Here is a 70,951-nt window from a genome sequence, read left to right as displayed (position 1 = left end):
CCGATGTGTGTGAGTTCCTGATGTGTGAGTGTTCCTGATGTGTGAGTGTCACCAATGTGTGTGAGTTCCCGATGTGTGAGTCTTTCCGAAGTGAGAGAGTTCCTGATGTGTGTGAGTTCCTGATGTGTGAGTGTTCCCGATGTGTGAGAGTTCCTAATGTGTGAGTGTTCCCGATGTTTGAGAGTTCCCGATTGGTGACAGTTCCTGATTTGTGTGATTTCCCGATATGTGTGAGTTCCCGATGTGTGAGTGTTCCCGATGTGTGAGTGTTCGTGATGTGTGAGTGTTCGTGATGTGTGATTTTTCCTGATGTGTGAGAGTTCCCGAATTGTGGGAGTTCCTGATTTGTGAGTGTTCCCGATGTGTGTGAGTTCCCGATGTGTGAGAGTTCCTGATGTGTGAGAGTTCCCAATATGTGAGAATTCCTGATATGTGTGAGTGTTCCCGATGTGTGAGTGTTCCCGATGTGTGAGAGTTCCTGATGTGTGAGTGTTCCCGTTGTGTGTGAGTTCCCGATGTGTGTGAGTTCCCGATATGTGAGAGTTCCCAATATGTGAGAGTTCCTGATGTGTGACTGTTCCCGATGTGTGAGTGTTCCTGATGTGTGAGATTTCCTGATGTGTGAGAGTTCCTGATGTGTGAGAGTTCCCGATGTGTGAGAGTTCCTGATGTGTGAGGGTTCTTGATGGGTGAGAGTTCCCGATTTGTGAGAGTTCCTGATGTGTGAGACTTCCTGATGTGTGAGAGTTCCTGATGTGTGAGAGTTCCTGATGTGTGAGAGTTCCTGATGTGTGAGTGTTCCCGATGTGTGAGTGTTCCCGATGTGACAGAGTTCCTTATGAGTGAGAGTTCCTGATGTGTGAGAGTTCCCAATGTGTGAGAGTTCCCGATCTGTGAGAGTTCCCGATGTGTGAGTGTTCCCAATTTGTGAGAGTTCCTGATGTGTGAGAGTTCCTGTTGTGTCAGTGTTCCCGTTGTGTGAGAGTTCCCGATGTGTGAGTTTTCCCAATGTGTGAGTGTTCCCAATGTGTGAGAGTTCCTGATGTGAGAGAGTTCCTGATGTGTGAGAGTTCCTGATGTGTGAGTGTTTCCAATGTGTGAGTGTTCCCGATGTGTGAGAGTTCCTGATGTGTGAGTGTTCCCGATGTGAGAGAGTTCCTGATGTGTGAGAGTTCCTGATGTGTGAGAGTTCCTGATGTGTGAGAGTTCCCGATGTGTGAGAGTTCCCGATGTGTGAGTGTTCCCGGTGTGTGAGTGGTCCCGATGTGTGAGAGTTCCTTATGTGTGAGAGTTCCTGATGTGTGAGTATTCCCGTTGTGTGAGTGTTCCCGATGTGTGAGAGTTCCTGTTGTGAGAGAGTTCCTGATGTGTGAGTTTTCCCGATGTGTGAGAGTTCCCTATGTGTGAATGTTCCCGATGCGTAAGAGTTCCCGATGTGTGAGTGTTCCCGATGTGTGAGAGTTCCCTATATGTGAGAGTTCCCGATATGTGAGAGATCCCGATATGTGAGAGTTCCCGATGTGTGAGAGTTCATGATGTGTGAGAGTTCCCGATATGTGAGAGTTCCTAATGTGTGAGAGTTCCTGATGTGTGAGAGTTCCTGATGTGTGAGAGTTCCTGATGTGTGAGAGTTCTTGATGTGTGAGAGTTCTTGATGTGTGAGAGTTCACGATGTGTGAGAGTTCCTGATGTGTGAGTGTTCCTGATGTGAGAGAGTTCCTGATGTGTGAGAGTTCCTGATGTGTGTGTTCCCGATGTGTGAGAGTTTCTGATGTGTGAGTGTTCCCAAAGTGTGAGTGTTCCCGATGTGTGAGAATTCCCGATGTGTGAGTTTTCCCGATGTGTGTGTGTTCCCGATGTGTGAGAGTTCCCGATGTGCGAGTGTTCCCAATGTGTGAGTGTTCCCGATTTGTGAGAGTTCCTGAACTGAGAGAGTTTCTGATGTGTGAGAGTTCCTGATGTGTGAGTGTTTCCAATGTGTGAGTGTTCAGGTTGTGTGAGAGTTCCTGATGTGTGAGTGTTCCCGATGTGTTAGAGTTCCTGATGTGTGACTGTTCCTGATGTGTGTGTTCCCGATGTGTTAGAGTTCCTGATGTGTGAGTGTTTCTGATGTGTCTGACTTCCCGATGTGTGCGCTCCTGATATGCAGGAGTTCTTGATGTGTGTGAGTTCTTGAGGTGTGAGAGTTCTTGATGTGCGTGAGTTCTTGATGTGTGAGAGTTCCCGATGTGTGAGAGTTCCTGATTTGTGAGAGTTGCTGATGTTTGAGAGTTCTTGATGTGTGAGAATTCTTGATGTGTGAAAGTTCATGATGTGTGAGAGTTCCTGATGTGTGAGAGTTCCTGATGTGTGCGCTCCTGATATGCAGGAGTTCTTGATGTGTGTGAGTTCTTGAGGTGTGAGATTTCTTGATGTGCGAGAGTTCTTGATGTGTGAGAATTCTTGATGTGTGAAAGTTCATGATGTGTGAGAGTTCCTGATGTGTGAGAGTTACTGATGTGTGAGAGTTCCCGATGAGTGAGTGTTCCCGATGTGTTAGAGTTCCTGATGTGTGACTGTTCCTGATGTGTGTGTTCCCGATGTGTTAGAGTTCCTGATGTGTGAGTGTTTCTGATGTGTCTGACTTCCCGATGTGTGCGCTCCTGATATGCAGGAGTTCTTGATGTGTGTGAGTTCTTGAGGTGTGAGAGTTCTTGATGTGCGTGAGTTCTTGATGTGTGAGAGTTCCCGATGTGTGAGAGTTCCTGATTTGTGAGAGTTGCTGATGTTTGAGAGTTCTTGATGTGTGAGAATTCTTGATGTGTGAAAGTTCCTGATGTGTGAGAGTTCCTGATGTGTGAGAGTTCCTGATGTGTGCGCTCCTGATATGCAGGAGTTCTTGATGTGTGTGAGTTCTTGAGGTGTGAGATTTCCTGATGTGCGAGAGTTCTTGATGTGTGAGAATTCTTGATGTGTGAAAGTTCATGATGTGTGAGAGTTCCTGATGTGTGAGAGTTCCTGATGTGTGCAAGCTCCCGATGTGTGAGAGTTCCCGATGTGTGCGAGTTCTTGATGTGTGAGAGTTCTTGATGTATGAGAGTTCCCGATGTGTGAGAGTTCCTGATGTGTGAGAGTTCTTGATGTGTGAGAGTTCCTGATGTGTGAGAGTTCCCGATGTGTGAGAGTTCCCGATGTGTGGGAGTTCCCGATGTGTGAGTGTTCCCAATTTGTGAGAGTTCCTGATGTGTGAGATTTCCTGATGTGTGAGTGTTCCCATTGTGTGAGAGTTCCCGATGTGTGAGTGTTCCCGATGTGTGAGTGTTCCCGATGTGTGAGACTTCCTGATGTGAGAGAGTTCCTGATGTGTGAGAGTTCCCGATGAGTGAGAGTTCCTGATGTGTGTGTGTTCCCAATGTGTGACAGTTCCCAAAATATTTGAGGTCCAGATGTGTGAGTTCCTGAGGTGTGAAATTTCGTGATGTGCATAAGTTCCTGATGTGTGAGTGTTCTTGATTTGTGAGTGTTCCTGATGTGTGAGAGTTCCTGATGTGTGAGTATTCCCGTTGTGTGAGAGTTCCCGATGTGTGAGAGTTCCCTATGTGTGAGTGTTCCCGATGCGTAAGAGTTCCCGATGTGTGAGTGTTCCCGATGTGTGAGAGTTCCCGATATGCGAGAGTTCCCGATATGTGAGTGCTCCCGACGTGTGAGAGTTCCTGATATGTGTGAGTTCCCGATGTGTGAGAGTTCCTGTTGTGAGATAGTTCCTGATGTGTGAGTGTTCCCGATGTGTGAGAGTTCCCTATGTGTGAATGTTCCCGATGCGTAAGAGTTCCCGATGTGTGAGTGTTCCCGATGTGTGAGAGTTCCCGATATGTGAGAGTTCCCGATATGTGAGAGATCCCGATATGTGAGAGTTCCCGATGTGTGAGAGTTCATGATGTGTGAGAGTTCCCGATATGTGAGAGTTCCTAATGTGTGAGAGTTCCTGATGTGTGAGAGTTCCTGATGTGTGAGAGTTCTTGATGTGTGAGAGTTCACGATGTGTGAGAGTTCCTGATGTGTGAGAGTTCCTGATGTGTGAGAGTTCCTGATGTGTGAGGGTTCCTGATGTTTGCGAGTTCCTGACGTGTGAGAGTTCTTGTTGTGTGCGATTTCTTGATGTGTGAGAATTCATGATGTGAGAGAGTTCCTGATGAGTGAGAGTTCCTGATGTGTCAGAGTTCCTGATGTGTGAGAGTTCCTGATGTGTGTGTTCCCGATGTGTGAGAGTTTCTGATGTGTGAGTGTTCCCAAAGTGTGAGTGTTCCCGATGTGTGAGAATTCCCGATGTGTGAGTTTTCCCGATGTGTGTGTGTTCCCGATGTGTGAGAGTTCCTGATGTGAGAGAGTTCCTGATGTGTGAGAGTTCTTGATGTGTGAGAGTTCCTGATGTGTGAGAGTTCCCGATGTGTGAGAGTTCCCGATGTGTGAGAGTTCCCGATGTGTGAGTGTTCCCAATTTGTGAGAGTTCCTGATGTGTGAGATTTCCTGATGTGTGAGTGTTCCCATTGTGTGAGAGTCCCCGATGTGTGAGTGTTCCCGATGTGTGAGTGTTCCCGATGTGTGAGTGTTCCCGATGTGTGAGACTTCCTGATGTGAGAGAGTTCCTGATGTGTGAGAGTTCCCGATGAGTGAGAGTTCCTGATGTGTGTGTGTTCCCAATGTGTGACAGTTCCCGATGTATTTGAGGTCCAGATGTGTGAGTTCCTGAGGTGTGAAATTTCGTGATGTGCATAAGTTCCTGATGTGTGAGTGTTCTTGATTTGTGAGTGTTCCTGATGTGTGAGAGTTCCTGATGTGTGAGTATTCCCGTTGTGTGAGAGTTCCCGATGTGTGAGAGTTCCCTATGTGTGAGTGTTCCCGATGTGTGAGAGTTCCTGATGTGTGAGAGTTCCTGATGTGTGAGTATTCCCGTTGTGTGAGAGTTCCCGATGTGTGAGAGTTCCCTATGTGTGAGTGTTCCCGATGCGTAAGAGTTCCCGATGTGTGAGTGTTCCCGATGTGTGAGAGTTCCCGATATGCGAGAGTTCCCGATATGTGAGTGCTCCCGATGTGTGAGAGTTCCCGATATGTGTGAGTTCCCGATGTGTGAGTGATCCTAATATGTGAGAGTTCCGGATGCTTTAGATTTCCCGATGTGTGAGTGTTCCAATTGTGTTTGTTCCCGATGTGTGAGTGTTCCCGATGTGAGTGGCCCGATGTGTGGGAGTTCCCGATGTGTGAGTGTTCCCGATGTGTGAGAGTTCCCGATTTGTGACAGTTCCCCATTTGTGTGATTTCCCGATGTCTGTGACTTCCTGATGTGTGAGTGTTCCAGATGTGTGAGTGTTCCCGATGTTTGAGAGTTCCCGATGAGTGACAGTTCCTGATTTGAGTGATTTCCCGATATGTGTGAGTTCCCGATGTGTGAGTGTTCCCGATGTGTGAGTGTTCGTGATGTGTGAGTGTTCATGATGTGTGATTTTTCCCGATGTGTGAGTGTTCCCGATGTGTGTGAGTTCCCGATGTGTGCGAGTTCCCGATATGTGAGAGTTCCCAATATGTGAGAGTTCCTGATGTGTGAGAGTTCCCGATGTGCGAGTGTTCCCAATGTGTGAGAGTTCCTGATGAGTGAGAGTTCCTGATGTGTCAGAGTTCCTGATGTGTGAGAGTTCCTGATGTGTGTGTTCCCGATGTGTGAGAGTTTCTGATGTGTGAGTGTTCCCAAAGTGTGAGTGTTCCCGATGTGTGAGAGTTCCCGATGTGTGAGTTTTCCCGATGTGTGTGTGTTCCCGATGTGTGAGAGTTCCTGATGTGAGAGAGTTCCTGATGTTTGAGAGTTCCCGATGTGCGAGTGTTCCCAATGTGTGAGTGTTCCCGATTTGTGAGAGTTCCTGAACTGAGAGAGTTTCTGATGTGTGAGAGTTCCTGATGTGTGAGTGTTTCCAATGTGTGAGTGTTCCCGATGTGTGAGAGTTCCTGATGCGTGAGTGTTCCCGATGTGTTAGAGTTCCTGATGTGTGACTGTTCCTGATGTGTGTGTTCCCGATGTGTTAGAGTTCCTGATGTGTGAGTGTTTCTGATGTGTCTGAGTTCCCGATGTGTGCGCTCCTGATATGCAGGAGTTCTTGATGTGTGTGAGTTCTTGAGGTGTGAGAGTTCTTGATGTGCGTGAGTCCTTGATGTGTGAGAGTTCCCGATGTGTGAGAGTTCCTGATTTGTGAGAGTTGCTGATGTTTGAGAGTTCTTGATGTGTGAGAATTCTTGATGTGTGAAAGTTCATGATGTGTGAGAGTTCCTGATGTGTGAGAGTTCCTGATGTGTGCGCTCCTGATATGCAGGAGTTCTTGATGTGTGTGAGTTCTTGAGGTGTGAGATTTCTTGACGTGTGAGAGTTCTTGATGTGTGAGAATTCTTGATGTGTGAAAGTTCATGATGTGTGAGAGTTCCTGATGTGTGAGAGTTCCTGATGTGTGCAAGCTCCCGATGTGTGAGAGTTCCCGATGTGTGCGAGTTCTTGATGTGTGAGAGTTCCTGATGTATGAGAGTTCCCGATGTGTGAGAGTTCCTGATGTGTGAGAGTTCTTGATGTGTGAGAGTTCCTGATGTGTGAGAGTTCCCGATGTGTGAGAGTTCCTGATGTGTGAGAGTTGCTGATGTTTGAGAGTTCTTGATGTGTGAGAATTCTTGATGTGTGAAAGTTCATGATGTGTGAGAGTTCCTGATGTGTGAGAGTTCCTGATGTGTGCAAGCTCCCGATGTGTGAGAGTTCCCGATGTGTACGAGTTCTTGATGTGTGAGAGTTCCTGATGTATGAGAGTTCCCGATGTGTGAGAGTTCCTGATGTGTGAGAGTTCTTGATGTGTGAGAGTTCCTGATGTGTGAGAGTTCCCGATGTGTGAGAGTTCCCGATGTGTGGGAGTTCCCGATGTGTGAGTGTTCCCAATTTGTGAGAGTTCCTGATGTGTGAGATTTCCTGATGTGTGAGTGTTCCCATTGTGTGAGAGTTCCCGATGTGTGAGTGTTCCCAATGTGTGAGTGTTCCCAATATGTTAGTGTTCCTGATGTGTGAGAGTTCCTGATGTGAGAGTGTTCCTGATGTGTGAGAGTTCTTGATGTGTGAGAGTTCCTGATGTGTGAGAGTTCCCGATGTGGGAGATGTTCCTGATGTGTGAGAGTTGCTGATGTTTGAGAGTTCTTGATGTGTGAGAATTCTTGATGTGTGAAAGTTCATGATGTGTGAGAGTTCCTGATGTGTGAGAGTTCCTGATGTGTGCAAGCTCCCGATGTGTGAGAGTTCCCGATGTGTGCGAGTTCTTGATGTGTGAGAGTTCCTGATGTATGAGAGTTCCCGATGTGTGAGATTTCCTGATGTGTGAGAGTTCTTGATGTGTGAGAGTTCCTGATGTGTGAGAGTTCCCGATGTGTGAGAGTTCCTGATGTGTGAGAGTTGCTGATGTTTGAGAGTTCTTGATGTGTGAGAATTCTTGATGTGTGAAAGTTCATGATGTGTGAGAGTTCCTGATGTGTGAGAGTTCCTGATGTGTGCAAGCTCCCGATGTGTGAGAGTTCCCGATGTGTGCGAGTTCTTGATGTGTGAGAGTTCCTGATGTATGAGAGTTCCCGATGTGTGAGAGTTCCTGATGTGTGAGAGTTCTTGATGTGTGAGAGTTCCTGATGTGTGAGAGTTCCCGATGTGTGAGAGTTCCCGATGTGTGGGAGTTCCCGATGTGTGAGTGTTCCCAATTTGTGAGAGTTCCTGATGTGTGAGATTTCCTGATGTGTGAGTGTTCCCATTGTGTGAGAGTTCCCGATGTGTGAGTGTTCCCGATGTGTGAGTGTTCCCGATGTGTGAGACTTCCTGATGTGAGAGAGTTCCTGATGTGTGAGAGTTCCTGATGTGTGAGAGTTCTTGATGTGTGAGAGTTCCTGATGTGTGAGAGTTCCCGATGTGTGAGAGTTCCTGATGTGTGAGAGTTGCTGATGTTTGAGAGTTCTTGATGTGTGAGAATTCTTGATGTGTGAAAGTTCATGATGTGTGAGAGTTCCTGATGTGTGCAAGCTCCCGATGTGTGAGAGTTCCCGATGTGTGCGAGTTCTTGATGTGTGAGAGTTCCTGATGTATGAGAGTTCCCGATGTGTGAGAGTTCCTGATGTGTGAGAGTTCTTGATGTGTGAGAGTTCCTGATGTGTGAGAGTTCCCGATGTGTGGGAGTTCCCGATGTGTGAGTGTTCCCAATTTGTGAGAGTTCCTGATGTGTGAGATTTCCTGATGTGTGAGTGTTCCCATTGTGTGAGAGTTCCCGATGTGTGAGTGTTCCCGATGTGTGAGTGTTCCCGATGTGTGAGACTTCCTGATGTGAGAGAGTTCCTGATGTGTGAGAGTTCCCTATGAGTGAGAGTTCCTGATGTGTGTGTGTTCCCAATGTGTGACAGTTCCCAAAATATTTGAGGTCCAGATGTGTGAGTTCCTGAGGTGTGAAATTTCGTGATGTGCATAAGTTCCTGATGTGTGAGTGTTCTTGATTTGTGAGTGTTCCTGATGTGTGAGAGTTCCTGATGTGTGAGTATTCCCGTTGTGTGAGAGTTCCCGATGTGTGAGAGTTCCCTATGTGTGAGTGTTCCCGATGCGTAAGAGTTCCCGATGTGTGAGTGTTCCCGATGTGTGAGAGTTCCCGATATGCGAGAGTTCCCGATATGTGAGTGCTCCCGACGTGTGAGAGTTCCTGATATGTGTGAGTTCCCGATGTGTGAGAGTTCCTGTTGTGAGATAGTTCCTGATGTGTGAGTGTTCCCGATGTGTGAGAGTTCCCTATGTGTGAATGTTCCCGATGCGTAAGAGTTCCCGATGTGTGAGTGTTCCCGATGTGTGAGAGTTCCCGATATGTGAGAGTTCCCGATATGTGAGAGATCCCGATATGTGAGAGTTCCCGATGTGTGAGAGTTCATGATGTGTGAGAGTTCCCGATATGTGAGAGTTCCTAATGTGTGAGAGTTCCTGATGTGTGAGAGTTCCTGATGTGTGAGAGTTCTTGATGTGTGAGAGTTCACGATGTGTGAGAGTTCCTGATGTGTGAGAGTTCCTGATGTGTGAGGGTTCCTGATGTTTGCGAGTTCCTGACGTGTGAGAGTTCTTGTTGTGTGCGATTTCTTGATGTGTGAGAATTCATGATGTGAGAGAGTTCCTGATGAGTGAGAGTTCCTGATGTGTCAGAGTTCCTGATGTGTGAGAGTTCCTGATGTGTGTGTTCCCGATGTGTGAGAGTTTCTGATGTGTGAGTGTTCCCAAAGTGTGAGTGTTCCCGATGTGTGAGAATTCCCGATGTGTGAGTTTTCCCGATGTGTGTGTGTTCCCGATGTGTGAGAGTTCCTGATGTGAGAGAGTTCCTGATGTGTGAGAGTTCTTGTTGTGTGAGAGTTCCTGATGTGTGAGAGTTCCCGATGTGTGAGAGTTCCCGATGTGTGAGAGTTCCCGATGTGTGAGTGTTCCCAATTTGTGAGAGTTCCTGATGTGTGAGATTTCCTGATGTGTGAGTGTTCCCATTGTGTGAGAGTCCCCGATGTGTGAGTGTTCCCGATGTGTGAGTGTTCCCGATGTGTGAGACTTCCTGATGTGAGAGAGTTCCTGATGTGTGAGAGTTCCCGATGAGTGAGAGTTCCTGATGTGTGTGTGTTCCCAATGTGTGACAGTTCCCGATGTATTTGAGGTCCAGATGTGTGAGTTCCTGAGGTGTGAAATTTCGTGATGTGCATAAGTTCCTGATGTGTGAGTGTTCTTGATTTGTGAGTGTTCCTGATGTGTGAGAGTTCCTGATGTGTGAGTATTCCCGTTGTGTGAGAGTTCCCGATGTGTGAGAGTTCCCTATGTGTGAGTGTTCCCGATGCGTAAGAGTTCCCGATGTGTGAGTGTTCCCGATGTGTGAGAGTTCCCGATATGCGAGAGTTCCCGATATGTGAGTGCTCCCGATGTGTGAGAGTTCCCGATATGTGTGAGTTCCCGATGTGTGAGTGATCCTAATATGTGAGAGTTCCGGATGCTTTAGATTTCGCGATGTGTGAGTGTTCCATTTGTGTTTGTTCCCGATGTGTGAGTGTTCCCGATGTGAGTGGCCCGATGTGTGGGAGTTCCCGATGTGTGAGTGTTCCCGAAGTGTGAGAGTTCCCGATTTGTGACAGTTCCCCATTTGTGTGATTTCCCGATGTCTGTGACTTCCTGATGTGTGAGTGTTCCAGATGTGTGAGTGTTCCCGATGTTTGAGAGTTCCCGATGAGTGACAGTTCCTGATTTGAGTGATTTCCCGATATGTGTGAGTTCCCGATGTGTGAGTGTTCCCGATGTGTGAGTGTTCGTGATGTGTGAGTGTTCATGATGTGTGATTTTTCCCGATGTGTGAGTGTTCCCGATGTGTGTGAGTTCCCGATGTGTGCGAGTTCCCGATATGTGAAAGTTCCCAATATGTGAGAGTTCCTGATGTGTGAGAGTTCCCGATGTGCGAGTGTTCCCAATGTGTGAGAGTTCCTGATGAGTGAGAGTTCCTGATGTGTCAGAGTTCCTGATGTGTGAGAGTTCCTGATGTGTGTGTTCCCGATGTGTGAGAGTTTCTGATGTGTGAGTGTTCCCAAAGTGTGAGTGTTCCCGATGTGTGAGAATTCCCGATGTGTGAGTTTTCCCGATGTGTGTGTGTTCCCGATGTGTGAGAGTTCCTGATGTGAGAGAGTTCCTGATGTTTGAGAGTTCCCGATGTGCGAGTGTTCCCAATGTGTGAGTGTTCCCGATTTGTGAGAGTTCCTGAACTGAGAGAGTTTCTGATGTGTGAGATTTCCTGATGTGTGAGTGTTTCCAATGTGTGAGTGTTCCCGATGTGTGAGAGTTCCTGATGCGTGAGTGTTCCCGCTGTGTTAGAGTTTGATGTGTGACTGTTCCTGATGTGTGTGTTCCCGATGTGTTAGAGTTCCTGATGTGTGAGTGTTTCTGATGTGTCTGAGTTCCCGATGTGTGCGCTCCTGATATGCAGGAGTTCTTGATGTGTGTGAGTTCTTGAGGTGTGAGAGTTCTTGATGTGCGTGAGTCCTTGATGTGTGAGAGTTCCCGATGTGTGAGAGTTCCTGATTTGTGAGAGTTGCTGATGTTTGAGAGTTCTTGATGTGTGAGAATTCTTGATGTGTGAAAGTTCATGATGTGTGAGAGTTCCTGATGTGTGAGAGTTCCTGATGTGTGCGCTCCTGATATGCAGGAGTTCTTGATGTGTGTGAGTTCTTGAGGTGTGAGATTTCTTGACGTGTGAGAGTTCTTGATGTGTGAGAATTCTTGATGTGTGAAAGTTCATGATGTGTGAGAGTTCCTGATGTGTGAGAGTTCCTGATGTGTGCAAGCTCCCGATGTGTGAGAGTTCCCGATGTGTGCGAGTTCTTGATGTGTGAGAGTTCCTGATGTATGAGAGTTCCCGATGTGTGAGAGTTCCTGATGTGTGAGAGTTCTTGATGTGTGAGAGTTCCTGATGTGTGAGAGTTCCCGATGTGTGAGAGTTCCTGATGTGTGAGAGTTGCTGATGTTTGAGAGTTCTTGATGTATGAGAATTCTTGATGTGTGAAAGTTCATGATGTGTGAGAGTTCCTGATGTGTGAGAGTTCCTGATGTGTGCAAGCTCCCGATGTGTGAGAGTTCCCGATGTGTGCGAGTTCTTGATGTGTGAGAGTTCCTGATGTATGAGAGTTCCCGATGTGTGAGAGTTCCTGATGTGTGAGAGTTCTTGATGTGTGAGAGTTCCTGATGTGTGAGAGTTCCCGATGTGTGAGAGTTCCCGATGTGTGGGAGTTCCCGATGTGTGAGTGTTCCCAATTTGTGAGAGTTCCTGATGTGTGAGATTTCCTGATGTGTGAGTGTTCCCATTGTGTGAGAGTTCCCGATGTGTGAGTGTTCCCGATGTGTGAGTGTTCCCGATGTGTGAGACTTCCTGATGTGAGAGAGTTCCTGATATGTGAGAGTTCCTGATGTGTGAGACTTCTTGATGTGTGAGAGTTCCTGATGTGTGAGAGTTCCCGATGTGTGAGAGTTCCTGATGTGTGAGAGTTGCTGATGTTTGAGAGTTCTTGATGTGTGAGAATTCTTGATGTGTGAAAGTTCATGATGTGTGAGAGTTCCTGATGTGTGAGAGTTCCTGATGTGTGCAAGCTCCCGATGTGTGAGAGTTCCCGATGTGTGCGAGTTCTTGATGTGTGAGAGTTCCTGATGTATGAGAGTTCCCGATGTGTGAGAGTTCCTGATGTGTGAGAGTTCTTGATGTGTGAGAGTTCCTGATGTGTGAGAGTTCCCGATGTGTGAGAGTTCCCGATGTGTGAGAGTTCCCGATGTGTGAGTGTTCCCAATTTGTGAGAGTTCCTGATGTGTGAGATTTCCTGATGTGTGAGTGTTCCCATTGTGTGAGAGTTCCCGATGTGTGAGTGTTCCCGATGTGTGAGTGTTCCCGATGTGTGAGACTTCCTGATGTGAGAGAGTTCCTGATGTGTGAGAGTTCCCTATGAGTGAGAGTTCCTGATGTGTGTGTGTTCCCAATGTGTGACAGTTCCCAAAATATTTGAGGTCCAGATGTGTGAGTTCCTGAGGTGTGAAATTTCGTGATGTGCATAAGTTCCTGATGTGTGAGTGTTCTTGATTTGTGAGTGTTCCTGATGTGTGAGAGTTCCTGATGTGTGAGTATTCCCGTTGTGTGAGAGTTCCCGATGTGTGAGAGTTCCCTATGTGTGAGTGTTCCCGATGCGTAAGAGTTCCCGATGTGTGAGTGTTCCCGATGTGTGAGAGTTCCCGATATGCGAGAGTTCCCGATATGTGAGTGCTCCCGACGTGTGAGAGTTCCTGATATGTGTGAGTTCCCGATGTGTGAGAGTTCCTGTTGTGAGATAGTTCCTGATGTGTGAGTGTTCCCGATGTGTGAGAGTTCCCTATGTGTGAATGTTCCCGATGCGTAAGAGTTCCCGATGTGTGAGTGTTCCCGATGTGTGAGAGTTCCCGATATGTGAGAGTTCCCGATATGTGAGAGATCCCGATATGTGAGAGTTCCCGATGTGTGAGAGTTCATGATGTGTGAGAGTTCCCGATATGTGAGAGTTCCTAATGTGTGAGAGTTCCTGATGTGTGAGAGTTCCTGATGTGTGAGAGTTCTTGATGTGTGAGAGTTCACGATGTGTGAGAGTTCCTGATGTGTGCGAGTTCCTGATGTGTGAGGGTTCCTGATGTTTGCGAGTTCCTGACGTGTGAGAGTTCTTGTTGTGTGCGATTTCTTGATGTGTGAGAATTCATGATGTGAGAGAGTTCCTGATGAGTGAGAGTTCCTGATGTGTCAGAGTTCCTGATGTGTGAGAGTTCCTGATGTGTGTGTTCCCGATGTGTGAGAGTTTCTGATGTGTGAGTGTTCCCAAAGTGTGAGTGTTCCCGATGTGTGAGAATTCCCGATGTGTGAGTTTTCCCGATGTGTGTGTGTTCCCGATGTGTGAGAGTTCCTGATGTGAGAGAGTTCCTGATGTGTGAGAGTTCCCGATGTGCGAGTGTTCCCAATGTGTGAGTGTTCCCGATTTGTGAGAGTTCCTGAACTGAGAGAGTTTCTGATGTGTGCGAGTTCCTGATGTGTGAATGTTTCCAATGTGTGAGTGTTCCCGATGTGTGATAGTTCCTGATGTGTGAGTGTTCCCGATGTGTGAGAGTTCCTGATGTGTGACTGTTCCTGATGTGTGTGTTGCCGATGTGTGAGAGTTCCTGAACTGAGAGAGTTCCTGATGTGTGAGAGTTCCTGATGTGTGAGTGTTTCCAATGTATGAGTGTTCCCGATGTGTCAGTGTTCCCGATGTGGGAGAGTTCCCGATGTGTGAGAGTTCCTGAAGTGTGAGTGTCCCCGATATGTGACAGTTCCCGATGTATTTGAGATCCAGATGTGTGAGTTCATGAGGTGTGAAATTTCGTGATGTGTATAAGTTCCTGATGTGTGAGTGTCCCCGATGTGTGAGTGTTCGTGATTGTTCCCGATGTGTGATTGTTCCCGATGTGTGAGAGTTCCCTATATGTGAGAGTTCCCAATAGGTGATATTTCCTGATGTGTGACTCTTCCCGATGTGTGAGTGTTCCCGATGTGTTAGAGTTCCTGATGTGTGACTGTTCCTGATGTGTGTGTTCCCGATGTGTTAGAGTTCCTGATGTGTGAGTGTTTCTTATGTGTCTGAGTTCGCGATGTGTGCGCTCCTGATATGCAGGAGTTCTTGATGTGTGTGAGTTCTTGAGGTGTGAGAGTTCTTGATGTGCGTGAGTACTTGATGTGGAGAGTTACCCGATGTGTGAGTGGAGGTTCCTGATGTTGTGAGAGTTGCTGATGTTTGAGAGCTATTGATGTTGTGAGAATTCTTGATGTTGATAGTTCATGAAAGTGTGAGAGTTCCTGATGTGTGAGAGTTCCCAAAGTATGAGTGTTCCCGATGTGTGAGTTTTCCTGATGTGTGAGAGTTCCTGATGTGTGAGAGTTCCCGAAGTGTTGAGTGTCCCCGATATGTGACAGTTCCCGATGTATTTGAGATCCAGATGTGTGAGTTTCATGAGGGTGTGATATTTCGTGATGTGTGAGAGTTCCTGATGTGTGAGAGTTCCCGATGTGTGAGAGTTCCTGATGTGTGAGAGTTCTTGGATTGTGTGAGTGTTCCCGATGTGTGAGAGTTCTTGGATGTGTGGAGTTCATGATGTGTGAGAGTTTAGGATGTGTGAGATTTCCTGATGTGTGAGAGTTCCTGATTGTGTGAGTGTCCCGATGTGTGAGTGTTCCTGATGTGTGAGAATTCCTGATATGTGAGTTTCCGATGTGTGAGACTTCCTGATGTGTGAGTGTTCCCGTAGCGTGAGTGTTCCGATGTGTGAGAGTTCCTGATGTGTGAGAGTTCCCGATCTGTGAGAGTTCCTGATGTGTGAGAGTCATTGATTTGTGAGAGTTCCTGATGTGTGAGAGTTCCTGATGTGTGAGAGTTCCCGATGTGTGAGTTTCCGAGGAGGGAGTGAAGTTCCTGATGTGTGGGAGTTCCGGATGTGTGAGTGTTCCTGATGTGTGAGAGTTCTGATGTGAGTGAGTTCCCGATATGTGAGAGTTCCTGATAGGTGACCGTTCCTGATGTGTGAGTGTTCCCGATGTGTGATTATCCCCATGTCGTGAGAGTTCCTGATGTGTGGACCTGTTCCCGATGCGTGAGTTTTCCTGATGTGTGAGATTCCCGATGTGTGAGATTTACCGATATGTGAGAAATAGATCCGATGTGTGAGAGTTCCTAATGTGTGAGAGTTCCTGATGTGTGACCGTTATGCGATGTGTGTGAGTGTTCCCAATGTGTGAATGTTGCTTTGTTTGAGAGATACCAATGGGTGAGAGTTCCAATGTGTGAGTTGTTTCCTAATGTGTGAGAGTTCCGGATGGTCGAGCGTTTCCGATGTTGCTGAGTGTCTCGTGTTGTATTTGTTCCCGATTATGTGAGTTTTCCCGATTGTGAGTGTTCCAGATGTGTGCGGAGTTCCTGCATGTGTGGGAGGTTCCCGATGTTGTGTGTTCCTGATGTGTGAGCGTTCCTGATGTGTGAGAGTTCCCGATGTGTGAGAGTTCCTGATGTGTGAGTGTTCCCAATGTGTGAGTGTCCCCAATGTGTGAGAGTTCCTGATGTGTGAGTGTTCGCGATGTGTGAGAATTCCCGATGTGTGTGAGTTCCTGATGTGTGAGTGTTCCTGATGTGTGAGAGTTCCTGGTGTGTGAGTGTTCCCGATGTGTGAGAGTTCGCGATGTGTTTGAGTTCCCGATGTGTGAGTGTTCCTGATGTGTGAGAGTTCCTGATGTGTGAGAGTTCCCGATGTGTGAGTGTTCCTGATGTGTGAGAGTTCCTGATGTGTGAGTTCCCGATGTGTGAGTGTTCCCAATGTGTGAGGTTTCCCAATGTATGAGATTCCTGATGTGAGAGTTTTCTCAATGTGTGAGAGTTGCTGATGTGACAGAGTTCCCGATGTGTGAGAGTTCCTGCTGTGTGAGTGTTCCAAATGTGTGAGTGTCCCCAGTGAGCGAGAGTTCCCGATGTGTGAGTGTTCCCAATGTGTGAGAGTTCCTGATGTGTGAGAGTTCCTGATATGTGAGTGTTCCTGATGTGTGAGAGTTCACGATGTGTGAGAGTTCCCAATGTGTGAGAGTTCCCGATGTGTGAGTATTCCCGATGTGTGAGAGCTGCTGATGTGTCAGAGTTCCTGATGTGTGAGTGTTCCCTGTGTGTGATAGTTCCTGATGCGTGAGATTTCCTGATGTGTGAGAGTTCCCGATGTGTGAGAGTTCCCTATGTGTGAGTGTTCCCGATGTGTGAGATTTCCCAATATGTGAGAGTTCCTTATATGAGAGAGTTCCCAATGTGTGAGAGTTCCCGATGTGTGAGTATTCCCGATGTGTGAGAGCTGCTGATGTGTCAGAGTTCCTGATGTGTGAGTGTTCCCTGTGTGTGATAGTTCCTGATGTGTGAGTTTCTGATGTGTGATAGTTCCTGAGGTGTGAGTGTTCCCATAGTGTGAGTGTTCCGATGTGTGAGAGTTCCCAGATGTGTAAGAGTTCTTATATGAGAGAGTTCCCAATGTGTGAGAGTTCCCGATGTGTGAGTGTTCCCGATGTGTGAGAATTCCTGATCTGAGAGAGTTCCTGATTTGTGAGAGTTCCTGATGTGTGAGTGTTTCCAATGTGTGAGTGTTCCCGATGAGTGAGTGTTCCCGATGTTTGAGAGTTCCCGATGTGTCAGAGTTCCTGAAGTGTGCGTGTGCCCGATGTGTGACAGTTCCCAATGTATTTGAGTTCCAGATGTGTGAGAGTTCCTGAGGTGTGAAAGTGTCCGATGTGTCTAAGTTCCTGATGTTTGATTGTCCTCGTTTTGTGAGTGTTCCTGATGTGTGAGAGTTCCTGATGTGTGAGTGTTCCAAATGTGTGTGTGTCCCCAATGTGCGAGAGTTCCCGATGTGTCAGTGTTCCCAATGTATGTGTGTTCCCCGATGTGTGAGAGTTCCTGATGTGTGCGTGTTCCTGATGTGTGAGTGACCCCAATGTGTGAGAGTTCCTGATGTGTGAGTGTTCGCGATGTGTGAGAGTTCCCGATGTATGTGAGTTCCAGATGTGTGAGAGTTCCTGAGGTGTGAAATTTCCCGATGTCTATAAGTTCCTGATGTGTGAGTGTTCTCGATTTGTGAGTGTTACTGATGTGTGAGAGTTCCTGATGTGTGAGTGTTCCTGATGTGTGAGTGTCCCCAATATGTGAGAGTTCCCGATGTGTGAGTGTTCCCGATGTGAGAGAGTTCCTTACGTGTGAGAGTTCCCGATGTGTGAGAGTTCCCGATGTGTGAGTGTTCCGAATGTGTGAGTGTTCCAGATGTGTGAGAGTTCCTAACGTGTGAGAGTTCCTGATGTGAGAGAGTTCGTGATGTGTGTGTGTTCCCAATGTGTGAGTGTTCACGCTGTGTGAGTGTTCCCGATGTGGGAGAGTTCCCGATGTCTGAGAGTTCCTGATGTGTGAGTGTCCCCGATGTGTAACATTTCCCGATGTATGTGAGTTCCAGATGTGTGAAAGTTCCTGAGGTGTGAAATTTCCCGATGTCTTTAAGTTCCTGATGTGTGAGAGTTCTCGATTTGTGAGTGTTACTGATGTGTGAGAGTTCCTGATGTGTGAGTGTTCCTGATGTGTGAGTGTTCCTGATGTGTGAGTGTCCCCAATGTGTGAGAGTTCCCGATGTGTGAGTGTTCCGAATGTGTGAGTGTTCCCGATGTGCGAGAGTTCCTGATGTGTGAGAGTTCCCGATGTGTGAGAGTTCCTGATGTGTGAGTGTTCCCGATGTGTGATAGTTCACAATGTGTTTGAGTTCCCGATGTGTGAGTGTTCCTGATGTGTGAGAGTTCCTGATATGTGAGTGTTCCTGATGTGTGAGAGTTCCCAATGTGTATGAGTTCCTACTTTGTGGGAGTTCCTGATGTGTGATAGTTCACGATGATTGAGTGTTCCCAATGTGTGAATGCTGCTATGTTTGAGAGATCTCAATTGGTGAAATTCCCGATGTGTGAGTGTTCCTAATGTGTGAGAGTTCCGGATGGTTGAGATTTGCCGATGTGTGAGTGTTCTTGCTGTGTTTGTTCCTGATGTGTGAGTGTTCCCCATGTGAGTGTTCCCGATGTGTGGGAGTTCCCGATGTGTGGGAGTTCCCGATGTGTGTGTTCCTGATGTGTGAGCGTTCCTGATGTGTGAGAGTTCCTGATGTGTGAGAGTTCCTGATGTGTGAGTGTTCCAAATGTGTGAGTGTCCCCAATGTGCGAGAGTTCGCAATGTGAGTGTTCCGAATGTGCGAGTGTTCCCAATGTGTGAGAGTTCCTGATGTGTGAGTGTTCCCGATGTGTGAGAGTTCATGATGTGTGAGTGTTCCCAAAGTGTGAGTCTTCCCGATGAGTGAGAGTTCCTGTTGTGAGAGAGTTCCTGATGTGTGAGAGTTCCAGATGTGTGAGAGATCCTGATGTGTGAGAGTTCCTGATGTGAGAGAGTTTCTGATGTGTGAGAGTTCCTGATGTGTGTGTGTTCCCAATGTGTGAGTGTTCACGATGTGTGAGTGTTCCCGATGTGTGAGAGTTCCTGATGTGTGAGTGTTCTCAATTTGTGAGTGTTCCTGATATGTGAGAGTTCCTGATGTGTGAGTGTTCCCGATGTGTGAGAGTTCCCGATGTGTGAGAGTTCCCTATGTGTGAGTGTTCACGATGTGTGAGATTTCCCAATATGTGAGAGATCCTGATATGAGAGAGTTCCCAATATGTGAGAGTTCCCGATGTGTGAGTGTTACGGTGTGTGAATGTTCCCGATGTGTGAGAGCTCCTGATGTGTGAGAGTTCCTGATGTGTGAGTGTTCCCGTTGTGTGAGAGTTCCCGCTGTGTGAGTGTTCCCAATGTGTGATAGTTCCTGATGTGTGAGAGTTCCTGATGTGTGAGAGTTCCTGATGTGTGAGAGTTCCCGATGCATGAGATTTCCTGATGTGTGAGAGTTCGCGATGTGTGAGTGTTCCCAATGTGTGAGTGTTCCCGATGTGTGAGATTTCCTGATCTGAGAGAGTTGCTGATGTGTGAGAGTTCCTGATGTGTGAGTGTTTCCAATCTGTGACTGTTCCCGCTGAGTGAGTGTTCCCGATGTGGGAGAGTTCCCGATGTGTCAGAATTCCTGAAGTGTGAGTGTCCCGATGTGTGACAGTTCCCCATTTGTTTGAGTTCCAGATGTGTGAGAGTTCCTGATGTGTGAGTGTTCCAAATGTGTGTGTGTCCCCAATGTGCGAGAGTTCGATGTGTCAGTGTTCCCAATGTGTGTTTGTTCCCGATGTGTGAGAGTTCCTGATGTGTGCGTGTTCCTGATGTGTGAGTGTCCCCAATGTGTGAGAGTTCCTGATGTGTGTGAGTTCCCGATGTGTGAGTGTTCCTGATGTGTGAGAGTTCCTGATGTGTGAGAGTTCCCGATGTGTGAGTGTTCCTGATGTGTGAGAGTTCCTGATGTGTGAGAGTTCCCGATGTGTGAGTGTTCCCAATGTGTGAGGTTTCCCAATGTGTGAGATTCCTGATGTGAGAGTTTTCTCGATGTGTGAGAGTTGCTGATGTGAGAGAGTTCCTGACATGTGAGAGTTCCTGATGTGTGTGTTCCCAATGTGTGACAGTTCCCGATGTATTTGAGTTCCAGATGTGTGAGAGTTCCTGAGGTGTGAAAGTTCCCGATGTCTATAAGTTCCTGATGTGTGAGTGTTCTTGATTTGTGAGTGTTCTTGATGTGTGAGAGTTCCTGATGTGTGAGAGTTCCTGATGTGTGAGATTTCCCGATGTGTGAGAGTTCCTGATGTGTGAGAGTTCTTGATGTGTGAGAGTTCCCGATGTGTGGGAGTTCTTGATGTGTGAGATTTCATGATGTGTGAGAGTTTAGGATGTGTGAGATTTCCTGATGTGTGAGAGTTCCTGATGTGTGAGAGGTCCCGATGTGTGAGAGTTCCTGATGTGTGAGTGTTCCCGATGTGTGAGTCTTCCTGATGTGTGAGAGGTCCTGATGTGAGAGTGTTCGTGATGTGTGAGAGTTCCCGATGTGTGAGAGTTCCCGATGTGTTTGTTTTCCCGATGTGTGAGTGTTCCTGATGTGAGAGTTCCTGATGTGAGAGTTCCTGATGTGTGAGAGTTCCTGATGTGTGAGTGTTCCCGCTGTGTGAGTGTTCCCGAGGAGGGTGAGTTCCTGATGTGTGGGAGTTCCGGCTGTGTGACTGTTCCTGATGTGTGCGAGTTCTTGATGTGTGTGAGTACCCGATATATGAGAGTTCCCAATAGGTGACCGTTCCTGATGTGTGAGTGTTCCCGATGTGTGATTATCCCCAATGTGTGAGAGTTCCTGATGTGTGACTGTTCCCGATGTGTGAGTGTTCCTGATGTGTGAGGCTTCCCGATGTGTGAGATTTCCCGATATGTGAGAGATCCCGATGTGTGAGAGTTCCTAATGTGTGAGAGTTCCTGATGTGTGACCGTTTGCGATGTGTGAGTGTTCCCAATGTGTGAATGTTGCTTTGTTTGAGAGATACCAATGGGTGAGAGTTCCCAATGTGTGAGTGTTCCTAATGTGTGAGAGTTCCGGATGCTTGAGAGTTTCCGATGTGTGAGTGTTCCTGATGTATTTGTTCCCGATATGTGAGTTTTCCTGATGTGAGTGTTCCTGATGTGTGGGAGTTCCTGATGTGTGGGAGTTCCCGATGTGTGTGTTCCTGATGTGTGAGCGTTCCTGATGTGTGAGAGTTCCCGATGTGTGAGAGTTCCTGATGTGTGAGTGTTCCAAATGTGTGAGTGTCCCCAGTGTGTGAGAGTTCCCGATGTGTGAGTGCTCCCAATGTGTGAGTGTTCCTGATGTGTGAGTGTTGCTGATGTGTGAGAGTTCCTGATGTGTATGATTTCCCGATGTGTGATAGTTCCTGATGTGTGAGAGTTCTTGATGTGTGAGAGTTCCCATTGTGTGGGAGTTCTTGATGTGTGAGAGTTCATGATGTGTGAGAGTTCAGGATGTGTGAGATTTCCTGATGTGTGAGAGTTCCTGATGTGTGAGAGGTCCCGATGTGTGAGAGTTCCTGATGTGTGAGTGTTCCCGATGTGTGAGTCTTCCTGATGTGTGAGAGGTCCTGATTTGTCAGAATTCCTGAAGTGTGAGTGTCCCCGATGTGTGACAGTTCCCCATGTGTTTGAGTTCCAGATGTGTGAGAGTTCCTGATGTGTGAGTGTTCCAAATGTGTGTGTGTCCCCAATGTGCGAGAGTTCCCGATGTGTCAGTGTTCCCAATGTATGTGTGTTCCCGATGTGTGAGAGTTCCTGATGTGTGCGTGTTCCTGATGTGTGAGTGTCCCCAATGTGTGAGAGTTCCTGATGTGTGAGTGTTCGCGATGTGTGAGAATTCCCGATGTGTGTGAGTTCCTGATGTGTGAGTGTTCCTGATGTGTGAGAGTTCCTGGTGTGTGAGTGTTCCCGATGTGTGAGAGTTCGCGATGTGTTTGAGTTCCCGATGTGTGAGTGTTCCTGATGTGTGAGAGTTCCTGATGTGTGAGAGTTCCTGATGTGTGAGTGTTCCTGATGTGTGAGAGTTCCTGATGTGTGAGTTCCCGATGTGTGAGTGTTCCCAATGTGTGAGGTTTCCCAATGTATGAGATTCCTGATGTGAGAGTTTTCTCAATGTGTGAGAGTTGCTGATGTGACAGAGTTCCCGATGTGTGAGAGTTCCTGATGTGTGAGTGTTCCAAATGTGTGAGTGTCCCCAGTGAGCGAGAGTTCCCGATGTGTGAGTGTTCCCAATGTGTGAGAGTTCCTGATGTGTGAGAGTTCCTGATGTGTGAGTGTTCCTGATGTGTGAGAGTTCACGATGTGTGAGAGTTCCCTATGTGTGAGTGTTCCCGATGTGTGAGATTTCCCAATATGTGAGAGTTCCTTATATGAGAGAGTTCCCAATGTGTGAGAGTTCCCGATGTGTGAGTATTCCCGATGTGTGAGAGCTGCTGATGTGTCAGAGTTCCTGATGTGTGAGTGTTCCCTGTGTGTGATAGTTCCTGATGCGTGAGATTTCCTGATGTGTGAGAGTTCCCGATGTGTGAGAGTTCCCTATGTGTGAGTGTTCCCGATGTGTGAGATTTCCCAATATGTGAGAGTTCCTTATATGAGAGAGTTCCCAATGTGTGAGAGTTCCCGATGTGTGAGTGTTCCCGATGTGTGAGATTTCCTGATCTGAGAGAGTTCCTGATTTGTGAGAGTTCCTGATGTGTGAGTGTTTCCAATGTGTGAGTGTTCCCGATGAGTGAGTGTTCCCGATGTTTGAGAGTTCCCGATGTGTCAGAGTTCCTGAAGTGTGCGTGTGCCCGATGTGTGACAGTTCCCAATGTATTTGAGTTCCAGATGTGTGAGAGTTCCTGAGGTGTGAAAGTGTCCGATGTGTCTAAGTTCCTGATGTTTGATTGTCCTCGTTTTGTGAGTGTTCCTGATGTGTGAGAGTTCCTGATGTGTGAGTGTTCCAAATGTGTGTGTGTCCCCAATGTGCGAGAGTTCCCGATGTGTCAGTGTTCCCAATGTATGTGTGTTCCCGATGTGTGAGAGTTCCTGATGTGTGCGTGTTCCTGATGTGTGAGTGACCCCAATGTGTGAGAGTTCCTGATGTGTGAGTGTTCGCGATGTGTGAGAGTTCCCGATGTATGTGAGTTCCAGATGTGTGAGAGTTCCTGAGGTGTGAAATTTCCCGATGTCTATAAGTTCCTGATGTGTGAGTGTTCTCGATTTGTGAGTGTTACTGATGTGTGAGAGTTCCTGATGTGTGAGTGTTCCTGATGTGTGAGTGTCCCCAATATGTGAGAGTTCCCGATGTGTGAGTGTTCCCGATGTGAGAGAGTTCCTTACGTGTGAGAGTTCCCGATGTGTGAGAGTTCCCGATGTGTGAGTGTTCCGAATGTGTGAGTGTTCCAGATGTGTGAGAGTTCCTAACGTGTGAGAGTTCCTGATGTGAGAGAGTTCGTGATGTGTGTGTGTTCCCAATGTGTGAGTGTTCACGCTGTGTGAGTGTTCCCGATGTGGGAGAGTTCCCGATGTCTGAGAGTTCCTGATGTGTGAGTGTCCCCGATGTGTAACATTTCCCGATGTATGTGAGTTCCAGATGTGTGAAAGTTCCTGAGGTGTGAAATTTCCCGATGTCTTTAAGTTCCTGATGTGTGAGAGTTCTCGATTTGTGAGTGTTACTGATGTGTGAGAGTTCCTGATGTGTGAGTGTTCCTGATGTGTGAGTGTTCCTGATGTGTGAGTGTCCCCAATGTGTGAGAGTTCCCGATGTGTGAGTGTTCCGAATGTGTGAGTGTTCCCGATGTGCGAGAGTTCCTGATGTGTGAGAGTTCCCGATGTGTGAGAGTTCCTGATGTGTGAGTGTTCCCGATGTGTGATAGTTCACAATGTGTTTGAGTTCCCGATGTGTGAGTGTTCCTGATGTGTGAGAGTTCCTGATATGTGAGTGTTCCTGATGTGTGAGAGTTCCCAATGTGTATGAGTTCCTACTTTGTGGGAGTTCCTGATGTGTGATAGTTCACGATGATTGAGTGTTCCCAATGTGTGAATGCTGCTATGTTTGAGAGATCTCAATTGGTGAAATTCCCGATGTGTGAGTGTTCCTAATGTGTGAGAGTTCCGGATGGTTGAGATTTGCCGATGTGTGAGTGTTCTTGCTGTGTTTGTTCCTGATGTGTGAGTGTTCCCCATGTGAGTGTTCCCGATGTGTGGGAGTTCCCGATGTGTGGGAGTTCCCGATGTGTGTGTTCCTGATGTGTGAGCGTTCCTGATGTGTGAGAGTTCCTGATGTGTGAGAGTTCCTGATGTGTGAGTGTTCCAAATGTGTGAGTGTCCCCAATGTGCGAGAGTTCGCAATGTGAGTGTTCCGAATGTGCGAGTGTTCCCAATGTGTGAGAGTTCCTGATGTGTGAGTGTTCCCGATGTGTGAGAGTTCATGATGTGTGAGTGTTCCCAAAGTGTGAGTCTTCCCGATGAGTGAGAGTTCCTGTTGTGAGAGAGTTCCTGATGTGTGAGAGTTCCAGATGTGTGAGAGATCCTGATGTGTGAGAGTTCCTGATGTGAGAGAGTTTCTGATGTGTGAGAGTTCCTGATGTGTGTGTGTTCCCAATGTGTGAGTGTTCACGATGTGTGAGTGTTCCCGATGTGTGAGAGTTCCTGATGTGTGAGTGTTCTCAATTTGTGAGTGTTCCTGATATGTGAGAGTTCCTGATGTGTGAGTGTTCCCGATGTGTGAGAGTTCCCGATGTGTGAGAGTTCCCTATGTGTGAGTGTTCACGATGTGTGAGATTTCCCAATATGTGAGAGATCCTGATATGAGAGAGTTCCCAATATGTGAGAGTTCCCGATGTGTGAGTGTTACGGTGTGTGAATGTTCCCGATGTGTGAGAGCTCCTGATGTGTGAGAGTTCCTGATGTGTGAGTGTTCCCGTTGTGTGAGAGTTCCCGCTGTGTGAGTGTTCCCAATGTGTGATAGTTCCTGATGTGTGAGAGTTCCTGATGTGTGAGAGTTCCTGATGTGTGAGAGTTCCCGATGCATGAGATTTCCTGATGTGTGAGAGTTCGCGATGTGTGAGTGTTCCCAATGTGTGAGTGTTCCCGATGTGTGAGATTTCCTGATCTGAGAGAGTTGCTGATGTGTGAGAGTTCCTGATGTGTGAGTGTTTCCAATCTGTGACTGTTCCCGCTGAGTGAGTGTTCCCGATGTGGGAGAGTTCCCGATGTGTCAGAATTCCTGAAGTGTGAGTGTCCCGATGTGTGACAGTTCCCCATTTGTTTGAGTTCCAGATGTGTGAGAGTTCCTGATGTGTGAGTGTTCCAAATGTGTGTGTGTCCCCAATGTGCGAGAGTTCGATGTGTCAGTGTTCCCAATGTGTGTTTGTTCCCGATGTGTGAGAGTTCCTGATGTGTGCGTGTTCCTGATGTGTGAGTGTCCCCAATGTGTGAGAGTTCCTGATGTGTGTGAGTTCCCGATGTGTGAGTGTTCCTGATGTGTGAGTTCCTGATGTGTGAGAGTTCCCGATGTGTGAGTGTTCCTGATGTGTGAGAGTTCCTGATGTGTGAGAGTTCCCGATGTGTGAGTGTTCCCAATGTGTGAGGTTTCCCAATGTGTGAGATTCCTGATGTGAGAGTTTTCTCGATGTGTGAGAGTTGCTGATGTGAGAGAGTTCCTGACATGTGAGAGTTCCTGATGTGTGTGTTCCCAATGTGTGACAGTTCCCGATGTATTTGAGTTCCAGATGTGTGAGAGTTCCTGAGGTGTGAAAGTTCCCGATGTCTATAAGTTCCTGATGTGTGAGAGTTCTTGATTTGTGAGAGTTCCTGATGTGTGAGAGTTCCTGATGTGTGAGAGTTCCTGATGTGTGAGAGTTCCCGATGTGTGAGAGTTCCTGATGTGTGAGAGTTCTTGATGTGTGAGAGTTCCCGATGTGTGAGAATTCCTGATGTGTGAGAGTTCTTGATGTGTGAGAGTTTAGGATGTGTGAGATTTCCTGATGTGTGAGAGTTCCTGATGTGTGAGAGGTCCCGATGTGTGAGAGTTCCTGATGTGTGAGTGTTCCCGATGTGTGAGTCTTCCTGATGTGTGAGAGGTCCTGATGTGAGAGTGTTCGTGATGTGTGAGAGTTCCCGATGTGTGAGAGTTCCCGATGTGTTTGTTTTCCCGATGTGTGAGTGTTCCTGATGTGAGAGTTCCTGATGTGAGAGTTCCTGATGTGTGAGAGTTCCTGATGTGTGAGTGTTCCCGCTGTGTGAGTGTTCCCGAGGAGGGTGAGTTCCTGATGTGTGGGAGTTCCGGCTGTGTGACTGTTCCTGATGTGTGCGAGTTCTTGATGTGTGTGAGTACCCGATATATGAGAGTTCCCAATAGGTGACCGTTCCTGATGTGTGAGTGTTCCCGATGTGTGATTATCCCCAATGTGTGAGAGTTCCTGATGTGTGACTGTTCCCGATGTGTGAGTGTTCCTGATGTGTGAGGCTTCCCGATGTGTGAGATTTCCCGATATGTGAGAGATCCCGATGTGTGAGAGTTCCTAATGTGTGAGAGTTCCTGATGTGTGACCGTTTGCGATGTGTGAGTGTTCCCAATGTGTGAATGTTGCTTTGTTTGAGAGATACCAATGGGTGAGAGTTCCCAATGTGTGAGTGTTCCTAATGTGTGAGAGTTCCGGATGCTTGAGAGTTTCCGATGTGTGAGTGTTCCTGATGTATTTGTTCCCGATATGTGAGTTTTCCCGATGTGAGTGTACCTGATGTGTGGGAGTTCCTGATGTGTGGGAGTTCCCGATGTGTGTGTTCCTGATGTGTGAGCGTTCCTGATGTGTGAGAGTTCCCGATGTGTGAGAGTTCCTGATGTGTGAGTGTTCCAAATGTGTGAGTGTCCCCAGTGTGTGAGAGTTCCCGATGTGTGAGTGCTCCCAATGTGTGAGAGTTCCTGATGTGTGAGTGTTGCTGATGTGTGAGAGTTCCTGATGTGTATGATTTCCCGATGTGTGATAGTTCCTGATGTGTGAGAGTTCTTGATGTGTGAGAGTTCCCGTTGTGTGGGAGTTCTTGATGTGTGAGAGTTCATGATGTGTGAGAGTTCAGGATGTGTGAGATTTCCTGATGTGTGAGAGTTCCTGATGTGTGGGAGTTCCCGATGTGTGTGTTCCTGATGTGTGAGCGTTCCTGATGTGTGAGAGTTCCCGATGTGTGAGAGTTCCTGATGTGTGAGTTTTCCAAATGTGTGAGTGTCCCCAGTGTGTGAGAGTTCCCGATGTGTGAGTGCTCCCAATGTGTGAGAGTTCCTGATGTGTGAGTGTTGCTGATGTGTGAGAGTTCCTGATGTGTATGATTTCCCGATGTGTGATAGTTCCTGATGTGTGAGAGTTCTTGATGTGTGAGAGTTCCCGTTGTGTGGGAGTTCTTGATGTGTGAGAGTTCATGATGTGTGAGAGTTCAGGATGTGTGAGATTTCCTGATGTGTGAGAGTTCCTGATGTGTGAGAGGTCCCGATGTGTGAGAGTTCCTGATGTGTGAGTGTTCCCGATGTGTGAGTCTTCCTGATGTGTGAGAGGTCCTGATTTGTCAGAATTCCTGAAGTGTGAGTGTCCCCGATGTGTGACAGTTCCCCATGTGTTTGAGTTCCAGATGTGTGAGAGTTCCTGATGTGTGAGTGTTCCAAATGTGTGTGTGTCCCCAATGTGCGAGAGTTCCCGATGTGTCAGTGTTCCCAATGTATGTGTGTTCCCGATGTGTGAGAGTTCCTGATGTGTGCGTGTTCCTGATGTGTGAGTGTCCCCAATGTGTGAGTGTTCCCAATGTTTGAGTGTTCTCGATGTGTGAGAGTTCCCGATGTGTGTGAGTTCCTGATATGTGAGAGTTCCTGATGTGTGAGTGTTCCCGTTGTGTGAGTGTTCCCGATGCATGAGAGTTCCTGATGTGTGTGAGTTCCCGATGCTTGTGAGTGTTCCTGATGTGTGAGAGTTCTGATGTGTGAGAGTTCCCGATGTGTGAGTGTTCCTGATGTGTGAGAGTTCCTGATGTGTGAGTTCCCGATGTGTGAGTGTTCCCAATGTGTGAGGTTTCCCAATGTATGAGATTCCTGATGTGAGAGTTTTCTCAATGTGTGAGAGTTGCTGATGTGACAGAGTTCCCGATGTGTGAGAGTTCCTGATGTGTGAGTGTTCCAAATGTGTGAGTGTCCCCAGTGAGCGAGAGTTCCCGATGTGTGAGTGTTCCCAATGTGTGAGAGTTCCTGATGTGTGAGAGTTCACGATGTGTGAGAGTTCCCTATGTGTGAGTGTTCCCGATGTGTGAGATTTCCCAATATGTGAGAGTTCCTTATATGAGAGAGTTCCCAATGTGTGAGAGTTCCCGATGTGTGAGTATTCCCGATGTGTGAGAGCTGCTGATGTGTCAGAGTTCCTGATGTGTGAGTGTTCCCTGTGTGTGATAGTTCCTGATGCGTGAGATTTCCTGATGTGTGAGAGTTCCCGATGTGTGAGAGTTCCCTATGTGTGAGTGTTCCCGATGTGTGAGATTTCCCAATATGTGAGAGTTCCTTATATGAGAGAGTTCCCAATGTGTGAGAGTTCCCGATGTGTGAGTGTTCCCGATGTGTGAGATTTCCTGATCTGAGAGAGTTCCTGATTTGTGAGAGTTCCTGATGTGTGAGTGTTTCCAATGTGTGAGTGTTCCCGATGAGTGAGTGTTCCCGATGTTTGAGAGTTCCCGATGTGTCAGAGTTCCTGAAGTGTGCGTGTGCCCGATGTGTGACAGTTCCCAATGTATTTGAGTTCCAGATGTGTGAGAGTTCCTGAGGTGTGAAAGTGTCCGATGTGTCTAAGTTCCTGATGTTTGATTGTCCTCGTTTTGTGAGTGTTCCTGATGTGTGAGAGTTCCTGATGTGTGAGTGTTCCAAATGTGTGTGTGTCCCCAATGTGCGAGAGTTCCCGATGTGTCAGTGTTCCCAATGTATGTGTGTTCCCGATGTGTGAGAGTTCCTGATGTGTGCGTGTTCCTGATGTGTGAGTGTCCCCAATGTGTGAGAGTTCCTGATGTGTGAGTGTTCGCGATGTGTGAGAGTTCCCGATGTATGTGAGTTCCAGATGTGTGAGAGTTCCTGAGGTGTGAAATTTCCCGATGTCTATAAGTTCCTGATGTGTGAGTGTTCTCGATTTGTGAGTGTTACTGATGTGTGAGAGTTCCTGATGTGTGAGTGTTCCTGATGTGTGAGTGTCCCCAATATGTGAGAGTTCCCGATGTGTGAGTGTTCCCGATGTGAGAGAGTTCCTTACGTGTGAGAGTTCCCGATGTGTGAGAGTTCCCGATGTGTGAGTGTTCCGAATGTGTGAGTGTTCCAGATGTGTGAGAGTTCCTAACGTGTGAGAGTTCCTGATGTGAGAGAGTTCGTGATGTGTGTGTGTTCCCAATGTGTGAGTGTTCACGCTGTGTGAGTGTTCCCGATGTGGGAGAGTTCCCGATGTCTGAGAGTTCCTGATGTGTGAGTGTCCCCGATGTGTAACATTTCCCGATGTATGTGAGTTCCAGATGTGTGAAAGTTCCTGAGGTGTGAAATTTCCCGATGTCTTTAAGTTCCTGATGTGTGAGAGTTCTCGATTTGTGAGTGTTACTGATGTGTGAGAGTTCCTGATGTGTGAGTGTTCCTGATGTGTGAGTGTTCCTGATGTGTGAGTGTCCCCAATGTGTGAGAGTTCCCGATGTGTGAGTGTTCCGAATGTGTGAGTGTTCCCGATGTGCGAGAGTTCCTGATGTGTGAGAGTTCCCGATGTGTGAGAGTTCCTGATGTGTGAGTGTTCCCGATGTGTGATAGTTCACAATGTGTTTGAGTTCCCGATGTGTGAGTGTTCCTGATGTGTGAGAGTTCCTGATATGTGAGTGTTCCTGATGTGTGAGAGTTCCCAATGTGTATGAGTTCCTACTTTGTGGGAGTTCCTGATGTGTGATAGTTCACGATGATTGAGTGTTCCCAATGTGTGAATGCTGCTATGTTTGAGAGATCTCAATTGGTGAAATTCCCGATGTGTGAGTGTTCCTAATGTGTGAGAGTTCCGGATGGTTGAGATTTGCCGATGTGTGAGTGTTCTTGCTGTGTTTGTTCCTGATGTGTGAGTGTTCCCCATGTGAGTGTTCCCGATGTGTGGGAGTTCCCGATGTGTGGGAGTTCCCGATGTGTGTGTTCCTGATGTGTGAGCGTTCCTGATGTGTGAGAGTTCCTGATGTGTGAGAGTTCCTGATGTGTGAGTGTTCCAAATGTGTGAGTGTCCCCAATGTGCGAGAGTTCGCAATGTGAGTGTTCCGAATGTGCGAGTGTTCCCAATGTGTGAGAGTTCCTGATGTGTGAGTGTTCCCGATGTGTGAGAGTTCATGATGTGTGAGTGTTCCCAAAGTGTGAGTCTTCCCGATGAGTGAGAGTTCCTGTTGTGAGAGAGTTCCTGATGTGTGAGAGTTCCAGATGTGTGAGAGATCCTGATGTGTGAGAGTTCCTGATGTGAGAGAGTTTCTGATGTGTGAGAGTTCCTGATGTGTGTGTGTTCCCAATGTGTGAGTGTTCACGATGTGTGAGTGTTCCCGATGTGTGAGAGTTCCTGATGTGTGAGTGTTCTCGATTTGTGAGTGTTCCTGATATGTGAGAGTTCCTGATGTGTGAGTGTTCCCGATGTGTGAGAGTTCCCGATGTGTGAGAGTTCCCTATGTGTGAGTGTTCACGATGTGTGAGATTTCCCAATATGTGAGAGATCCTGATATGAGAGAGTTCCCAATATGTGAGAGTTCCCGATGTGTGAGTGTTACGGTGTGTGAATGTTCCCGATGTGTGAGAGCTCCTGATGTGTGAGAGTTCCTGATGTGTGAGTGTTCCCGTTGTGTGAGAGTTCCCGCTGTGTGAGTGTTCCCAATGTGTGATAGTTCCTGATGTGTGAGAGTTCCTGATGTGTGAGAGTTCCTGATGTGTGAGAGTTCCCGATGCATGAGATTTCCTGATGTGTGAGAGTTCGCGATGTGTGAGTGTTCCCAATGTGTGAGTGTTCCCGATGTGTGAGATTTCCTGATGTGAGAGAGTTCCTGATGTGTGAGAGTTCCTGATGTGTGAGTGTTTCCAATCTGTGACTGTTCCCGCTGAGTGAGTGTTCCCGATGTGGGAGAGTTCCCGATGTGTCAGAATTCCTGAAGTGTGAGTGTCCCCGATGTGTGACAGTTCCCCATTTGTTTGAGTTCCAGATGTGTGAGAGTTCCTGATGTGTGAGTGTTCCAAATGTGTGTGTGTCCCCAATGTGCGAGAGTTCGATGTGTCAGTGTTCCCAATGTGTGTTTGTTCCCGATGTGTGAGAGTTCCTGATGTGTGCGTGTTCCTGATGTGTGAGTGTCCCCAATGTGTGAGAGTTCCTGATGTGTGTGAGTTCCCGATGTGTGAGTGTTCCTGATGTGTGAGAGTTCCTGATGTGTGAGAGTTCCTGATGTGTGAGAGTTCCTGATGTGTGAGAGTTCCTGATGTGTGAGAGTTCCCGATGTGTGAGTGTTCCCAATGTGTGAGGTTTCCCAATGTGTGAGATTCCTGATGTGAGAGTTTTCTCGATGTGTGAGAGTTGCTGATGTGAGAGAGTTCCTGACATGTGAGAGTTCCTGATGTGTGTGTTCCCAATGTGTGACAGTTCCCGATGTATTTGAGTTCCAGATGTGTGAGAGTTCCTGAGGTGTGAAAGTTCCCGATGTCTATAAGTTCCTGATGTGTGAGTGTTCTTGATTTGTGAGTGTTCTTGATGTGTGAGAGTTCCTGATGTGTGAGAGTTCCTGATGTGTGAGATTTCCCGATGTGTGAGAGTTCCTGATGTGTGAGAGTTCTTGATGTGTGAGAGTTCCCGATGTGTGGGAGTTCTTGATGTGTGAGAGTTCATGATGTGTGAGAGTTTAGGATGTGTGAGATTTCCTGATGTGTGAGAGTTCCTGATGTGTGAGAGGTCCCGATGTGTGAGAGTTCCTGATGTGTGAGTGTTCCCGATGTGTGAGTCTTCCTGATGTGTGAGAGGTCCTGATGTGAGAGTGTTCATGATGTGTGAGAGTTCCCGATGTGTGAGAGTTCCCGATGTGTTTGTTTTCCCGATGTGTGAGTGTTCCTGATGTGAGAGTTCCTGATGTGAGAGTTCCTGATGTGTGAGAGTTCCTGATGTGTGAGTGTTCCCGCTGTGTGAGTGTTCCCGAGGAGGGTGAGTTCCTGATGTGTGGGAGTTCCGGCTGTGTGACTGTTCCTGATGTGTGCGAGTTCTTGATGTGTGTGAGTACCCGATATATGAGAGTTCCCAATAGGTGAGCGTTCCTGATGTGTGAGTGTTCCCGATGTGTGATTATCCCCAATGTGTGAGAGTTCCTGATGTGTGACTGTTCCCGATGTGTGAGTGTTCCTGATGTGTGAGGCTTCCCGATGTGTGAGATTTCCCGATATGTGAGAGATCCCGATGTGTGAGAGTTCCTAATGTGTGAGAGTTCCTGATGTGTGACCGTTTGCGATGTGTGAGTGTTCCCAATGTGTGAATGTTGCTTTGTTTGAGAGATACCAATGGGTGAGAGTTCCCAATGTGTGAGTGTTCCTAATGTGTGAGAGTTCCGGATGCTTGAGAGTTTCCGATGTGTGAGTGTTCCTGATGTATTTGTTCCCGATATGTGAGTTTTCCCGATGTGAGTGTTCCTGATGTGTGGGAGTTCCTGATGTGTGGGAGTTCCCGATGTGTGTGTTCCTGATGTGTGAGCGTTCCTGATGTGTGAGAGTTCCCGATGTGTGAGAGTTCCTGATGTGTGAGTGTTCCAAATGTGTGAGTGTCCCCAATGTGCGAGAGTTCCCGATGTGTGAGTGCTCCCAATGTGTGAGAGTTCCTGATGTGTGAGTGTTGCTGATGTGTGAGAGTTCCTGATGTGTATGATTTCCCGATGTGTGATAGTTCCTGATGTGTGAGAGTTCTTGATGTGTGAGAGTTCTCGTTGTGTGGGAGTTCTTGATGTGTGAGAGTTCATGATGTGTGAGAGTTCAGGATGTGTGAGATTTCCTGATGTGTGAGAGTTCCTGATGTGTGAGAGGTCCCGATGTGTGAGAGTTCCTGATGTGTGAGTGTTCCCGATGTGTGAGTCTTCCTGATGTGTGAGAGGTCCTGATTTGTCAGAATTCCTGAAGTGTGAGTGTCCCCGATGTGTGACAGTTCCCCATGTGTTTGAGTTCCAGATGTGTGAGAGTTCCTGATGTGTGAGTGTTCCAAATGTGTGTGTGTCCCCAATGTGCGAGAGTTCCCGATGTGTCAGTGTTCCCAATGTATGTGTGTTCCCGATGTGTGAGAGTTCCTGATGTGTGCGTGTTCCTGATGTGTGAGTGTCCCCAATGTGTGAGAGTTCCTGATGTGTGAGTGTTCGCGATGTGTGAGAGTTCCCGATGTGTGTGAGTTCCTGATGTGTGAGTGTTCCTGATGTGTGAGAGTTCCAGGTGTGTGAGTGTTCCCGATGTGTGAGAGTTCGCGATGTGTTTGAGTTCCCGATGTGTGAGTGTTCTGATGTGTGAGAGTTCCTGATGTGTGAGAGTTCCCGATGTGTGAGTGTTCCTGATTTGTGAGAGTTCCTGATGTGTGAGTTCCCGATGTGTGAGTGTTCCCAATGTGTGAGGTTTCCCAATGTATGAGATTCCTGATGTGAGAGTTTTCTCAATGTGTGAGAGTTGCTGATGTGACAGAGTTCCCGATGTGTGAGAGTTCCTGATGTGTGAGTGTTCCAAATGTGTGAGAGTCCCCAGTGAGCGAGAGTTCCCGATGTGTGAGTGTTCCCAATGTGTGAGAGTTCCTGATGTGTGAGAGTTCCTGATGTGTGAGTGTTCCTGATGTGTGAGAGTTCCTGCTATGTGAGAGTTCCTGATGTGTGAGTGTTCCCGATGTGTGAGTGTTCCCAATGTGTGAGAGTTCCTGATGTGTGAGAGTTCCTGATGTGTGAGTGTTCCTGATGTGTGAGAGTTCCTGATGTGTGAGAGTTCCTGATGTGTGAGAGTTCCTGATGTGTGAGTGTTCCCGATGTGTGAGAGTTCACAATGTGTTTGAGTTCCCGATGTGTGAGTGTTCCTGATGTGTGAGAGTTCCTGATATGTGAGTGTTCCTGATGTGTGAGAGTTCCCAATGTGTATGAGTTCCTACTTTGTGGGAGTTCCTGATGTGTGATAGTTCACGATGATTGAGTGTTCCCAATGTGTGAATGCTGCTATGTTTGAGAGATCTCAATTGGTGAAATTCCCGATGTGTGAGTGTTCCTAATGTGTGAGAGTTCCGGATGGTTGAGATTTGCCGATGTGTGAGTGTTCTTGCTGTGTTTGTTCCTGATGTGTGAGTGTTCCCCATGTGAGTGTTCCCGATGTGTGGGAGTTCCCGATGTGTGGGAGTTCCCGATGTGTGTGTTCCTGATGTGTGAGCGTTCCTGATGTGTGAGAGTTCCTGATGTGTGAGAGTTCCTGATGTGTGAGTGTTCCAAATGTGTGAGTGTCCCCAATGTGCGAGAGTTCGCAATGTGAGTGTTCCGAATGTGCGAGTGTTCCCAATGTGTGAGAGTTCCTGATGTGTGAGTGTTCCCGATGTGTGAGAGTTCATGATGTGTGAGTGTTCCCAAAGTGTGAGTCTTCCCGATGAGTGAGAGTTCCCGATGTGTGAGAGTTCCTGATGTGTGAGAGTTCCTGATTTTTGAGAGTTCCTGATGTGTGAGAGTTCCTGATGTGAGAGATTTCCTGATGTGTGGGAGTTCCTGATGTGTGAGTGTTCCCAATGTGTGAGTGTTCGCGATGTGTGAGTGTTCCCGATGTGTGAGAGTTCCTGATGTGTGTGTTCTCAATTTGTGAGTGTTCCTGATATGTGAGAGTTCCTGATGTGTGAGAGTTCCCTATGTGTGAGTGTTCCCGATGTGTGAGATTTCCCAATATGTGAGAGTTCCTGATATGAGAGAGCTCCCAATATGTGAGAGTTCCCGATGTGTGAGTGTTCCCGATGTGTGAATGTTCCTGATGTGTGAGAGCTCCTGATGTGTGAGAGTTCCTGATGTGTGAGTGTTCCCGTTGTGTGAGAGTTCTCGATGTGTGAGTGTTCCCAATGTGTGATAGTTCCTGATGTGTGAGAGTTCCTGATGTGTGAGAGTTCCTGATGTGTGAGAGTTCCTGATGTGTGAGTGTTCCCAATGTGTGAGTGTTCGCGATGTGTGAGTGTTCCCGATGTGTGAGTGTTCCCGATGTGTGAGAGTTCCTGATCTGAGAGAGTTGCTGATGTGTGAGAGTTCCTGATGTGTGAGTGTTTCCAATCTGTGACTGTTCCCGCTGAGTGAGTGTTCCCGATGTGGGAGAGTTCCCGATGTGTCAGAATTCCTGAAGTGTGAGTGTCCCCGATGTGTGACAGTTCCCCATTTGTTTGAGTTCCAGATGTGTGAGAGTTCCTGATGTGTGAGTGTTCCAACTGTGTGTGTGTCCCCAATGTGCGAGAGTTCGATGTGTCAGTGTTCCCAATGTGTGTTTGTTCCCGATGTGTGAGAGTTCCAGATGTGTGAGTGTTCCTGATGTGTGAGAGTTCCCGATGTGTGAGAGTTCCTGATGTGTGTGAGTTCCCGATGTGTGAGTGTTCCTGATGTGTGAGAGTTCCTGATGTGTGAGAGTTCCCGATGTGTGAGTGTTCCTGATGTGTGAGAGTTCCTGATGTGTGAGAGTTCCTAATGTGTGAGTGTTCCCAATGTGTGAGGTTTCCCAATGTGTGAGATTCCTGATGTGAGAGTTTTCTCGATGTGTGAAAGTTGCTGATGTGAGAGAGTTCCTGACGTGTGAGAGTTCCTGATGTGTGTGTTCCCAATGTGGGAGAGTTCCCGATGTATGTGAGCTCCAGATGTGTGAGAGTTCCTGAGGTGTGAAAGTTCCCGATGCGTATAAGTGCCTGATGTGTGAGTCTTCTCGATTTGTGAGTATTCCTGATGTGTGAGATTTCCTGATGTGTGAGAGTTCCCGTTGTGTGTGAGATCCCGATGTGTGAGAGTTCCCGATATGTGAGAGTTCTTGATGTGTGAGAGTGCCTGATGTGTGAGAGTTCCTGATGTGTGAGAGTTCATGATGTGTGAGAGTGCCTGATGTGTGAGAGTTCCTGATGTGTGAGAGTTCCTGATGTGTGAGAGTTCCCGATGTGTGAGAGTTCCTGATGTGTGAGAGTTCCTGATGTGTGAGATTTCCCGATGTGTGAGAGTTCCTGATGTGTGAGAGTTCTTGATGTGTGAGAGTTCCCGATGTGTGGGAGTTCTTGATGTGTCAGAGTTCTTGATGTGTGAGATTTCATGATGTGTGAGAGTTCAGGATGTGTGAGAGTTCCTGATGTGTGAGAGTTCCTGATGTGTGAGAGGTCCCGATGTGTGAGAGTTCCTGATGTGTGAGTGTTCCCGATGTGGTGAGTCTTCCCGATGTGTGAGAGGTCCTGATGTGAGAGTGTTCGTGATGTGTGAGAGTTCCCGATGTGTGAGAGTTCCCGATGTGTTTGTTTTCCCGATGTGTGAGTGTTCCTGATGTGAGAGTTCCTGATGTGAGAGTTCCTGATGTGTGAGAGTTCCTGATGTGTGAGTGTTCCCGCTGTGTGAGTGTTCCCGAGGAGGGTGAGTTCCTGATGTGTGGGAGTTCCGGCTGTGTGACTGTTCCTGATGTGTGCGAGTTCTTGATGTGTGTGAGTACCCGATATATGAGAGTTCCCAATAGGTGACCGTTCCTGATGTGTGAGTGTTCCCGATGTGTGATTATCCCCAATGTGTGAGAGTTCCTGATGTGTGACTGTTCCCGATGTGTGAGTGTTCCTGATGTGTGAGGCTTCCCGATGTGTGAGATTTCCCGATATGTGAGAGATCCCGATGTGTGAGAGTTCCTAATGTGTGAGAGTTCCTGATGTGTGACCGTTTGCGATGTGTGAGTGTTCCCAATGTGTGAATGTTGCTTTGTTTGAGAGATACCAATGGGTGAGAGTTCCCAATGTGTGAGTGTTCCTAATGTGTGAGAGTTCCGGATGCTTGAGAGTTTCCGATGTGTGAGTGTTCCTGATGTATTTGTTCCCGATATGTGAGTTTTCCCGATGTGAGTGTTCCTGATGTGTGGGAGTTCCTGATGTGTGGGAGTTCCCGATGTGTGTGTTCCTGATGTGTGAGCGTTCCTGATGTGTGAGAGTTCCCGATGTGTGAGAGTTCCTTATGTGTGAGTGTTCCAAATGTGTGAGTGTCCCCAGTGTGTGAGAGTTCCCGATGTGTGAGTGCTCCCAATGTGTGAGAGTTCCTGATGTGTGAGTGTTGCTGATGTGTGAGAGTTCCTGATGTGTATGATTTCCCGATGTGTGATAGTTCCTGATGTGTGAGAGTTCTTGATGTGTGAGAGTTCCCGTTGTTTGGGAGTTCTTGATGTGTGAGAGTTCATGATGTGTGAGAGTTCAGGATGTGTGAGATTTCCTGATGTGTGAGAGTTCCTGATGTGTGAGAGGTCCCGATGTGTGAGAGTTCCTGATGTGTGAGTGTTCCCAATGTGTGAGTCTTCCTGATGTGTGAGAGGTCCTGATTTGTCAGAATTCCTGAAGTGTGAGTGTCCCCGATGTGTGACAGTTCCCCATGTGTTTGAGTTCCAGATGTGTGAGAGTTCCTGATGTTTGAGTGTTCCAAATGTGTGTGTGTCCCCAATGTGCGAGAGTTCCCGATGTGTCAGTGTTCCCAATGTATGTGTGTTCCCGATGTGTGAGAGTTCCTGATGTGTGCGTGTTCCTGATGTGTGAGTGTCCCCAATGTGTGAGAGTTCCTGATGTGTGAGTGTTCGCGATGTGTGAGAGTTCCCGATGTGTGTGAGTTCCTGATGTGTGAGTGTTCCTGATGTGTGAGAGTTCCTGGTGTGTGAGTGTTCCCGATGTGTGAGAGTTCGCGATGTGTTTGAGTTCCCGATGTGTGAGTGTTCCTGATGTGTGAGAGTTCCTGATGTGTGAGAGTTCCCGATGTGTGAGTGTTCCTGATGTGTGAGAGTTCCTGATGTGTGAGTTCCCGATGTGTGAGTGTTCCCAATGTGTGAGGTTTCCCAATGTATGAGATTCCTGATGTGAGAGTTTTCTCAATGTGTGAGAGTTGCTGATGTGAGAGAGTTCCCGATGTGTGAGAGTTCCTGATGTGTGAGTGTTCCAAATGTGTGAGTGTCCCCAGTGAGCGAGAGTTCCCGATGTGTGAGTGTTCCCAATGTGTGAGAGTTCCTGATGTGTGAGAGTTCCTGATGTGTGAGTGTTCCTGATGTGTGAGAGTTCACGATGTGTGAGTGTTCCCATTGTGTGAGTCTTCCCGATGAGTGAGAGTTCCTGATGTGAGAGAGTTCCTGATGTGTGAGAGTTCCAGATGTGTGAGAGATCCTGATGTGTGAGAGTTTCTGATGTGAGAGAGTTCCTGATGTGTGAGAGTTTCTGATGTGTGTGTGTTCCCAATGTGTGAGTGTTCACGATGTGTGAGTGTTCCCGATGTGTGAGAGTTCCTGATGTGTGAGTGTACTTGATTTGTGAGTGTTCCTGATATGTGAGAGTTCCTGATGTGTGAGTGTTCCCGATGTGTGAGAGTTCCCGATGTGTGAGAGTTCCCTATGTGTGAGTGTTCCCGATGTGTGAGATTTCCCAATATGTGAGAGTTCCTGATATGAGAGAGTTCCCAATATGTGAGAGTTCCCGATGTGTGAGTGTTCCCGATGTGTGAATGTTCCTGATGTGTGAGAGCTCCTGATGTGTGAGAGTTCCTGATGTGTGAGTGTTCCCGTTGTGTGAGAGTTCCCGATGTGTGAGTGTTCCCAATGTGTGATAGTTCCTGATGTGTGAGAGTTCCTGATGTGTGAGAGTTCCTGATGTGTGAGAGTTCCCGATGCGTGAGATTTCCTGATGTGTGAGAGTTCACGATGTGTGTGTGTTCCCAATGTGTGAGTGTTCCCGATGTGTGAGATTTCCTGATCTGAGAGAGTTGCTGATGTGTGAGAGTTCCTGATGTGTGAGTGTTTCCAATCTGTGACTGTTCCCGCTGAGTGAGTGTTCCCGATGTGGGAGAGTTCCCGATGTGTCAGAATTCCTGAAGTGTGAGTGTCCCCGATGTGTGACAGTTCCCCATGTGTTTGAGTTCCAGATGTGTGAGAGTTCCTGATGTGTGAGTGTTCCAACTGTGTGTGTGTCCCCAATGTGCGAGAGTTCCCGATGTGTCAGTGTTCCCAATGCGTGTGTGTTCCCGATGTGTGAGAGTTCCTGATGTGTGCGTGTTCCTGATGTGTGAGTGTCCCCAATGTGTGAGAGTTCCTGATGTGTGAGTGTTCGCGATGTGTGAGAGTTCCCGATGTGTGAGTTCCTGATGTGTGAGTGTTCCTGATGTGTGAGAGTTCCCGATGTGTGAGTGTTCCTGATGTGTGAGAGTTCCTGATGTGTGAGTTCCCGATGTGTGAGTGTTCCCAATGTGTGAGGTTTCCCAATGTATGAGATTCCTGATGTGAGAGTTTTCTCAATGTGTGAGAGTTGCTGATGTGAGAGAGTTACTGACGTGTGAGAGTTCCTGATGTGTGTGTTCCCAATGTGTGAGTGTTCCCGATGTGTGAGAGTTCCTGAAGTGTGAGTCCCCGATGTGTGACAGTTCCCGATGTATTTGAGTTCCAGATGTGTGAGAGTTCCTGAGGTGTGAAAGTTCCCGATGTCTATAAGTTCCTGATGTGTGAGTGTTCTTGATTTGTGAGTGTTCTTGATGTGTGAGAGTTCCTGATGTGTGAGAGTTCCTGATGTGTGAGATTTCCCGATGTGTGAGAGTTCCTGATGTGTGAGAGTTCTTGATGTGTGAGAGTTCCCAATGGTGGGAGTTCTTGATGTGTGAGAGTTCTTGATGTGTGAGAGTTCATGATGTGTGAGAGTTCAGGATGTGTGAGAGTTCCTGATGTGTGAGAGTTCCTGATGTGTGAGAGGTCCCGATGTGTGAGAGTTCCTGATGTGTGAGAGTTCCTGATGTGTGAGATTTCCCGATGTGTGAGAGTTCCTGATGTGTGAGAGTTCTTGATGTGTGAGAGTTCCCTATGTGTGGGAGTTCTTGATGTGTCAGAGTTCTTGATGTGTGAGATTTCATGATGTGTGAGAGTTCAGGATGTGTGAGAGTTCCTGATGTGTGAGAGTTCCTGATGTGTGAGAGGTCCCGATGTGTGAGAGTTCCTGATGTGTGAGTGTTCCCGATGTGTGAGTCTTCCCGATGTGTGAGAGGTCCTGATGTGAGAGTGTTCGTGATGTGTGAGAGTTCCCGATGTGTGAGAGTTCCCGATGTGTTTGTTTTCCCGATGTGTGAGTGTTGCTGATGTGTGAGTTCCTGATGTGAGAGTTCCTGATGTGTGAGAGTTCCTGATGTGTGAGTGTTCCCGATGTGTGAGTGTTCCCGATGAGGGTGAGTTCCTGATGTGTGGGAGTTCCAGCTGTGTGAGTGTTCCCGATGTGTGCAAGTTCTTGATGTGTGTGAGTACCCGATATATGAGAGTTCCCAATAGGTGACAGTTCCTGATGTGTGAGTGTTCCCGATGTGTGAGTATCCCCAATGTGTGAGAGTTCCTGATGTGAGACTGTTCCCGATGTGTGAGTGTTCCTGATGTGTGAGGGTTCCCGATGTGTGAGATTTCCCGATATGTGAGAGATCCCGATGTGTGAGAGTTCCTAATGTGTGAGAGTTCCTGATGTGTGACCGTTAGCGATGTGTGAGTGTTCCCAATGTGTGAATGTTGCTTTGTTTGCGAGATACCAATGGGTGAGAGTTCCCGATGTGTGAGTGTTCCTAATGTGTGAGAGTTCCGGATGCTTGAGAGTTTCTAATGTGTGAGTGTTCCTGATGTGTTTGTTCCCAATATGTGAGTTTTCCCGATGTGAGTGTTCCTGATGTGTGGGAGTTCCTGATGTGTGGGAGTTTCCGATGTGTGTGTTCCTGATGTGTGAGCGTTCCTGATGTGTGAGTGTCCCCAGTGTGTGAGAGTTCCCGATGTGTGAGTGCTCCCAATGTGTGAAAGTTCCTGATGTGTGAGTGTTGCTGATGTGTGAGTGTTCCCAATGTGCGAGAGTTACCGATGTGTGAGTGTTCCCGATGTGAGAGATTTCCTGATGTATGAGAGTTCCTGATGTGTGAGAGTTCCTGATGTGTCAGAGTTCCCAATGTGTGAGTGTTCCCAATGTGTGAGTGTTCCCGATGTGTGAGACTTCCTGATGTGTGAGAGTTCCTGATGTGTGAGTGTTCCCGATGTGTGAGACTTCCTGATGTGTGAGAGTTCCTGATGTGTGAGTGTTCCCGATGTGTGAGACTTCCTGATGTGTGAGAGTTCCTGATGTGTGAGTGTTCCCGATGTTTGAGAGTTCCCGATGTGTGTGAGTTCCCGATGTGTGAGTGTTCCCGATGTGTGAGAGTTCCTAATGTGTGAGAGTTCCTGATGTGTGCCAGTTCGTGATGTGTGAGTGTTCCCAATGTGTGTGTGTTGCTATGTTTGAGAGATCCCAATGGGTGAGAGTTCCCAATGTGTGAGTGTTCCTAATGTGTGAGAGTTCCGGATGCTTGAGAGTTCCCATTGTGTGAGTGTTCCTGATGTGTTGTTCCTGATGTGTGAGTGTTCCCGATGTGAGTTTTCCCGATGTGTGGGAGTTCCCAATGTGTGGGAGTTCCCGATGTGTGTGTTCCTGATGTGTGAGCGTTCCTGATGTGTGAGAGTTCCTGATGTGTGAGTGTTCCAAATGTGTGAGTGTCCCCAATGTGTGAGAGTTCCCAATGTGTGAGTGTCCCCAATGTGTGAGTGTTCCCGATGTGCGAGAGTTCCTGATGTGTTTGAGTTCCCGATGTGTGAGTGTTCCTGATGTGTGAGAGTTCCTGATATGTGAGTGTTCCTGATGTGTGAGAGTTCCCAATGTGTATGAGTTCCTACTTTGTGGGAGTTCCTGATGTGTGATAGTTCGCGATGTTTGAGTGTTCCCAATGTGTGAATGCTGCTATGTTTGAGAGATCTCAATGGGTGAAAGTTCCCGATGTGTGAGTGTTCCTAACATGTGAGAGTTCAGGATGCTTGAGAGTTCCCGATGTGTGAGTGTTCTTGCTGTGTTTGTTCCTGATGTGTGAGTGTTCCCCATGTGAGTGTTCCCGATGTGTGGGAGTTCCCGATGTGTGGGAGTTCCCGATGTGTGTGTTCCTGATGTGTGAGCGTTCCTGATGTGTGAGAGTTCCTGATGTGTGTGTTCCAAATGTGTGAGTGTCCCCAATGTGCGAGAGTTCGTGATGTGTGAGTGTTCCCAATGAGTGAGTGTTCCCAATGTGTGAGTGTTCCTGATATGTGAGAGTTCCTGATGTGTGAGAGTTCCTGATGTGTGAGTGTTCCCGATGTGTGAGAGTTCACGATGTGTGAGTGTTCCCAAAGTGTGAGTCTTCCCGATGAGTGAGAGTTCCTGATGTGAGAGAGTTCCTGATGTGTGAGAGTTCCAGATGTGTGAGAGATCCTGATGTGTGAGTGTTCCTGATGTGAGAGAGTTCCTGATGTGTGAGAGTTCCTGATGTGTGTGTGTTCCCAATGTGTGAGTGTTCACGATGTGTGAGTGTTCCCGATGAAGGAGAGTTCCCGATGTCTGAGAGTTCCTGATGTGTGAGTGTTCTCGATTTGTGAGTGTTCCTGATGTGTGAGAGTTCCTGATGTGTGAGTGTTCCCGATGTGTGAGAGTTCCCGATGTGTGAGAGTTCCCTATGTGTGAGTGTTCCCGATGTGTGAGATTTCCCAATATGTGAGAGTTCCTTATATGAGAGAGTTCCCAATGTGTGAGAGTTCCCGATGTGTGAGTGTTCCCGATGTGTGAGAGCTGCTGATGTGTCAGAGTTCCTGATGTGTGAGTGTTCCTGATGTGTGAGTGTTCTCGATTTGTGAGTGTTCCTGATGTGTGATAGTTCCTGATGCGTGAGATTTCCTGATGTGTGAGAGTTCCCGATGTGTGAGAGTTCCCTATGTGTGAGTGTTCCCGATGTGTGAGATTTCCCAATATGTGAGAGTTCCTTATATGAGAGAGTTCCCAATGTGTGAGAGTTCCCGATGTGTGAGTGTTCCCGATGTGTGAGATTTCCTGATCTGAGAGAGTTCCTGATTTGTGAGAGTTCCTGATGTGTGAGTGTTTCCAATGTGTGAGTGTTCCCGATGAGTGAGTGTTCCCGATGTTTGAGAGTTCCCGATGTGTCAGAGTTCCTGAAGTGTGCGTGTGCCCGATGTGTGACAGTTCCCAATGTATTTGAGTTCCAGATGTGTGAGAGTTCCTGAGGTGTGAAAGTGTCCGATGTGTCTAAGTTCCTGATGTTTGATTGTCCTCGTTTTGTGAGTGTTCCTGATGTGTGAGAGTTCCTGATGTGTGAGTGTTCCAAATGTGTGTGTGTCCCCAATGTGCGAGAGTTCCCGATGTGTCAGTGTTCCCAATGTATGTGTGTTCCCGATGTGTGAGAGTTCCTGATGTGTGCGTGTTCCTGATGTGTGAGTGTCCCCAATGTGTGAGAGTTCCTGATGTGTGAGTGTTCGCGATGTGTGAGAGTTCCCGATGTGTGAGTTCCTGATGTGTGAGTGTTCCTGATGTGTGAGAGTTCCTGGTGTGTGAGTGTTCCCGATGTGTGAGAGTTCGCGATGTGTTTGAGTTCCCGATGTGTGAGTGTTCCTGATGTGTGAGAGTTCCTGATGTGTGAGAGTTCCCGATGTGTGAGTGTTCCTGATGTGTGAGAGTTCCTGATGTGTGAGTTCCCGATGTGTGAGTGTTCCCAATGTGTGAGGTTTCCCAATGTATGAGATTCCTGATGTGAGAGTTTTCTCAATGTGTGAGAGTTGCTGATGTGAGAGAGTTACTGACGTGTGAGAGTTCCTGATGTGTGTGTTCCCAATGTGTGAGTGTTCCCGATGTGTGAGAGTTCCTGAAGTGTGAGTCCCCGATGTGTGACAGTTCCCGATGTATTTGAGTTCCAGATGTGTGAGAGTTCCTGAGGTGTGAAAGTTCCCGATGTCTATAAGTTCCTGATGTGTGAGTGTTCTTGATTTGTGAGTGTTCTTGATGTGTGAGAGTTCCTGATGTGTGAGAGTTCCTGATGTGTGAGAGTTCCCGATGTGTGAGAGTTCCTGATGTGTGAGAGTTCTTGATGTGTGAGAGTTCCCAATGGTGGGAGTTCTTGATGTGTGAGAGTTCTTGATGTGTGAGAGTTCATGATGTGTGAGAGTTCAGGATGTGTGAGAGTTCCTGATGTGTGAGAGTTCCTGATGTGTGAGAGGTCCCGATGTGTGAGAGTTCCTGATGTGTGAGAGTTCCTGATGTGTGAGATTTCCCGATGTGTGAGAGTTCCTGATGTGTGAGAGTTCTTGATGTGTGAGAGTTCCCGATGTGTGGGAGTTCTTGATGTGTCAGAGTTCTTGATGTGTGAGATTTCATGATGTGTGAGAGTTCAGGATATGTGAGAGTTCCTGATGTGTGAGAGTTCCTGATGTGTGAGAGGTCCCGATGTGTGAGAGTTCCTGATGTGTGAGTGTTCCCGATGTGTGAGTCTTCCCGATGTGTGAGAGGTCCTGATGTGAGAGTGTTCGTGATGTGTGAGAGTTCCCGATGTGTGAGAGTTCCCGATGTGTTTGTTTTCCCGATGTGTGAGTGTTGCTGATGTGTGAGTTCCTGATGTGAGAGTTCCTGATGTGTGAGAGTTCCTGATGTGTGAGTGTTCCCGATGTGTGAGTGTTCCCGATGAGGGTGAGTTCCTGATGTGTGGGAGTTCCAGCTGTGTGAGTATTCCCGATGTGTGCAAGTTCTTGATGTGTGTGAGTACCCAATATATGAGAGTTCCCAATAGGTGACAGTTCCTGATGTGTGAGTGTTCCCGATGTGTGAGTATCCCCAATGTGTGAGAGTTCCTGATGTGAGACTGTTCCCGATGTGTGAGTGTTCCTGATGTGTGAGGGTTCCCGATGCGTGAGATTTCCCGATATGTGAGAGATCCCGATGTGTGAGAGTTCCTAATGTGTGAGAGTTCCTGATGTGTGACCGTTTGCGATGTGTGAGTGTTCCCAATGTGTGAATGTTGCTTTGTTTGCGAGATACCAATGGGTGAGAGTTCCCGATGTGTGAGTGTTGCTAATGTGTGAGAGTTCCGGATGCTTGAGAGTTTCTAATGTGTGAGTGTTCCTGATGTGTTTGTTCCCGATATGTGAGGTTTCCCGATGTGAGTGTTCCTGATGTGTGGGAGTTCCTGATGTGTGGGAGTTTCCGATGTGTGTGTTCCTGATGTGTGAGCGTTCCTGATGTGTGAGAGTTCCCGATGTGTGAGAGTTCCTGATGTGTGAGTGTTCCAATTGTGTGAGTGTCCCCAGTGTGTGAGAGTTCCCGATGTGTGAGTGCTCCCAATGTGTGAGAGTTCCTGATGTGTGAGTGTTGCTGATGTGTGAGTGTTCCCAATGTGCGAGAGTTACCGATGTGTGAGTGTTCCCGATGTGAGAGATTTCCTGATGTATGAGAGTTCCTGATGTGTGAGAGTTCCTGATGTGTCAGAGTTCCCAATGTGTGAGTGTTCCCAATGTGTGAGTGTTCCCGATGTGTGAGACTTCCTGATGTGTGAGAGTTCCTGATGTGTGAGTGTTCCTGATGTGTGAGACTTCCTGATGTGTGAGAGTTCCTGATGTGTGAGTGTTCCCGATGTATGGGTTTTCCTGATGTGTGAGAGTTCCTGATGTGTGAGTGTTCCCGATGTGTGTGAGTTCCCGATGTGTGTGAGTTCCTGATATGTGAGTGTTCCCGATGTGTGAGAGTTCCTAATGTGTGAGAGTTCCTGATGTGTGCCAGTTCGTGATGTGTGAGTGTTCCCAATGTGTGTGTGTTGCTATGTTTGAGAGATCCCAATGGGTGAGAGTTCCCAATGTGTGAGTGTCCTAATGTGTGAGAGTTCCGGATGCTTGAGAGTTCCCATTGTGTGAGTGTTCCTGATGTGTTGTTCCTGATGTGTGAGTGTTCCCGATGTGAGTTTTCCCGATGTGTGGGAGTTCCCAATGTGTGGGAGTTCCCGATGTGTGTGTTCCTGATGTGTGAGCGTTCCTGATGTGTGAGAGTTCCTGATGTGTGAGTGTTCCAAATGTGTGAGTGTCCCCAATGTGTGAGAGTTCCCAATGTGTGAGTGTCCCCAATGTGTGAGTGTTCCCGATGTGCGAGAGTTCCTGATGTGTTTGAGTTCCCGATGTGTGAGTGTTCCTGATGTGTGAGAGTTCCTGATATGTGAGTGTTCCTGATGTGTGAGAGTTCCCAATGTGTATGAGTTCCTACTTTGTGGGAGTTCCTGATGTGTGATAGTTCGCGATGTTTGAGTGTTCCCAATGTGTGAATGCTGCTATGTTTGAGAGATCTCAATGGGTGAAAGTTCCCGATGTGTGAGTGTTCCTAACATGTGAGAGTTCCGGATGCTTGAGAGTTCCCGATGTGTGAGTGTTCTTGCTGTGTTTGTTCCTGATGTGTGAGTGTTCCCCATGTGAGTGTTCCCGATGTGTGGGAGTTCCCGATGTGTGGGAGTTCCCGATGTGTGTGTTCCTGATGTGTGAGCGTTCCTGATGTGTGAGAGTTCCTGATGTGTGTGTTCCAAATGTGTGAGTGTCCCCAATGTGTGAGAGTTCGTGATGTGTGAGTGTTCCCAATGAGTGAGTGTTCCCAATGTGTGAGTGTTCCTGATATGTGAGAGTTCCTGATGTGGAGAGTTCCTGATGTGTGAGTGTTCCCGATGTGTGAGAGTTCACGATGTGTGAGTGTTCCCAAAGTGTGAGTCTTCCCGATGAGTGAGAGTTCCTGATGTGAGAGAGTTCCTGATGTATGAGAGTTCCAGATGTGTGAGAGATCCTGATGTGTGAGTGTTCCTGATGTGAGAGAGTTCCTGATGTGTGAGAGTTCCTGATGTGTGTGTGTTCCCAATGTGTGAGTGTTCACGATGTGTGAGTGTTCCCGATGAAGGAGAGTTCCCGATGTCTGAGAGTTCCTGATGTGTGAGTGTTCTCGATTTGTGAGTGTTCCTGATGTGTGAGAGTTCCTGATGTGTGAGTGTTCCCTATGTGTGAGTGTTCCCGATGTGTGAGATTTCCCAATATGTGAGAGTTCCTTATATGAGAGAGTTCCCAATGTGTGAGAGTTCCCGATGTGTGTGTTCCCGATGTGTGAGAGCTGCTGATGTGTCAGAGTTCCTGATGTGTGAGTGTTCCCTGTGTGTGATATTTCCTGATGCGTGAGATTTCCTGATGTGTGAGAGTTCCCGATGTGTGAGTGTTCCCAATGTGTGAGTGTTCCCGATGTGTGAGATTTCCTGATCTGAGAGAGTTCCTGATTTGTGAGAGTTCCTGATGTGTGAGTGTTTCCAATGTGTGAGTGTTCCCGATGAGTGAGTGTTCCCGATGTTTGAGAGTTCCCGATGTGTCAGAGTTCCTGAAGTGTGCGTGTGCCCGATGTGTGACAGTTCCCAATGTTTTTGAGTTCCAGATGTGTGAGAGTTCCTGAGGTGTGAAAGTGTCCGATGTGTCTAAGTTCCTGATGTTTGATTGTCCTCGTTTTGTGAGTGTTCCTGATGTGTGAGAGTTCCTGTTGTGTGAGAGTTCCTGATGTGTGAGTTCTTGATGTGTGAGAGTTCTTGATGTGTGAGAGTTCCTGATGTGTGAGAGTTCCTGATGTGTGAGAGTTCCTGATGTGTGAGTTCCTGATGTGTGAGAGTTCCTGATGTGTGTGAGTTCCCGATGTGTGAGTCTTCCTGATGTGTGAGTGTTCCTGATGTGAGAGAGTTCCTGATGTGTGAGAGTTCCTGATGTATTTGTATTCCCAATGTGTGAGTGTTCATGATGTGTGAGTGTTCCCGATGAAGGAGAGTTCCCGATGTCTGAGAGTTCCTTATGTGTGAGTGTTCTCGATTTGTGAGTGTTCCTGATGTGTGAGAGTTTCCGATGTGTGAGAGTTCCCGATGTGTGAGAGTTCCCTATGAGTTAGTGTTCCCTATGTGTGAGAGTTCCTGATGTGTGAGAGTTCCTGATGTGTGAGAGTTCCCGATGTGTGAGAGTTCCCTATGTATGAGTGTTCCCAATGTGTGAGTGTTCCTGATGTGTGCGAGTTCCTGATGTGTGATTGTTCCCAATGTGTGAGTGTTCCTGATGTTTGAGTGTTCCTGATGTTTGTGTTCCTGATGTGTGAGAATCCACTCTAACATCAGAATTATCCAGTCCCTATTCTAAACTCTGAACAACTAGCCTCCCTTTAACCTTATATGTCCCATCCACAAGGAACCTTTGCATACAAACCATCCATTTGCCAAGCCTGGCCACCCCATGTCTGTTGCTTCAGAATAAACTCCAAACTCCTTCCTACTTCTCTTTCTCTTTGTTCCACCTCTCTGATTCATTTACCCTCTAGTTTATTTGGCAGCCACAAAGGCTTCATGTTCTGGAGGATTTCTGCTTCTGGTCCCATCTCGAGACTGTCCTGTAGCCCTCCTTTCATTGAGTAGTCTGTGGTTTCTATTTGCACTTTGATGTCTTTAGGGACTAATACAGTAAAATCTCTCGATCTTGCATGTTTGGAAATTCTTTCTTCGGTATGTGATCACTTTCTAACACACAAGTCATCCTCTGACGCAATATTAGAACTCGCACCACACTTTGTTACTTTGCATTCTGCCACACTTTTGAACATCATCTTGAACATGTAACCAATATTTAAATTTGCCAGTAGCTTTTTAGACAAGCCCAGCAATTGTCACATCCCTTTATTCGCTGACTACTTCTGGAACAGATGTCACCCCGAGTTCGCACTTTAGGCAACTGGCCTTTGGATGCGATAGCCCTATCCTGTACGTCATGGTCACTGAATCTACCACTATCCGACCCCTGACCTAAGGTTCCTCAGGACTGTCACCACAAAGCAGATGAGTGTGAGAGGCATAGGATCGCCTTCTATCTGCACTCAGATTCTGAGAGTTTGTAATCAATCCCAATTAACCATGAGGAATGAACCCTAATAGTCTGATTACTATGTTGGATAACCATTGCCTTACCATCACGCCCTATTACCTTACCAGAATCTTTTCATTCCCCGAGTCCCTCTCTTTGGTTAATAATACTCCACGATTAAAGTCTTATCTCAGATGGTCTTAAACAATGCCTTAGAACTCTCCCAATTTTCTCTGAGACCTCAGCATTGATGAATACCCTTGTCCACACATGTATAGTGTTCAAATATACAGAAAAAAATGGAACTAATTGTAGTCCCCTCTAGGGTAGGGGAAATATCACCCAGCAGAGAAGGTAACTTGGCATTTCTCCCAGAGATATCCTTGATAGGTGCTACACCCCCCCCAACATTCCTCTGCCAATGTGTTAAACCCCTGGCAGCCAGTTGTTGAAGGAGGAAACCAGAATCATTACTCAGATTTAGGCTTATTCACAATGTGAAACATTACAAATGTGTAGCTCCTAACTCTACTACCCCACACTGGTGTCAATAAACACCTCTTTATATGTCACCCAATGAATACCCTCCATCTGTATAAACTTAACCTTAAGTTATGCAATTAACCGTCCTCCCCTGACGACCCTGGTGAAACTAGCCAGTGCCAGGAGTGACATTGGGAAGCCAGCACACTGGGCAGCAGTAACATTTTCAACCACCTCCCTTTCTGCACCCAGCAGCCCCGTCTATCTACTCTATCTAAACCTTTTCTAATTTTAAAGACTTCTATTAGGTTACCCCTCAGCCTTGGCCCAGCAAGATGCTTCCTTCTGAGATCCACATTAACTATTCTTTATTACATTCTGGATGTATATCACAAGCGCAGCACATAATATGGTTCTCCTTTGCACAGGGGAGACCAAACACAGATTGAGTGATCACTTAGCTGGACATTCAGTCTGTAATTCCAGTTTCCAGTCGCTTGCCATTTTAACTCTCCATCCCAAAGTGGCCTCTCTGTCCTCGGCTCCTGCACTGTTCCAGTGAAACTCAATGGAAGCGCGAGGAACAGCAGCTCATCGTTCAATTGGAACTTCACAGCCTTCTGGGCTCAATATTGAGTTCAACAAATTCAGATCAGAACCACGGCTGCCTTTTCTTATGGACAGCAGTTGCTGGTTATGATTCTGCTGTTGCCATTTACACCTCCTCTAGACCCATAGTTAGTTCCTTTGCTGGTATCGTTGCCACTCCCTATAGTCTTGCTCCATCATCCTTAACTTTCATGTAATCACTTCTGCTTTCAACCCTGTCACGGACCTCCTCTTTTATTCTTCCCCCCTTACACCTTTCGCAATCTCTGTTGGAGCTCTAACTCCTTCCAGTTTTGATGAAAGGTCAACGACCTGAAACGTTGACTGCGTTTCTCTCTCCTCAAATGCTTCCTGACCTGTTGAGTAATTCTGGCATTTTTTGTTCTAATTGCAGATTTCCAGCCCCCGCAACATTTTGCTTTTGTAATACATCAACGGAACCAGCATGAGGAAAGAGTGTTCGAGGAGGGCGTTACATAGCTCTTTCATCATAATCAAATGCCAGCTCTTAAATAACCACAGCGGATAGATCATGATTCAAGATAAAACTGCAAAATTCTTCATTTAAAGGTTAATTCTTCATCGACTGGCCACCTTCTGTGAGGTATGTTTCTAATGAAAGGAGTTTTATTACAGGAATTTTATTGGCCACACGATCACAATCTGACACAATAGTCACAAACCAAAAACGGAATTACCTGGAAAAACCCAGCAGGAATGGCAGCATCGGCGGAGAAGAAAAGAGTTGACGTTTCCAGTCCTCATGACCCTTCAGTAGAACTGAGTGAATATTAGAAGAGGGGTGAAATATAAGCTGGTTTAAGGTGGTGGGGTGTGGGGGGAGAGAAGTGGAGGGGGGCTGTGGTTGTAGGGACAAGCAAGTAGTGATAGGAGCAGATAATCAAAAGATGTCACACATTGGTAATGTCCAACAGTAAGGAATGCACCTAGCTTCAACAAGTTCTGTATCTCTTCTTTGCCTCCACCTATCACTGGTCCTCTATCCAGCTCTACCTGTCCCTCGCCCCTCCCCAACCAGCTTATATTTCACCTCATTTCTCTATTTCCTTAGTTCTGTTGAAGAGTCATATGAAGTCAAAGCATCAACTGTGTTCCTCTCCGCAGATGCTGTCAGACCTGCTGAGTTTTTCCAGCTATTTTTGTTTTTGTTTCTGTATCTGCAATGCCATTTTAAAAAAATGATCCAGATGAACATGTGAAAAAAAAAATTCCATTTTGTGGGTATCCAAAATAAGACATTTTCTCTAGATATGAACCCGTCTCAACTCTCATGGCATTGTTTCTTAAAGATCACTGTAGGTACTATCGTTTCACATCACTTTACCACACGTGGTTTTTTCAGGGCTTGTTAAAAACACTTCAATTACAAGCTTCAGATTCCTCCTAGGGAGAAAAGGCTTCTGAAGCAAGGTTTCAGAATCGTACAGTATCCAGTTATTTATATGCAGTCACTATCTGTCATAACGCAGGAGAAAACTCCTTTCATTAGAAACTTACCTCACAGAAGGTGGCCAGTCGATGAAGAATTAACCTTTAAATGAAGAATTTTGCACTTTTATCTTAAATCACGATCTATCAGCTGTGTTTGTCTAAGGACTGACATTTGATTGTGATGAAAGAGCTATGCACTTGGGTTCTGAGGTAAACTGTCGGAGTGATACATATGAATTACTAATGCATCTTCAGCAGCTTTTAATGGATTATCCTGGAAAAGCCCCCCAAAGGCATCTATTGAAACTCAAACATGTGTTGGTGCCTTAGGGATATTTATCTGCCTGCACTTCTGATCCACTGCACATGGATATGAACCCAGAGGAATATCAATATTGTTAGCATTGTATGTACTCTCTTATCGTCTTTTGACTCTGAAGTCACAATCTCCACTTAATCTATAGATTGACGAAACAGATTCTCCAACGTGACCAGAAAGAGAAGTATATCAGCTAACTAGTGATTAGCAAAATAATATGGCTTATAACTTACTGTATAATTGGCAACTTAAATGCTTATATATTTTGTATTCTTAGCAATTTGAAGTTAGCTTAGCACTGATTAATTTATACATAAAATACTTATCACAAAACTAGCACGTTTGTTTTGACACAGTAGAGAATTATTTAATCACATTTCCAATATGATTTAGCTTCAGGAGGGTTACAAAACCTGCAAAGTCTGTAATAGTCTGGTGTAATCTCTCAGTGTGTGCATAATTAAAGGCCAAGTAATAAAGTCTTCCGCTTCAGAAGTAAAATGTGTTTTTTTTTTAATCACAGACCACAATCCTATTGTAAGTGGCAGTGGCTATGGCGTTGCAAATTGGATTCTGGTGTTCCATAATGACTTAAAGAGAGACAGCAGTTTGTGTCACTGCATCAGGCTAGCCGACAGTCAGTTGAAGCTGAGGTCTAAGCAACAATAATTCTGATTGCACACGGATCTGCGGAGGGATGGACCAATGCTATTTTCATGTTCCGTGTGTTCTATGTTTTGTTGGGCATGACACAATAGGTAATGTTCGACCCCTAGGAACGCAGCCAGCTACAAAAATGTTCTAATTTGCAACCGCCATTTAAGAAAATTAGTTCGGATGAATATTTGAAAAGTGATACAAATTTGTTTTAATCTTGCAATGTGCCCAATTAAGACGTTTTCTCTACGTATGAAACCAGCTTTCATGTTTCTAACATAGAAGGCTATTTAAGAGTTGAGAGACAAGCCACACCTATTCTCCTCATAATTAGACAGTAAGGCTCCTAGAGTACAACCTGAGTTGCCTCAAGTCTACATCACATATCGGTCCGACTGGTCTATGCCAGTGTTCAGGCATACGCTCCTCATCATCTAACCCTATCAGCATACCCTTCTACTCTTTCCTCCCTCACATGTTTATCTCTTAAATCCATATATCTGATCTGCTTCAGCCACTCCCTGTGGTAGCATGTACCATATTGTTACCACTCTTTGGGTAATGCTTCTCCTGAATTTCCTATTGGATATTTTAGTGACTATCTTATATTAATGGCCCCCAGTTTCTGAATGCCTTCTGCCCTTTCCAGGAGATAGGAAAGAAAATATAGATATCCATGTCAACCTGGCTACTCTATAAAATTATTATTATTTTTAAAATGAACAAATGCTTTTTCCTGATTAGCCATGACTCATAACAGAGGAATTTCTAACCTTCAGAAACCAGCAAGGACCTCATTATCTTTAAAGAGCCGTTGATGCCCCTGTGACTGCAGAAAGCCAAGTTCCAAATAAATGCACCAACCCCCTTTACATTTCTAAGGCAGAACTGGCCAACAGGGACACTGACTCCTCTATTAAACACCTCAAGATTGGGAAATACATCCTTTGTCAAACACCCAGGAGCAGAAGTGGGAAGTATGTCACATGACCTTCCCCAAGCTGCTGGAACCTGTAATATTGCCATACGGAACTGAACCCAGCCATTCTATCATTTTACCACCCAACAGGTAGTGGCAGAAAGAGCTCTGCCCAGGTAAAGTGCCTGGCTGTAATCTACACTGTGAACTATTGGAACACCAGAATTCCTGTACCTGTGCCTATAAGACTCGTGCATCTCTATGTGTCTTCTTCCATCAAGGAAGTCCTTGCTTCAGGGAAGGTGGATCACCCTGCAACAGTTTCAGCCAGCTAACCTCTGAAGGAATACCCCACTGGACTTTTGATTCTGAACTCTGGACTCACTTGAAACCATAACTCTTATCTTTATTGGGATCTTGCTCTGTACCCCTTTCTTTCCCTTATCTCTTTTTATTGTATGAGTGCAAACAAGGACCGATATTACAAAACCCCTTCCTGTATCTTGCGTGTGTGTGTGTGTGTAAACTAAACCAACTCTCTTATTTGACCTTATCTTGAGTTGGTTCTGGAGTTATTAATAGAAGATTGGATCACTCCAAAACTGAAGGGTTGGGGCAAGTATGGTACCACTTATAAAAGGGGAAATCAGAAATCGAAAACACCTTTCTGTTTATGGATGGGTAGGGAGCGGAGTAATCAGGTCTGTTTAAATTAATCCCCCTCTGGTCTGCCCCACTTCCAACTGGAAACATCTTTCCCATATCTGCCCTGTCAAACCCCTTCATTATTTCAATGATCTCTACCCAGCCACCTTTTTTAAAGCAAAGAGCTCCAGCCTATTCAGTGTTTTTCCGAAAGCTTCTAATCTCTCAGTTCTGGAATCTTCCTTGTAAATCTGCATTGCACCTTCTCCAGCTCCTCTGTATCCTCCTTCTAATATGGAGATTGGAACTGTGTGCGGCGTTCCAGATACGGTGTAACCAAGAGTCTGTACTAGTTGAACATGGCTTCCCTGCTTTTCAATCCTATTCTTCTAGAGATAAACCCCGTTCTTGACCCCCGACCCAGAACACCCGGCGCTTCTCCAGCACGGCTGGGAATAAGGAGCCCAGAGTGCAGGGGTGAACGGGTGGGCGGAGAAGGGGGCAGGGGAGCAGAGCCGGGCTATTGGCACTGGGGGCGCTGGAGTGCTTTGACACTCCTGCTGATTTAAAACAATGCGCTCCTGAGCAGCCTTCACACCTGCAAGCAGCAGCCCTGTAAATGTTAGGATAGGACAATCAGGCCAAGTCTACACACTCACAGGTCCTGGTGGGAACATCAGCTTTCACCCCCTCAGAACGCCCTCAGAACCCACTCAGGTGAGCTGCAACTTCCAAATTTGAGCACAAGTTAGTTCCCTGGAACTCATGGTGTGGCTGCATTCTCAGTGCCCATCGCTCTTGGGACTGCAATGTCCTGCCCAATATATTTTTAATTACTCCATGTTTTTCTATTCCTTCCTTGAGTAAAGATTCCATTATCTTCCTTACCACCAATGTTAAGCTAACTTGTCTACAGTTCCCTGGATTTGTTCTAGCCCTCTATTTAAGTATAAGAGGAAACATTGCGTCTTGTGGGGAAGATCGTAGCCAGAGGCCATCGATGTGATACACCCCAAGAAACCCAAGAGGGAATTCAGAAGAAATTCCTTTACCCAATGTGTGGTGAGAATGTGGAACAGAGGGAGGGACTGAAGCAAAACTATTGATGCGTTTAAGGGGAAACTGGACAAGCACATGGGACAGCATCTTTCGGTTGGCAAGTACTCACGGACATGTAAAATGACGCGGGATGATGTGGGTGGAACTCCCTACATCACCCCGCGTCATTTCCATTTTCAGGTTGGCAGAGGCACAGCCAAGCCAGCTACACACCCACTGACCTGTCAATGACCAACTGAGGCCATTGAGAAACTAATTAAGGTCATTGATGGACCTGCCCGTCCAACCTTCAGGCTGTCGGCCAGGCCAGGAGCCCAGGTGAGCTTCAGAAAAAGCGTGAAAACTCATCCATGGGCGGGATGAGGTCTCATGAGGGTTTTAACATATTTAATAAATGTTTCAGTTAAAGTTATAGACATGTCCCAACTCATCTGACAGTGTCCTGCGAGGGGACATGTCAGGGAAACTTTTCTATCATTTTTATTGCAAATTTTAATTCAGAGCCGATCTCCCTGAGGCAGCACTTAGCCTCAGAGAGATCTGCGAGCTCTTCCCACCCCCACCCTCATCCACACAGGGAGCGCATGGCGCTTCCCGGCAGATGTCACGCTGGGCGGGCCTTAATTGGCCCACCCACGCAAAATGGTGGCACGCCCCTGATTGGAGGCGCCGATCGGAGGTGTGCCCAACCACTCCCCTCCCCCACCGCAACGGGGGGACTATTTTTCCCATGAGAGAGAAGGGAACTGAGGGTTTCAAAGGTAGGTTTAGATGAGAAACAATGGGAGGAGACTCAAGTGGAGCAATAGGCTGGCATCGACGGGTTGGGTGATGTATCCTATGTAATCCTCTGTAACTAGCTGTCTGTCTCCGGCATTAAAACGACATTATCACGAAGCCTGTTTGAACAGGGAAGCTTTGTGGGGGATGGGGAAGGGGGGGATGGGGAGGTGGGGGATGGGCCCAGACTGTCAAGTCTCGTGGCAGACACATCACCTCATTCGTTCCCATGCCATCTCATCCACCTCTTACATGGCTGCAAGGGTACAAAAGCCATTAGGGATGGGTTATGTCCTCCTGCCCCTCACCTACCAAACTTCAATTCGTTCAAAAAAAATATCCTGGCTCTGAAATTGGAAAAAAAAAGCCCCTTGAAAATTGTCATCCAAAAAGTTTTGACCTTAGGGTTTGACTGCTTTTGTTTTCATCAGTTAACATTCCTGACGCTTAGTTGGTTGTTACCGGGAGATGGTGGCGTCATGGTGATGGCTGGAGGTGATGTCAAGCAGGTGACAGACGCTCTGTTCAGGCCTGCATTGATCTTCAACCACTACTGATGGGACCAGACAAGCCAGACACAGTGAACCAAAGGCTTCATGGCCATTGCTGGCTTCCCCCGTGTCCAAGGTGCTATAGACTGTACACATGTGGCCATCAAGGTGCCAGCAGGTGAGCCCGGTGCCTTCGTCAACAGGAAGGGCTCCATGAACGTGCAGATAGTGTGTGATCACAGGATGCTGATTCTACAAGTCTGTGCAAGGTACCCAGGCAGCTCCCACTACGCCTACATCCTCAGACACTCCCAGGTGCCAGGGCTCTTCAGTGCTCCAGCTCGGCTGGATGGATGGCTGCTGGGTGACAAGGGCTATCCCCTCAGAAGGTGGCTCATGACGCCTCTCAGCCATCCAAGAACAGTAGCTGAGCAGCGGTACAATAGGAGCCACGGCTCCACAAGGGCTGTGGTGGAGAGAGCCATTGGTCTTCTCAAGATGCGCTTCCGATGCCTGGACCACTCAGGAGACGCACTCCAGTACCGCCCAGATCGTGTCTCGGTGATAGTGGTTACATGCTGTGCTCTCCACAATCTTGCGCTGGAAAGGGGGGACACAGTGGACGATGAAGATGTCGACGCAGTGGTTGCGGCTGCACACGATGAGTCCAGCAGTGAGTCCAGGGATGAGCACACACAGGGAAATGCTGAGGGGGTAGACGCTGACCTGGCCTACTCCAGGGAGGCAGGGACACCCGGGAGGCTTTAATCCAATGAAGCTTCAGCTAGCACACCACACATGGACCTCCAGGACAAACCTGGGCTGTTGGCTCGATACTCGCGACCTAAGTGTAAAACCTGCCAGGTCAGCAGCACTAACTAAGGGCTTTGTACATAAAGCTGAATGTCCGACAAATCACTCATTACACTTTTCTTTAACAAACACATGCAGTAGAAGCGAGGCATCTTCAGCCATGGTCACACATCTGCATTTAATGTGTGAAGCAAAAGAACTTATCACAAAGAGAAAACAATAGTGTTAACAATCAAAAATAAATCATAAAGACCTCATCCTGGGCTAACACAAAAGCACCAGTGAGAAACCTGTGGTGTGCCTAAGGTGATTTATGTTTACGTTTCCGGGTGCTACGTCTTGGTGCTGCCCCATCGCTGGGAGTGGTATCCGAGCCAGCCTGCTGACTCTGCTGTCCTGTTGGCCTCGGTGACCTTGGCGGTCGTCCTCTGACCTGTGGAGCCTGTGCTGGCCCCGCCTGGGAGGGAGCTACCAGGTCCACAGCTGGCATCTCCCCAGTCGTCGCAGCCTCATCGGATGCAATGGTCAGTGGGGGAGGGACGGAGGAGCTGCCGCCCTCATCCAGAGCGCCCTGAGAGGTGCCCGCAGAGACGTCAGGCAGCTGCTGCGCCAACCTGCTCACTTTGGATGGATGGGCACCGAGCTGGGAAACTTGGTGCCCAGACCATCTCCCACACTGGCACCAGCTGAGGTCAATGCCGATGTGGGGGCTTGCTGGTCCGAGTGTATCCCCAGGAATCCCAGGTGGGTCTCCTGGAGGAGACTCTCCATGAGAGTCGTCACTCTCTCCGTGGAAGACGAATGGTACTCGGCCATGAGGCTCATTGCATCGGCGATGGTCCACGTAGACTCCTCCATCACGGAGACCAAGCATAGCCTCGTGTATCTCCCCAGATGTTCCTGCACATCTGGCCACATTTCCTGCACCTGCTGTATTGCAGACGACTCCAGAGTTACATCATCAGGCACCGACCGAGCATGCGCCTGGTCCCCTGCAGTCCTCTGCTGGCCCCATGGGTACTCTCTGTCTCTGCCAGCCCCTCCAGAGACTGTGAAGTGCCCTCACCGCTGTGCCCCGGGACACTAGCCGATGTTCTAATTCTCACCGAGGTGCTAGTATCTGCGCTGGTGCCTGCCTGGCAGAGATGGTGTGACGCTGGTGAGACTTCAGGGCCCTCAGGTGTGAGAGGGGTCCTCTGCTGCTCCTCCTCCCAGCCCTGCTCCACTGATGCTGAAAGGAAGAACAAGGACATTGGATCAGTTAACGTGGAGACAATGACAAAGTTCATCCTTGTCCCCCGGATCATTATGCGCTCAACCAAAACCAATGGCCCAGCAATGTTGCAACAAAAACTAATTTAACAATCACCGGTGCTCTTGGCTGTTGGGAGGACGATGCTGTTCTCACTGTTGGGTATAAATACCTGGCCGTGGCACCCCAGCCTCACCGACACCAGTAGACTCGGGTGCATGGCGCCTCTCCAGTTCAAGGGCTTCCTGCTCGAAGCGGCTTAGTATGGAGAGCTGTGCCTGGCTGCAGCCAGTCCTCACACACTCGGCTACATTCTGCACATTCTTCTCCTGAAAAAGAGAGAAGAGCATTGACTAGAGCCAATTGCACGTGGACTCTGTTCGCGTATGGCCCACCCCAACCAGAGTGGGACATTCAGGGCTCCAGTGCCTCCTCACCCTGCTGCTGCCGAACGCTCACACAAAGAGGCTAGGCCTGCTTCCCACCACTCCCACCTTGGACACATGCTGCCTACATCACATTAGGAACCACGCAGGATTTCCTCCCACAGCAAGGAGGCGCAAGCGCATGCAGCGTAGAGGGCAGCAGATGGTTCGTTGCCAACGCCACCTTGAAGCTCCCCTCCCACCATCTCATCACCCTGACTAAGGCATGTCCTGGAGTACTGAGTCTGCGCCAAGGTGCGGCTCCTCCAGGCTGTCCCCAAACCAACCATGTGGGACTCAGATCAACACATGGTGCGGGGTAAAAACTCATTTCCTCATGGCCCACTCAGGCTGACCTCAGCATGGGCACTACCTGCTGGCCCACCCAGCAAAGGACAAATGCCCTCAATGATTCAATGCAGTCACGACACTGAGACTTGGAGGGGCAGCAGGGGGTAAGCTGACCTGCTGGGTTAAATGCCCAATGCCAACGTTGTCCTCACCCTTCCAGAGCGCAACAAGTCATTGAAGCGCTTGCAACACTGGATCCAGGTGAGCCGCACCATGTCACAGGAGCTCACCACCTCCACCACCTCCTCCCAGGCATGTTTCGTCATGTGGGGGGGGACTCCTCCTCCTGTCCTGGGGAACCTGCGCCTCCCACCGTGCTGCCACCTCCTCGAGGAGGGCAACAAGGCAGGTATCAGAAAAACGAGGGGTGCACTGGCCCCCCCCACTGTCCTAAGCTCCGGCCTGACCTGCTCACCCGAACTCCTCTGCTGCAGCCTGGGACTGGCCAATGTGAGCAGCCTACAGGAGGCTGCCAGGCCTTGTTTTAAACAGGCTGCCAGGGGGGGGTCGCCATTGGACCCGATGGTCGGTGCGTGCCCCCCGCCTCAGCCCACACACTCCCACCATCCTCGGGAGTCAGGAGATACGCTGGCCCACCCACGTAAAATGGTGACGCGGCCTCGATCGTGGGTGGCGATCAGGCCCCCACCCCCGCCTGCTCCCCCCTCCCCGCCAGATGGAAAATTCTGTCCATAAAATTCTGACAGGGATGCGGGGATGATATTTCCTCTGGCTGGGGGGGTGGGGTGGGGGGAGGGGCTGGGGGTGGGGGGAGGGTCTAGAACAAGGGGGTCACAGTCTCAGGAAATGAGGTAGGCCATTTAGGAATGGGATGAGGAGAAACCTCTTCACTCAGAGGGTGGCGAACCTGTGGAATTCTCCACCACAGGGGACTGTGGGGGCCAAGACACTGAATATATGTGAGAGGGCGATAGATAGATTTCTGGACTCTAAACGCATCAAGGAGTTTGGGGAGAGAGCGGGAATATGGAGTTGAGATAGAGGATCAGCCATGATCGTATTGAAAGGTTGGAAGGGGCTGAGTGACCTACTCCTGCTGCTCCTACTTTCTATGTTTCTAAGCCTGGCCTATACGCGACTCCAGATCCACAGCAATGTGGCTGACACTTAACTGCCCTCTCTCAGCCCACTCAGTTGAAGGGCAATTAGGGACGGGCAATGAACGCTGGCCCAGCCAGCGGTGCCCATATTCCATGACAGAATGCATTTTAAAAATGCTAAAATGAGAACTGCTGCTCAGCACTGTGTAACGCTGCATGGTTATCAAGATCAAACCTAAAAACTCCCTCGCCAGCCTCCCGTACTTTTAATCATCTTCTAATTGAGACAATAAACAAAACGGATCACCTTGAAACTGGGAGCAGCCATTTTATTTTGCACTCGCTGCTCTTTCAGCTGACAGGGATGGACACGTCCCCGATGACATAATGGCTCCCCATCGTGTGGAGAACGAGAGGGCGACAAAACTCCGACAGAAAGGGGAGCGCATTGTCCTCGGAGAAAACCCATGAGCAGAGCCATCTGGGAAAAAAAAAAGTAAAGCAGGATTAAACTGCCCATTATTCATGGATAAGTCGTTTGCAGATAAAGTTTGCAAATTACCTCAACCCCAGCGTTATCTTTTGTATGTTAATGTGGGCTATTATAAACTGTTTTGACATTACATCAGTTTAGAGAATGATCTTCCAAAAGCCAGGAGACATCTTAACCGGTGAGCGAACGACTGTGAACGTGGACTGTCAGAGACTATAGTGTTTCCATGGCAACTCGTACTACCCAGTAAGTACTCAGCAATGCATCTTTATTTCAACTGTTACAATATTTTATGGCAACCAGGGGAAATTTTGTTTCCCCATTTATGACCTGTGACATCCATAAGGTAGCCCATTTGTACTTGTTACATCCAGTGTGGAATGTCGACGTTCTGAATATTTCGAAGCAGCACATGGGGAAGCAGGTGCTTTGCATTTCTGCTTGCAGTACAGGAGGGATTCTTGAACAAGGAGCTCTCCATATATGAAGAGTACCATCCTATGTGTTAACACAACTCCAGTCTCTAGTTAACCATGTTTACAGGTGCAGCTATTTACTGAGACATTAATACCCATTTGCCACCATTCATTAAACATTTACTATAGTAACATCTAAAAGAATGTGATTTTCCTTGATGGTTATTTAAGCACAAAATTAACTTAAAGAGGGGTTTTCCTCTTGTGAGAGAAGGATTCTGCCCTGACCTTGGACATGTTGTGCTGTAAAAGCTGGGGAATAGAATGTGTGAGTGTGTCTTTACTAGCCAGGGAATCGTACACAACCTGATCTCGGGGATGAAGTGTGTGACAGAGTCAGGATGAGAGGGTGAGAGAAAGATCCCATGTGGGCACAGCACAAGAGACCAAGCAAGTCAGTGACAAATGCAGAGGAAGGGAGTGTGCTCAGATGACAGTGAATGTTGTGCGATCTCTCAAACAGAAGATGGTAAAACACACACAGACGCATACATATAAAGTGAGTCATGCACGCACACGCATGCACACGCATATACACACGGAGCAAACACATGAGTAAGAAAGTGACACGCAGAGAGGGAAGACAGAATGAGCCAGAGAGAGGGAGAACCCAAACAAAGGGCATGATTTACAGTCCTCGTCAAGGCCAATTTTTCAATTGGACCATTCTTATATTGTAAAAGACCAAAGCAGCACATCCCTCATTCGCTGAATTCCCTCACTGCGCTGAATCCCCTCACTAGCTGAATCCCCTCACTTGCTGAATTCCCTCACTCGCTGAATTCCCTTACTCGCTGAATTCCCTCACCCACTGAATTCCATCACTGCACTGAATTCCCTCATGCACTGAATTCCCTCACTCGCTGAATTCCCTCACTCACTGAATTCCCTCACGCGCTGAATTCCCTCACTCGCTGAATTCCATCACTGCGCTGAATCCCCTCACTCGCTGAATGCCCTCACTCGCTGAATTCCCTCATTCGCTGAATTCCCTCACTCACTGAATTCCCACACTGCGCTGAATCCCCTCACTCACTGAATTCCCTCACTCACTGAATTCCCTCACTCGCTGAATTCCCTCACTCCCTGAATTCCCTCACTCGCTGAATTCCCTCACTGCACTGAATTCCCTTACTCGCTGAATTCCCTCACTGCACTGAATCCCCTCACTGCGCTGAATTCCCTCACTCACTGAATTCCCCACTCACTGAATTCCCTCATGCACTGAATTCTCACACTGTGCTGAATCCCCTCACTCACTAAATTCCCTCATTCGCTGAATTCTCTCACTCGTTGAATTCCCTTACTCACTGAATTCCCTCACTCACTGAATTCCCTCACTGCACTGAGTCCCCTCACTCGCTGAATTCCCTCACTCACTGAATTCCCTCACTCGCTGAATTCCATCACTGAGCTGAATCCCCTCACTCGCTGAATTCCCTCACTCACTGAATTCCCTCACTCACTGAATTCCCTCACTGCACTGAATTCCCTCACTCGCTGAATTCCCTCACTGCGCTGAATCCCCTCACTCGCTGAATTCCCTCATTGCGCTGAATCCCCTTACTCGCTGAATTCCCTCACTCACTGAATTCTCTCACTCACTGAATTCCCTCACTCACTGAATTCACACACTGCGCTGAATCCCCTCACTCACTGAATTCCCTCACTCACTGAAATCCCTCACTGCGATGAATTCCCTCACTCGCTGAATTCCTTCACTCTCTGATTTCCCCTCACTCACTGAATTCCCTCACTCACTGAATTCCCTCACTGTGCTGAATTCCCTCACTCACTGAATTCCCTCACTCACTGAATTCCCTCACTGTGCTAAATTCCCTCACTGTGCTAAATTCCCTCACTCACTGAATTCCCTCACTGTGCTGAATTCCCTCACTGAATTCCCTCACTCGCTGAATTCTCTCACTGTGCTGAATTCCCTCACTGTGCTGAATTCCCTCACTCGCTGAATTCCCTCACTCACTGAATTCCCTCACTCACTGAATTCCCTCACTGTGCTGAATTCCCTCACTGCGCTGAATTCCCTCACTCACTGAATTCCCTCACTCACTGAATTCCCTCACTGTGCTGAATTCCCTCAATGCGCTGAATTCCCTCACTGTGCTGAATTCCCTCACTTGCTGAATTCCTTCACTCGCTGAATTCCCTCACTGCACTGAATCCCCTCACTCGCTGAATTCCCTCACTGCACTGAATCCCCTCACTGCGCTGAATTCCCTCACTCACTGAATTCCCCACTCACTGAATTCCCTCATGCACTGAATTCTCACACTGTGCTGAATCCCCTCACTCACTAAATTCCCTCATTCGCTGAATTCCCTCACTCGTTGAATTCCCTTACTCACTGAATTCCCTCACTCACTGAATTAACTCACTGCACTGAGTCCCCTCACTCGCTGAATTCCCTCACTCACTGAATTCCCTCACTCGCTGAATTCCATCACTGAGCTGAATCCCCTCACTCGCTGAATTCCCTCACTCGCTGAATTCCCTCACTCACTGAATTCCCTCACTGCACTGAATTCCCTCACTCACTGAATTCCCTCACTGCGCTGAATCCCCTCACTCGCTGAATTCCCTCATTGCGCTGAATCCCCTTACTCGCTGAATTCCCTCACTCACTGAATTCACACACTGCGCTGAATCCCCTCACTCACTGAATTCCCTCACTCACTGAAATCCCTCACTGCGATGAATTCCCTCACTCGCTGAATTCCTTCACTCTCTGATTTCCCCTCACTCACTGAATTCCCTCACTCACTGAATTCCCTCACTGTGCTGAATTCCCTCACTCACTGAATTCCCTCACTCACTGAATTCCCTCACTGTGCTGAATTCCCTCACTCACTGAATTCCCTCACTCACTGAATTCTCTCACTGTGCTGAATTCCCTCACTGTGCTGAATTCCCTCACTCACTAAATTCCCTCACTGTGCTGAATTCCCTCACTGAATTCCCTCACTCGCTGAATTCTCTCACTGTGCTGAATTCCCTCACTGTGCTGAATTCCCTCACTCGCTGAATTCCCTCACTCACTGAATTCCCTCACTACACTGAATTCCCTCACTGTGCTGAATTCCCTCACTGCGCTGAATTCCCTCACTCACTGAATTCCCTCACTCACTGAATTCCCTCACTGTGCTGAATTCCCTCACTGCGCTGAATTCCCTCACTGTGCTGAATTCCCTCACTTGCTGAATTCCTTCACTCGCTGAATTCCCTCACTCACTGAATTCCCTCACTCATTGAATTCCCTCATTTGCTGACTTCCCTCACTCACTGAGTTCCCTCACTCGCTGAATTCCCTCACTGCACTGAATTCCCACACAAACTGAATTCCCTCACTCACTGCATTCCCTCACTCGTTGAATTCCCTCACTCACTGAATTCCCTCACTCACTGAATTCCCTCACTGCGTTAAATTCCCTCACTTGCTGAATTCCCTCACTATGCTGAATTCCTTCACTCACTGAATTCCCTCACTGCGCTGAACTCCCTCATTGCGTTGAATTCCCTCCCTCACTGAATTCTCTCCCTGCACTGAACTCCTTCACTCGCTGAATTCCCACACTGTGCTGAATTCCCTCACTCACTGAAATCACTCATTCACTGAATTTCCTCACTGCGTTGAATGCCCTCACTGCACTGAATTCCCTCACTGCACTGAATTCCCTCACTCACTGAATTCCCTCACTCTCTGAATTCCCTCACTTGCTGAAATCCCTCACTGCGCTGAATTCCCTCACTCGCTGAATTCCCTCACTGCGCTGAATCCCCTCACTTGCTGAATTCCCTAACTCGCTGAATTCCCTCACTTACTGAAATCCGTCACTGTGCTGAATTCCCTCACTGCACTGAATTCCCTCACTCGCTGAATTCCCTAACTCATTGAATTCCCTCACTCACTGAAATGCCTCACTCACTGAATTCCCTCACTCACTAAGTTCCCTCACTACGCTGAATTCCCTCACTCACTGAATTCCCTCACTGCACTGAATTCACACACTCACTGAATTCCCTCACTGGATTCCCTCACTCACTGAATTCCCTCACTCACTGAATTCCCTCACTGCATTGAATTCCCTCACTTGCTGAATTCCCTCACTATACTGAATTCCCTCACTCACTGAATTCCGTCACTGCACTGAACTCCCTCATTGCGCTGAATTCCCTCACTCACTGAATTCCCTCACTGCACTGAATTCCCTCATTTGCTGAATTCCTTCACTCGCTGAATTCCCACACTGTGCTGAATTCCCTCACTCACTGAAATCACTCACTCACTGAATTTCCTCACTCCGTTGAATGCCCTCACTGCACTGAATTCCCTCACTGTGCTGAATTTCCTCACTCGCTGAATTCCCTCACTCGCTGAATTCCCTCAATCACTGGACTCCCTCGCTGTGCTGAATTCCCTTACTCACTGAATTCCCTCACTCGCTGAATTCCCACACTTGCTGAATTCCCACACTGTGCTGAATTCCCTCACTCGCTGAATTCCCTCACTGTGCTGAATTCCCTCACTCGCTGAATTCTCTCACTCACTGAATTCCCTCACTTGCTGAATTCGCTCACTCACTGAATTCCCTCACTGTGCTGAATTCCCTCACTCACTGAATTCCCTCACTCACTGAATTCCCTCACTCGCTGAATTCCCTCACTTGCTGAATTCCCTAACTGTGCTGTATTCCCTCACTCGCTGAATTCCCTCACTGCACTGAATACCCTCGCTCGTTGAATTCCTTCACTCGCGGAACTCCCTCACTCGCTGAATTCCTTCACTGTGCTGAATTCCCTCACTCACTGAATTCCCTCACTGTGCTGAATTCCCTGACTGTGCTGAATTCCCTCACACACTGAATTCCCTCACAGCACTGAATTCCCTCACTCACTGAATTTTCCCTCACTTGCTGAATTCCCTCACTGTGCTGAATTCCCTCACTCGCTGAATTCCTTCACTGTGCTGAATTCCCTCACTCACTGAATTCCCTCACTGTGCTGAATTCCCTTACTGCGCTGAATTCCCTCACTGTGTTGAATTCCCTCACTGCGTTGAATCCCCTCACTCACTGAATTCCCTCACTCGCTGAATTCCCTCACTGTGCTGAATTCCCTCACTCACTGATTTCCCTCACTCACTGAATTCCCTCACTCACTGAATTCCCTCACTGTGCTGAATTCCCTCACTGTGTTGAATTCCCTCACTGCGCTGAAACCCCTCACTTGCTGAATTCCCTCACTCGCTGAATTCCCTCACTGCACTGAATTCCCTCACTCGCTAAATTCCCTCAATGCACTGAATCCCCTCACTGTGCTGAATTCCCCCACTCGCTGAAATCCCTCACTGCGGTGAATTCCCTCACTCGTTGAATTCCCTCACTCTCTGAATTCCCTCACTTGCTGAATTCCCTAACTCATTCAACTCCCTCACTCACTGAATTCACTCACTCACTGACTTCCCTCACTCACTGAGTTCCCTCACTACGCTGAATTCCCTCACTGCACTGAATTCCCTCACTCACTGAATTCCCTCACTCATTGAATTCCTTCACTGCGTTGAATTCCCTCACTTGCTGAATTCCCTCACTATGCTGAATTCCCTCACTCACTGAATTCCCTCACTGCGCTGCATTCCCACACTGTGCTGAATTCCCTCACTCACTGAATCACTCACTCACTGAATTTCCTCACTGCGTTGAATGCCCTCACTGTGCTGAATTCCATCACTGTGCTGAATTCCCTTACTCGCTGAATTCCCTCACTGCGCTGAATTCCCTCACTCACTGAATTCGCTCACTGAGCTGAATTCCCTCACTCATTGAATTCCCTCACTCACTGAATTCCCTAACTCATTGAATTCCCTCACTCACTGAATTCCCTCACTCACTGAATTCCCTAACTCATTGAATTCCCTCACTCACTGAATTCCCTCACTCACTGAGTTCCCTCACTACGCTGAATTCCCTCACTCGCTGAATTCCCTCACTGCGCTGAATTCCCTCACTCGTTGAATTCCCTCACTCTCTGAATTCCCTCACTTGCTGAATTCCCTCACTTATTCAACTTCCTCACTCACTGAATTCACTCACTCGCTGACTTCCCTCACTCACTGAATTCCCTCGCTGCACTGAATTCCCACACACACTGAATTTCCTCACTCACTGAATTCCCTCACTGCACTGAATTCCCTCATTCACTGAATTCCCTCACTCACTGAATTCCTTCACTGCGTTGAATTCCCTCACTTGCTGAATTCCCTCACTATGCTGAATTCCCTCACTCACTGAATTCCCTCACTGTGCTGAACTCCCTCATTGCATTGAATTCCCTCACTCACTGAATTCCCTCACTGCACTGAATTCCCTCACTTGCTGAATTCCTTCACTCACTGAATTCCCACACTGTGCTGAATTCCCTCACTCACTGAATCACTCACTCACTGAATTTCCTCACTGCGTTGAATGCCCTCACTGCGCTGAATTCCATCACTGTGCTGAATTCCCTTACTCGCTGAATTCCCTCACTGCGCTGAATTCCCTCACTCACTGAATTCGCTCACTGCACTGATTTCCCTCACTCATTGAATTCCCTCACTCTCTGAATTCCCTCACTCGCTGAAATCCCTCACTGCGCTGAATCCCCTCACTTGTTTGAATTCCCTAACTCGCTGAATTCCCTCACTCGCTGAAATCCGTCACTGCACTGAATTCCTTCACTGCAATGAATTCCCTCACTTGCTGAATTCCCTAACTCATTGAATTCCCTCACTCACTGAAGTCCCTCACTTACTGAATTCCCTCACTCGCTGAATTCCCTCACTCGCTGAATTCCCTCACTGCACTGAATTCCCTCACTCGCTGAATTCCCTCACTGCACTGAATTCCCTCACTCGCTAAATTCCCTCACTGCACTGAATCCCCTCACTGTGCTGAATTCCCCCACTCGCTGAATTCCCTCACTGCGCTGAATTCCCTCACTCACTGAATTCCCTCACTGCGCTGAATTCCCTCACTCGTTGAATTCCCTCACTCTCTGAATTCCCTCACTCGCTGAATTCCCTCACTCACTGAAATCCCTCACTGTGCTGAATTCTCTCACTCGTTGAATTCCCTAACTCATTCAACTCCCTCACGCACTGAATTCACTCACTCGCTGACTTCCCTCACTCACTGAGTTCCCTCACTACGCTGAATTCCCTCACTGCATTGAATTCCCTCACTCACTGAATTCACTCACTCACTGAATTCCCTCACTGTGTTGAATTCCCTCACTTGCTGAATTCCTCACTATGCTGAATTCCCTCACTCACTGAATTCCCTCACTGTGCTGAACTCCCTCATTGCATTGAATTCCCTCACTCACTGAATTCCCTCACTGCACTGAATTCCCTCACTTGCTGAATTCCTTCACTTGCTGAATTCCCACACTGTGCTGAATTCCTCACTCACTGAAATCGCTCACTCACTGAATTTCCTCATTGCGTTGAATGCCCTCACTGCGCTGAATTCCCTCACTGTGCTGAATTCCCTTACTCGCTGAATTCCCTCACTCGCTGAATTCCCTCACTCACTGAATTCCCTCACTGCACTGAATTCCCTCACTCATTGAATTCCCTCACTCTCTGAATTCCCTCACTCGCTGAAATCCCTCACTGTGCTGAATTCCCTCACTCGCTGAATTCCCTCACTGCACTGAATCCCCTCACTTGCTGAATTCCCTAATTCGCTGAATTCCCTGACTCACTGAAATCCGTCACTGCACTGAATTCCTTCATTGCAATGAATTCCCTCACTCGCTGAATTCCCTAACTCATTGAATTCCCTCACTCACTGAATTCCCTCACTCACTGAATTCCCTCACTCGCTGAATTCCCTCACTCACTGAATTCCCTCACTGCACTGAATTCCCTCACTGTGCTGAATTCCCTCACTCGCTGAATTCTCTCACTCACTGAATTCCACAAATTAAATATTGTACTCCATCAGTGCTAGTGAGAGGAGCACCCAAATAAACCTGAGCAAGAGGTTCATGTAAAGATCAAAAACACAAGGTGTGTTTTGAGATGGAGGTTTTTCAGGCATCCTTGAAGTATAGGGCTTTGGTCTTCGAAATTTGCCTCATCATATCCAAACCACATTGGTAAAATGTGAACAACGTGGTCTAATTTCAACCCAGAGAGAGGCAGAGTCATGGGTCTAGTGGTAGAGAAAAAGACACACAAACAAGCACTGGAGAGAGAGTGAGACACAGAGCACACACTCATCATGCATATGTGCAAAAGACACACATAGAACGCACGCAACATATCATGTGTGAAAAAGATACATGCACACAGAACACAGGTACAAGAGCCACATGAATCATTCAGAAAGGGACAAACACAACGAGAGGATCATTGGCAGAATGTGAGAGCCAAAATAAGCACATGTAGGTGTTCAGCCACGTACACACAGAGCATGAGAGACAGACACAAACAAAAAGCATGCGATTGAAAACTCACAAATAACAGAGAGTGACAGTTGCCTTTGTGATCACAGCCACAACAAAATCAGGATTCATTCCTTTAAGTGAAAACGATCTTTAGAAGCCCTGCAGCAATATTCTGCAAAGTTTTACTGAAAGGAAAGTCGTGTTACTTTGGGCATATTCAGAGAAAAATGATATTCTACTTACAACTAATAAATAAAGAGGACTAAATGAGGGGTAGTTAGGAAATAACTGTTCACCTTTCACCACAAACTATGTGAAAGCTCAGGCAACTTATTCGAATCATCTGAACTTCAAATCTTTGTTCCTCGGGGTAACTCTCCTTTGTTTATTAAAGCGCGAAATGGAAACATAATATATGTGTTCACGTTTATATTTTCTTGCCATTAAGTTCCCTCATCCCAAGTTATTCTTGAACTGGCCACTGGGAGATGCAAAAGAACAACCTTCGATTTTTCCCTCCCTCTTTACTGAGAAGCACCATCATCGTGTTGATGAGGAATTGCAGGAGCAAAGCCACCTCATGGTAACTGTGAAAGCAACATGCTTCAGCTGGAGCAGGTACGCTGAATTTTAATGGTGTGAAGCCTGCTGGCACCAAGCCAGCAAGCGCAGAGCCCAGCTCTCATTTTCACCTTGTCATGAAGCACAAGATATAGAAGCAGGAGTGGGCCATAGGGTCTCTCAAACCTGCTTCACTAGTCAACGTGATCATGGCTTATTTTCTACCTCAGTTCCACTCCACACCCCTTGATTCCCTCAGTGCCAAAAAAATCTATTGATCCAAGTCTTGAATATACTCAACAGTTGAGCGTGGAGAATTCTTTGACGTAGAGAATTCCAAAGATGGAACACCCTCAGGATGAAGAAATCACACCCCCACCACCCCCCCCCACCCCAAAATCTCAATCCTAAAAGGCCAACCCTTTATTCTGAGACCAGGACCTCTAGTTCTAGACACCCCAGCCAGAGGAGACAGTCTGTCAGCACCTCCCCGTCCAGCCTTCTTGGAATTTTATACCTTTCGGTAAGATTACCTCTCACTCCTTCTAAACTCCTGAGTATATGGACCTGATCTGTTCATTTATGTTGAAATGCTACACAGTGGGTATAAACGTGTGCACAATTTCAGTTTCTCCTTGTGAAGGTGAGAAAGTTGCACATGTTGTTTGCACAGGAAACTTAGGATCCAGTTGCAAATCCACACAGATGAATGAGCACTGACAGTATAAATGAGCAAGACTGTTCGTGTGTGAAAGATGGAGGGGCAAAGGGACAGGTCAGTGAGATGTAAACATCTCTGATAAAGAGGTGGAACTGAAAAGGGGAGACACCGCAAAGAGCTATTGACAATCGGTTGGTTGCAATGCTGAAACGCTATTGGCTGCAGGGGCAGCCTATGGCGAGGGAGCTTGGAAAGCAGCCGCTGAAGCAGGACAGAGCTGCAGACACTGTCAGTGCAGATCCCTGAGGGTTAAACACCACCAAGCCAAAGATAAACTGATAACCATGAAGCGATCACTAAGGCCATCATATGTGCACAAGCGTCCAGAAATTCCAGATGTTAATGAACGAAAGAAACCCTTG

This window comes from Carcharodon carcharias, chromosome 15 (assembly GCF_017639515.1).
Source record: "Carcharodon carcharias isolate sCarCar2 chromosome 15, sCarCar2.pri, whole genome shotgun sequence".
NCBI classification, from domain to species: Eukaryota; Metazoa; Chordata; class Chondrichthyes; order Lamniformes; family Lamnidae; genus Carcharodon; species Carcharodon carcharias.
The sequence above is the reverse complement of the archived record's forward strand: the minus strand, read 5'-3'. Positions refer to the sequence as shown.